At 42.2% G+C, this 72089-nt stretch overlaps 3 protein-coding genes and 1 long non-coding RNA gene across 5 annotated transcripts in view; 3 read left to right on the forward strand and 1 right to left on the reverse strand.

The window, feature by feature from the left end:
- The window catches only part of LOC308100090, a 2852-nt gene extending 1484 nt beyond the window's left edge, over positions 1-1368 (forward strand). The window contains exons 3-5 of the long non-coding RNA XR_013934406.1: positions 619-701; positions 806-985; positions 1176-1368. This is a non-coding gene — a long non-coding RNA (uncharacterized lncRNA). The remainder of the gene's footprint in view (positions 1-618; positions 702-805; positions 986-1175) is intronic.
- Positions 1369-17834: 16466 nt separating this feature from the next.
- ikzf5 (IKAROS family zinc finger 5) lies at positions 17835-21471 on the reverse strand. Of its 2 annotated transcripts, XM_080448740.1 has the most exons (4): positions 21035-21471; positions 20091-20250; positions 19392-19565; positions 17835-19221 (listed from the first exon to the last, which is right to left on the reverse strand). In XM_080448740.1, the coding sequence occupies exons 2-4, from the start codon at positions 20221-20223 to the stop codon at positions 18254-18256; spliced, it is 1275 nt and encodes a 424-aa protein (XP_080304866.1). In that variant the 5' UTR covers positions 20224-20250; positions 21035-21471; the 3' UTR covers positions 17835-18253. The 2 variants fall into 2 exon arrangements, with proteins under 2 accessions (XP_080304866.1, XP_080304867.1); XM_080448741.1 differs by lacking the exon at positions 21035-21471 and having other exon boundaries at positions 20025-20156.
- Positions 21472-44121: 22650 nt separating this feature from the next.
- On the forward strand, positions 44122-47240 carry hmx3a (H6 family homeobox 3a). The gene is made up of 2 exons (XM_080449392.1): positions 44122-44978; positions 45703-47240. Exons 1-2 carry the CDS (start codon positions 44666-44668, stop codon positions 46341-46343), a joined length of 954 nt encoding a protein of 317 aa, XP_080305518.1. The 5' UTR covers positions 44122-44665; the 3' UTR covers positions 46344-47240.
- Positions 47241-54370: 7130 nt separating this feature from the next.
- Positions 54371-57629, forward strand: hmx2 (H6 family homeobox 2). The gene is made up of 2 exons (XM_080448782.1): positions 54371-54783; positions 56280-57629. Exons 1-2 carry the CDS (start codon positions 54471-54473, stop codon positions 56858-56860), a joined length of 894 nt encoding a protein of 297 aa, XP_080304908.1. The 5' UTR covers positions 54371-54470; the 3' UTR covers positions 56861-57629.
- The last annotated feature ends 14460 nt before the right edge of the window (positions 57630-72089 follow it).

Genomic DNA, 72089 nt, shown 5'->3' on the forward strand with positions numbered 1-72089 from the left:
TGTGGGGAGGAATTAATTAACAGCTAAATTGGGGGGAAAAGTTATTATTAAGGTCAAAGGTATCAGCCATCATGATTTTTGGGGAGAAACAATTACCTCATGAATATGTATGCTTTATTGCTTAATATATACCTATAACCCATCGGCTGGCCAGTTGAAACACTTTAACCACAGGAACCCATGTGTACCTATTCTGAATATCTTATAATAGGCAAACATTCAGTGAAAAACATGAAAATAGCAGATCTACAAGCTCACCATGCATTGATGTGTTGTGAGCCTGTAAATTACTATTTTTGGCAAGAGATTTGGTGAGAGGAAAACATTTGGGTGACAATTATAGACCTCTGGGGGACACGGTCAACAAAGTATCAATAGAGATTAAGTGGTTAAAGACATTTTTATCAGTTTGACACTTTGCGTAGTTACTGCGTAGGGCAGTATAATAACCGTGGGGTAGTTGGAAATCAATTGTCCCATAACAGTAGAATTGCATGCACATTTTGTCTAAATCCTGCTGGAATGTACAAATAAACTTCTCAGTGTTCATTTATACATTTCAGTTCAATTAACACTCAGGACAGGAGTGTTTAATGTCTTTGTACTGTTTTCCCCCAGTTACGATTTGGTACCGGCACGTAGTAATGAAGTAAGTTGTGGAGCTGATGGGACCTGGATGGGCAGATTTGGAAGATGTGAAGGTTAGTAATCAAAATACACTTAAATAAGAACGTAAAGTAATTATGTATTTTCTCCATTTCTTTTTCTTGTTTCTCCATTCTGATGTCTTATATTTATTCTACAGTGGTTAAATGTGGAAAGCCAGTTGACATTGAAAACGGCAGATTCAGTCCAGTGAATGACGATTATGATTATGGAGCTGTTGTGACATACAAATGTAATAGGGATTTCACACTCAATGGACAGAGTTCGTTAGACTGTCAAACTGATGGGCAGTTCCATCCGGCACCTCCAACATGTATAAGTAAGTTTCAGTGTTACTTTCAACCACTCCTCAAACATTTGTTCAATATTTTCAACCCTTCCTCAAACAATTATTAGATGGAATTATTATAATTATTATATATAAAGCCTTCTAATTTTGATAACCATTACTGTCAACGTGTCCCATATTTTTCAGCTCATCTTAAAATAGTTTTTCTTTGTTCTCACAGTGGTCAAATGTGAAACGCCTAATGTCCCAAATCTGTATCGGTTTGAGGGTCCTCCACCCCCTTATGGATATAAGCATTATGTGACATTCAAGTGCAATGCTGGATTCGAGATGGTCGGCTCACCCAGTGTGACATGTGAAATTAGTGGGTGGTCACCTCCACTTCCACAATGCAAAGGTATGGCTAATGTAGCTCTGGTCCATTGCTTTAGCGAGTTCTCTCTTAACGCTATGCCAGGGACTTAAAGGGATACTTCACTTTCAAATAAACATTTAAAAAAATGATTTAATTTTTTTTTAATAAGTTATGGCAAAATAAAGGCCCCCTCACACATTAGTAGGACACTCTAATGTGTGAGGGGGCCTTTATTTTGCCATAACTTCTTTAATTTTTTTTTAATATATTTTTTTAATGTTTATTTTATTTGAAAGTGAAGTATCCCTTTAAGTATTTCCTCATTGACAAGGTTTATGATGTCTACACTATAGTAAAATAAAGAAAATAGTACTTTCGCTACTCATGGAAACAAAGACGGTTGTAGGTTGTTGGAAGACTCTCAGAACCCCACCTTTGGTGTAAAATCCACCCTTTTGCCATAAAATATATATACACCAGACGGGAGAAACTTTTATTGACTTACTTAATAGTAGTAAGAGTATAAAACAGTAGTACAACATCAACTGAAGCGTTAAACTGTAAATTACATATCATGTGATAAATTCCATCGGATTGGCACATTGGTAAACTCGCCGATACCGAGGGCAGCATTTTAGGCAGTATCGACAGCTTTTTCCGATACTGGTGTAGGTATCGGAACAACTCTATAGAGCATCGCAGTTGCAGCCACTTCCGGGTTCCACTGCAAAATACTCAATGCATTTTTCCCATTGACATTTCCAAAAATATTTATATCAATTATTTTAAGCCTAGAATCAAGCCATCCAGGGTCCTGGTGAATCATGACCATAAAACGTTTGATTCTGTGATTTTTTTTTTTTTAAACGGCAAAACAAAGGGTATTTATTAAATATAGTATATCATATAATTAAATATAAAATAAAATAAATCACAGAAACATTTTTTTTATGGTCATGATTCACCAGGACCCTGGATGGCTTGATTCTAGGCTTAAATGAATTGATATAAATATTTTTGGAAATGTCAATGGGAAAAATGCATTGAGTATTTTGAAGTGGAACCAGGAAGTGGGCGGGAACTGCGATGCTCTATTTTCCGTGGTAATGGAATATGTCACAAAGCTGAACTGAAACTTACACAGGCATGAATGCCAGCTAATGAAACAGCTGGGCTCAACCAAAAGTAGACAGACAGCCTAACTGTCAGACAGACTGCCTTTTTAGACAGCCTTTCATTCATGACAAGCAGAAATTATATGGCTTTCATTTATATACACAGGCGGTTCCAATAAATAATGTCTCCCATGTTCACTGAATTCAACTGAATCGACGGGTTCCATCGGTTCATACACCGATGGAAACCATGCAAGACACCTGCTCATCGGGAGCAATTATTATGTATTATGCAACATGTGATTAACGGTCATCGATCAAAAGCATGTCCCACACCTACATACGTGGATGTGCTAGTTGTGGGCTCGCTGCAGCAGCAGCGAGCACACTATAGTTAGTGTGGTTGCCCGAATGGGCAACCAGACTATAGTACTCTACCGACTTTATTATTCCACTAGATAAACTTTTTCTTGCGCGCTATTTCTCCCACAGTTTATTTTTCCCAATTTCGTGCCATATGTCAAATTGACCGGCTTCACCGGGACCAGACTGCTTGTACTTTGCTAAGAGATTGGTTACATAGTTTAATTGATATTGATTTATTAGTGCATTAAATGTCCCCATCCACTTTAATGGGAAAATGAAAAAACTCAAATTCAAGTATTTTTTTCTCAGAAACCGTAAAGGCTAGAGTTAAAAGACTTTGAGGGGAGGTTCATAGTTTATTGCCAAATTATTAATAAAATAATTACACCAGTCGGCCACATGGTGGCGCTATAACAGCCCACTTTACCTTTTAGTCTGGTTCACTATGTAATTTTGTTGGATTTTTTTGAAGATTTGCAAAACTATACATTTTTGGAAAGGTTATTGTCTAAGGAATCAGAAAATCAATGTTGCCATTTGCCCAGATGTGTATACGGCGGCCATATTGGCAATTACAAAATGGCCACCCTAAAATGTACGTTTTTTAATATCTCGGCCTCTAAATAAGCTGGAACATTGATTTTAACTGCTAAACCTACATTTTCAGGGTCAAGGAATCCAATGGTGCAAGTTATTATTTCTTTTTTTTTTATCATCCCATTGACATAATCCACCATATGGGTAAAAAACAGCACAGCCCAGGCAGTCAGTCAGATACTAACTGTTCTTTTTATTTATTTTAACTGTGAACTTTGGATGTTTGTGTAACCATATTAAACATCATGACATGTGTAATCATAGACAGTCTCTATGCATCATCATAATCATCATCATCATCATCATCACTTTCGTGCATCACAGCTTGGGAATCGTCATCGTTCTGGCACTGGCTGCTGCACTGACACATTTCAGTACAGGCTAAGTCCTTAGCTTTGCAGGAACATCTGCCAGAAGAACAGTCAGATTTACACTTGCATTGAACCATCTCAAGGATGGCCTTTGGAGCTGGGAGGACCTCTGTGGTCGTTGGTTTCAGCATGCCATCCAAGTGTTTGAAGTACCCATTTTGCAGGGGATCCAGCTGTGGATCCTGCAGAGCAATGGCTGCTTGTGCCCATGCCCTTGTTTGGACATGGACTCTCAAGATGTGCTGCTTCAGAGCTCCAGGTGTTGGAGGGAGCTTGTCACTTTCTGCCCTGTGTTTGCAGAACAGATGCCATCGCAGTTCAGGGATTGTCTTGATGTTGATACCCTTGTGTTGACAGCTCCAGTGTTGACAGCATTCCTTCTGTCACTTCTGCTTCATCCAAAAGCACTCCAGACCCAACTTTTCCCAGCCCGGATATATGGAACAGGCGTGCGGACGCCGAGGACGGGCCGACGGCAGGCGAGAGAGAGGCCTCCGGTCGGACACGGCCGGGCGGCCTGGCACCCTGGAGGTCCTCGGCGAGCCCAGGACGATCTGGGCTCGGCAGTGGCCCCCTCCTTTGAAATTCTCTCCCGGGACTATCGGCAACCTTTCCCAGCCCGGATATATGGACCAGCATGCGGACGCTGGGGACGAAACGCAGGCAGGCCGCCCCAGATTGCGGGCCTGCCGGCGGCCGCTAGTCGCTGCACTGTGACCCGGGAACCAGGCCGCCCCGAAGGCCGTGGAACCCACTACGTTCTGACCGATTGGCACTCGTAGCCCGCCTCTTGCAAGGGCCCCGCCGGCACCTTGTGTGCTTCGGCGGACGCTGCTTGCAGCCTGCGGGCCCAACCAGGCACGGAGGGACCACGTGCGGAGAGGCCCCGGCCTGTCCTCCGCACTCCTCCGCAGCCGACACCGGCCTAACGAGACCGAGACGCCCCGTCTGCCCTAGTTGCCCTGCCACGGACCGTCCGAGGGCCCCCGCGGTCGGCCTCGCCTCGAGCCCCATCACGGGGCTCGGCAAGGAGATCCGTTTGCCACAGGGGCGCGCTCCGGAGACTCGTTTCTCAAACCCTGCGTGTGTCGCGTACTCCGGCGACCGACCAAACAGCTGTGAAACGGGCCATGGGCGCCGATCCCCCGTAACATCCTGTCGACCTGGGTAGAGGGCAAAGGAGGATGTGGCGACCGTCGCAGTGCGCGCCACCGGGAGCTCCCGCCGCCCCTCTCATGGGGGGCCTTGGCGGTCTCCGGACCGGCAACCCCACGGTGCGCGCCTCAGCTGGGCGCGCTCTCCGCGGCGGAACAGGAGGCCTACCTGGTTGATCCTGCCAGTAGCATATGCTTGTCTCAAAGATTAAGCCATGCATGTCTAAGTACAAACGGCTTGTACAGTGAAACTGCGAAAGGCTCATTAAATCAGTTATGGTTCCTTTGATCGCTCCTCAGTTACTTGGATAACTGTGGTAATTCTAGACCTAATACATGCAAACGGGCGCTGACCTTCGGGGATGCGTGCATTAATCAGATCCTAAACCCTCGCGGCGTGGCGCTCTCGGGCGCCGCGTCGTCCGCTTTGGTGACTCTGGATAAACTCGGGCAGATCGCCCGCCCTCTGTGGCGGCGATGTGTCATTCGAGTGTCTGCCCTATCAACTTTCGATGGTACGCTACGTGCTTACCATGGTGACCACGGATAACGGGGAATCAGGGTTCGATTCCGGAGAGGGAGCCTGAGAAACGGCTACCACATCCAAGGAAGGCAGCAGGCGCGCAAATTACCCACTCCCGGCACGGTGAGGTAGTGACGAAAAATAGCAATCCAGGACTCTTTGGAGGCCCTGTAATTGGAATGAGTGGACTTTAAATCCTTTGACGAGGAGCCATTGGAGGGCAAGTCTGGTGCCAGCAGCCGCGATAATTCCAGCTCCAATAGCTTTAATATCTTAAAGTTGCTGCAGTTAAAAAGCTCCTAGTTGGATCTCGGGATCGAGCTGACGGTCCGACGCCAGTCCAATCACCGTCCGTCCCTGTCCCTGCCTTCCGGCGCCCCCCCCGATGCTCTGAGTGTCCTGCTTGGGGTCCGGAGCGTTTACTTTGAAAAAAATAGTGTTCTAAGCAGGCCCGAGTCGCCTGAATACCGCAGCTAGGAATAATGGAATAGGACCCTGGTTCATTTTTTTACTTCCTTGTTAACTTAAAACTTAAAAATTCTGTATCTAGGCTCCTGAGTACTTTTTTTTTCTCAATGAAACATCTGAAATAACTCTGGCATTCAATGTGTTAACTACTTTCGCGGCCCCGTGTGGTTGGCGACTAACTTCTTAGAGGGACAAGTGGCGTTCAGCCACACGAGAAGGAGCAATAACTGGTCTGTGATGCCCTTAGATGTCCGGGGCCGAAATTATTCCCCATGAACGAGGAATTCCCAGTAAGCGCAAGTCACCAGCTCGCGTTGATTAAGTCCCTGCCCTTTGTACACACCGCCCGTCGCTACTACCGATCGGATGGCTTAGTGAGGTCCTCGGACGGGCCCCGCCGGAGTCGGTCACGGCCCCGGCGGAGCGCTCGGAAGACGCCCGAACATGACTATCTAGAGGAAGTAAAAGTCGTAACAAGGTTTCCGTAGGTGAACCTGCGGAAGGATCATTACCGTTCTGTCCGGCACCCTCGCGCGGGGGTCTGGAATGCCTGAACATGCCACAACATAAAATAATTAACAAATACAGTCTGAGGGCAATGATTACTGGCCTTTTGTACAGTCACTGCAAATAAAATGCTTGCAACGGGAACTACTTGGTGTGTGGATCTACTCTCAAGTATAGTGTAAGCTACACTTTTTGATTCAGCACCCATCCTAGTAGTTTGGGATGTGCATGTCTTTGTAATAATTTCCGCAATTAATATCAGCCACAGTTTGATCATTTTGGACACACTTATGGAAGCTTAGAGTAGCAATAATACAAAAACTAAAATGTCTTTAAAAGTATCAGTGGTAAGTTAACATTTTATTTAATTTGAATGAGCAAGTGAAACATGTTTTTAGGAACAGCTGGAATATGAATTGATAAATGATTTTCTTATTTCAAAGATATTGCAAGAAAACAACCATATCTGGTCATTTTGGACTCAGTCATGCATCTAAGGGTTAATGTTGTAAAGTTTTGTAGCTTTATAATTACCACCATTGGATTCCTCGACACTGAAAATGTAGGTTTAGGAGTTAAAATCAAAGTTCCAGCTTATTTAGAGGCCGAGATATTAAAAAACATACATTTTATGGTGGCCATTTTGTAATTGCCAATATGGCCGCCATATACACATCTGGGCAAATGGCAACATTGATTTTCTGATTCCTTAGACAATAACCTTTCCAAAAATGTATAGTTTTGCAAATCTTCAAAAAAATCCAACAACATTTTAAATCAAAGCATAAGGAACCAGACTATTTTGGCCTATAACTTTTGAACCGTAGGTCGTAGAATGAAAATATATTTCCCCCTGGATTCCTTGGGTCATGACGCAACTCCCTATATAGGCCACGCCCATTTGCGTCTGGATAGATTTTCCGCCATTTTGAATTTTCTTCAAAACACACTTTTAGCTCCTCCTCCAACATAAAAATCAGTACACATGATCTCTGGACCCTAGCAATAAACATACCCAAACGGCATTTTGATAGTCCTTACTAGAGATGCGCGGATGGGTTTTTTTGTCACCCAAATCCGCGTTAACAAGTTCATTATCCATCCGCCATCCACCCGCGGTAATTATATCATCCTATTTATAGATCCGCACCAACCGCACCAAATAATTGTTATTTTCCTGACGTTAGTTTTCTTATAAACAATGTCACTCACCACTGTCGCGATGCAGTGACTGTATACAATCCACAACCATGGTAACTACAAGCGCACGTCTTCATTCAGTTCATTGAGTTACTTTCGCTTTCAACCACTTTGTTGCCATGTCGGCTTTTTATAAGCTTTTTATAAGCGACTTTTGTTTGGCACTTGTTGTGGGCTTGTTTTCATAGACCTGGCTGCTTATTTCTCTCGCAAGTTGTCGCAACCTGGCAACACTGGCCGGCTGCAAAGCAACATGTAGTGAGCGGCTATTTTGTGCCTGGTGTAAAATGACGTAATATTAAAATACTACAAACGCACACAGTGAAATTTAGTGCTTTTTAAAAGCTATTATAGGTCTATAGATTGATATCATTAATTTAATTCCCGCATTATTTCACCCGCGGTTTATCCAATATTAATTAATAATTATATTTGATTGACCCAAATCCACCCAAACTGCGGTTAACTGCGGCAACCGCGGCTAAAACCGCGATCCGCGCATCTCTAGTCCTTACCGTTCGGCCGTAATTGGCTTCCAAAGTTAGTGGGAGGGGCCCGTTTTACCAAAAATGCCAAAAATCACAAACGAAACGTCCAATCAATCCCAATCCCAAATTTGAATCACATGTCGGGGGTGGTTTACTCAACGAATCCCCAAAAGTATTTCCACTTTGATCCATAGGGGGCGCCAAAAATGCGCAAAATGTAACCGTCTGATGCAAAAACATGATTTTTGGGGGGGATCAGTTCTCTCAAATAGAAAAGCAAGTGATCTCAGGAGTGACATGACGATGTCATTGGCCCGCTACATTTGTGGGAGGGGCCTTTTTCTTTAGTGGGAGGGTCCTATTTTCTCAAATCAAAACGGCACGTGTCACGAACGCGGGATCCGATCGGCACCGAATTCGAATCGCACGTCGCGCGGCCTCCGACGGTATTCCTCCAGGCGTATTCCTCGAGTCCCGGTGGCCGCCTGCGACCCGAGACCGGCGTCGGCGCAACCACACTTTGAAATTTCCCAGAATTGCGACGCGTCTAGTTATATCTGTTATGTTACTAAAATGTTACCAACTACACACATTACTCAAATTCAGCATTTTGTTGTTTAACTTGGTTTCACCATGTATTGCTCATTATTGAAATATCTATTCATAATAATCAGATTCAGCTTCGACTTTTCAATTTTACGGAATTTTGTTTTATTGTCTCCGCCAGGCCGAAGGTATGGCGGAGAGTATGTTTTACCCTCCGTGTGTGTGTGTCCGTCTCAGCCAAGCTAACATTGGTCAAGCTTCACGTGACATCACAATATGTAATATAAATAGGTAAGACAGGATTAATCAGGAACAGTACTTTCTTTTACCACCTCGCCTGGCGGAGACCTGTGCTCCGAGGAGCACATTTTCTAGTTTATTCTGATTTCAGGTTTGCAGTTTTAGTTGTCCTTTTGACATGATCATAAAATAATGTTCTGTTCTCTTCATAGGTGGAAAGGCCTGTCCCCGACTAAGGATTTGTTTAGTCGACTCTAATTGGCGACTAATTGCCAATAGTCGACTGGCAGTTGACTAATTTTTTATTTTTTTTATTTATTTTGGGCCAAAATACATTTTATTTCAAAGGGCCAAGTCTACACAGTTTGTTTTGTCTCCAGCAGAGTTTCTAGTGTCTCTATCTCTCTCTGGAAGAGGTTGTACATGAACTCTGCAGCCGCACTGAGGCGCTCCAACACAAACAATACCAATACAAAGACGAGGAATAACAAGAATAAAGTGGAAGTTACGTGTGGTTGCAGGTAGACTTGGCCAAAAAACTATTTAAAACATTTTTGGCCCTTAAAAAAAAAAAAATGTTTTTTTTTTATTTATTTTTTTCCCGACTAGAGTCGACTAAGAGACACGCAGTCGACTCGGACCCCCCGCGACTAACCAGTCGACTAGTCGACTTAGTCGAGGTCAGGCAAATTCTTGCAGAGTTAAATGTGGCGACCAAGTTGGAAGTTGCTTTTGCGACAAAGCCTGTAAAAACGCTGGCGACTGTTGCTACGTACAAGTTAATTAGGTGTTAAGTGTTATTTCCCGTTTCCCTCAGCTCAACCCTCATGTCGCTACAATTGTGGCTACAACCTGGGAAGCTGCTCCTGTTCCAGCTCCTGTCGGATATATGACAGCTGTTGCTATGACTACGACAGTAAGTGCCAGGTCCCTCAAATCAACTTTCACAGGATTTCTAATTATTAAGTAATATCTTTTATGTTGGTATGTATCTGTTTTATGCTTTATAACCTCAGACATGCTGCTGCATTGTTGTTGTTGCCTTCTTTTGTTGTGCAATCCTGTTCGAGCTACGACCCACTTAACGTGGAAACAGTGAGCTATGGGATACCTGAATTTCCCATAGGGATGAATAAAGCCTACCTACCTACCAACCTACCTATCTAACTACTCTACCTATCTATCTACCTAGTGTGTTAACGTCAGTTAATGACCAATATATTTGCATCTCTCATATAGCTCACTGCCAATCCACCACTGAACAACCCGCTACATCAGGTATTTCATGAATAGTTTATCTCCATTAATAGTTATTTCTCTCCATTGATAGTGTCCTAGAAGTACAAGTTAATTAGGTGTTAAGTGTTACAATATGCTCCCGTTTCCCTCAGCTCAACCCTCATGTCGCCACCTTTGTGGCTACAACCTGGGAAGCTGCTCCTGTTCCAGCTCCTGTCGGTACTATGGCAACTGTTGCTATGACTACAACAGTAAGTGCCAGGTCCATCAAATCAACTTTCACTTACTTGTTGTTCAGGACTGTATAGGACTAATAGCATGTTGTCTCAATTGATATTTTAGAAAAAGGTGTCACCAAGTGACAAAAGGCACGCACATCCTGTCCTGCTGGGCTGGGTGCTGGATCAAAAAATCTACATGAAAAAACAATAAAGTCCACACACAGCATTCTGGTGTGCGGATTTTATTGTTTTTCAATTCATGTTTTAGACACATATCTTAAAGCAAGGAAAGGATGCAATCAGTGTATTTGCATCTCTCATTCATATAGCTCACTGCGAAGCCACCACTGCACAACCACAACCCACTGCCACAGGTATTTCATTAATAGTTATAGTTTCATTAATACTTTGTCCTAGAAGTACAAGTTAATGAGCTGTTAAGTGTTACAATATGCTCCTGTTTCCCTCAGCTCAACCCTCATGTCGCTACAACTGTGGCTACAACCTGGGGAGCTGCTCCTGTTCCAACTCCTGTCAGTACTATGGCAACTGTTGCTATGACTACAACAGTAAGTGCCAGGTCCCTCAAATCAACAGCGTTGATGCACTCTGCCTGTATCCACTCACTTGACATTGACCTTGTTGTTCATCATGACTGAGGGAAGAAAAGCATGTTGTCTCAGTTTTTACAACAGGTAGTTTCAGTCGAGTAATTTGATTGGACAAGAGGCATTCCATGAGTGCTGATGTTTATAACAGCACTGGAACATGTCACTCAGCTAGCTAATGTTATACTGTTATTTACACACTTGGTCAGGAGGGCTGATTGTGTTGCAGCAACATTTCTGTTGGAGTTCTGAAGGCCTACATTTTTTGGCAGAGCAGAGCAGAATTAAAAAACAAACAAACAAAAAAACAAATCACAGTATCATGAACTTCCATTACTTGATTAATAGTTTATAGTAGAAATGCAATGTTCCTAATCAAGGCATGATGATGATATACTGCATATCGGCACTCCCTAGCATGAGATATTGCTTAGCTCTCTCACTGCCAAGAACGACTTATGACGAGACATAGTCGTAACGCCCTGGGTGCCAAGAATGACTTATGGCGACTTTTTGAAAAAACATTATTTTTTTTAGAAACATGTTCAGAACCCAAGATATCGTGATCCGAAGATTTGCTGCTCCATTCACTTCTTATTACTTAAAAAGGCTGTATCTCGGCTCCTGTGTACTTTATTTTTACTATGTATTTTTGGCAGAGACATGCTATTTTCGAAGGCGTATAAAATTGAATGCGGAGGTCGCAATGACATTTTTTTTTTCTTCGCGGAAGCACAGTGAAACCTGCTGGGATTAGCAATCATCAGGGGATCGATCATACTGGAGATAAATATTCTGTGACAACTTCAAACGGTAATTTTTTTTTAAAAATCACTGGCAGTGGGTGCACGCAGCCAGAAATAAGTCTGGCAGTGAGAGAGTTAATTATCATATAATTCACACATAAGACACCAAGAATGTGTATGCTAGACATCAAGGTAGAGAGCAATGTAAGGATGGAATTATTTGGATCTAATTAGTCAAATTAGTTGATTCATTGATCGTTGTCTGCACAACCATTAGGCTTTTTAACTCCTATTCCAAAGGCAAGAGCTCGTGAATTGGGCATTAGTTACTGACCCTGGACACCTTTTTACACACTTTATGACTTTTTATTACATATGATTACTCATTTTTAAGTAGTATCTTTTATCATTTTATCCACCTACCTACCTACCTACCTACCTACCTACCTAGTGTGTTCATGTCAGGTAATAACCAATATATTTGCATCTCTCATTCATATAGCTCACTGCCAATCCACCACTGAAGGACCTGCTACATCAGGTATTTCTTTAATATTTGATCTCCATTAATAGTTAATTATCTCCATTCATATTTTCCTAGAACTACTTGAAATTATTCTCAATTGTGTTATATTTATGTGTGAAGCGGCTAGGTGGTGCACGCACATCCAAGAATTGCAACGGGTGCTGGATCCAACTGAATAAACATGAACAACAGAAAAGAGTCCGCACACCGTCTTAATGCTCCCGGCAAATAATGAATATAGCGGTCTGTCCGGACAGACCGCTATATTCATTAAATTGCCGGGAGCATTAAGACGGTGTGCGGACTCTTTTCTTTTGTTCATATTTATGTGTGAACCATAAAATGGCTTCAGCTGGTGATGATGACTCTTTTTTTCCCCCACTCAGCACAGTACTGTGGAGGCTCCCTGTATGGCAATGGGACCTTCTCCAGCCCGAACTACCCAAGCCAATATTATAACAACGCTAACTGTAATTGGCAGCTAACTGCTGACTACGGTCAAACTGTCTCCCTGTCCTTCACCGACCTTCAGTGAGTGAGGATCACTGTTTTCTTTTAAGTTGATGACAATTCCAAAACAAATTTACAGTTGAACTATTGAACATATCACGTTTCATGACTTGAATCTGTCGCTCTCTGATGATGTACAGTAGGATATATTAGATATTCTTATATATTATTTTTTGCACCCAGTTTGGAGAACTGCTGCTCCTGCGACTGGATTGACATCTATGATGGGCCATCGGTCTACTATCCGTACCTGGGCAAAGTCTGTTACCCCCAAAACAATTTGACCATCCAATCCTCCTCACGGTACATGACCGTGGTGTTCAGGACAGATGGCTCTGTGCTTGGCAGAGGGTTCAATGCTGAGTTCACAAGCATTTCTCAACCTATCTCTAAAGGTACGTCTTGCTGTATACATAAGTTACTGTAAATGTTTACCCTGAACTGGTTTAATTTCTACATGTGAAGGTCCTTGTATGTACTTGAAAAGTCAATCAAGTGACAACATAATCACATTCAAAACCCCAGTTCTTCCACAGTTGAAATTCTGTGTTGCACGTCTTTCCCCCTCTCTGCCCTTGTTTTTTCTCTACTGTCTTATCTAAATAAAAGCAATAACGCTATTCAACAACAAAAACTTGCTCACACTTTGCCTTGTCAGGTCGTGTGGACTGTTCTTCAGGAAAAATGAACATTGTGATTGAGAGATCCTACCTGAACTCTGTGGGGTATGATGGCTCCAGCCTCTATTTGAACGACCAGTACTGCAGACCTACAGTCACCAGAAACCAAGTGGTGTTTGACTTCCCGTTAAACACCTGTGGCACCGAGCTCAAGGTAAGTTACTGTACACTGTTAATTTAACTCTGAGAGTGTAAAAATGTAACCAAGTGGAGCCATATAAGGGTCCATTTGGTTACATTTCTACACTACAAATGGATACATTAACACTGAGGCTTTACAGTGTGGGCGGTCTGTCACCGCCCAAACTTTAACAGCATACTTCATGATCATTCTCCAGATTGATGACACACTGTGGTTGGACTGATGTAATTTTAGTTGTTTTGTTTTATCCACCAACAGGTTGAAAATGGTGCCAAAATGGTGTACACCAATGCTGTCCGAGCCTATACCTCCAACTATGGCGAGGTCACACGGCAGTCTTACTTCAGGTTGAATGTGGCCTGTGGGATGGAGCAAGACATGATGGTCCAGACCATGTACAGAGTCCATGAACCGATCAACGGCAACTTTACAGGCACTGGCAGGTTCAATGGCAGCATGGCTTTCTACAGGAGCTTCAATTCTAGTGACCAGGTGCAAAACGTGTTTCTTTCCTTTTTAAATGTATTGGAAGTCAGTGGCATTTTCTTATTTTGTAATTATCATTTTTTAAATTGGTTTTCACATATTATAATAATAACATTTGATTTGACAAAGCTGGCACAATCCAAAATGATATCTACTGTATATATTTTACGTCGGGTCAGAAACTTCAAGTTGTGACAAAGAGACCAAGTATTACAATGCACAATATCAAGATTCAAGATTTGTATTCGTTACATCTTATATACTGGTGCACAAGATTACAATTCTTTGGTTTAGGCTCCTTAACATTGTAGCAACAATGACAAATTGACAGATTAGCAAAAGAAAGTATAAAGTTTAAGTTGTGGCAGGCGCCTGCTGGTCCGGGCCTTGAGGCTGTGGTGCTGCGTGCCAGACGGTAGCAGCTTATGGATGGCTGGGGACGGGTCCTTGATAATCCTAGATGCTTTACTGACACAACGGCTAATGTATATCCTGGATGGAGGGAAGCTGACATCCTCTGATGCTCTGGGCTGTCCGCACAGTCCTCTGTAGCACTTTGTGAGTGAGGCCAGTGCAGTTCCCATCCTGTTGAGTTTTAATGGGAAAAAGAACTGTCAGATGTTTCAGTTTCCACTTCTGTTCTTCAGGTGACAGAGTTTCCATACAAGGTGGCTCTCAATCAGAATGTGTATGTCCAAGTGAATTTGTCAAGCGGCAGTGACATTGGCCTGGTCATCTTCCCGTACACCTGTGTGGCCTCACCCTCGCCTGACTTCCAAGGCAGATCTTACGACCTTGTCCGTAATGGGTAAGATGGTGCAGCGATGAGAATTGATCACAAAGTTATTTGAAGGTTCAAAGATGACGGTAATTTATCAATGCTATAATGAAAGACCTGCATGTTTTCTGGAGACATTGCTATTGTAAAAGAGAGGACAACTGATTGACTAAAAGACAAGTTGGTAGATACAGCGCCATTCTCATGCAGTTCGTTGATATTATCGAAAACCGAAATTTTCCATACAAGGTCAAACTTTCAATCATCCTGTAACATTGGCTCTGTTTCTCCTTAAGATGTGCCAGGGACAACTCCTACCATGACTTCACGGCTGGTTCCCAGAGCTTCGCCCGTTTCACCTTCAAATCCTTCAAATTTCTGCGAGCCCACGAAATGGTGTATTTGCAGTGCAGAGTCCTCATCTGCCCAGCCTCTGACCACAGTTCCCGCTGCCGTCGTGGTTGCCGCAGCCGGATGGCCCGAGACCTGGCGTCAGACCATGACAGCCACACTATGGTCCTCGGTCCATTCCAGCTGAAAGGTCAGAGACCATTTGTACCTCGTTCTAATAGCGGTCATGGAGTAGATAGTCGAAGTAATATGTTACTAATAGGCACGATAAGGCGGTGTTTGACTCTAGTATTAACACGCCATGAGACAAAAAAGAACATTTAATAGTAAGAATGATGATGTTTAATGTTTTCTTTCATCCCCAGATACGGAGCAGGATGGAGGGACGTCCAAGGTGGAGATCAAGGCTTAAGCTGAAAGGCCAATGACCAGCTTCATCTTTTCGAATCATTAGCGCGCTTGCTATTCTGCTCATTGTGGCATTTCAATTCACTGCTCTCCTTCGTAAACTCTTTATCAGCAACAAATAAATGCATCATCAAAAGACTGTGTTTCAATGTGTTTCAATGAAGATGGCAAGAAGACACATAATAACCTCTCAATGAGTCTCAGTTGCAGAATGCAACATTTAGTTAGTATGTGGTCTGGTCTGCTGCTCTACCCAAATCAGTTGGATGTTGCTTAAACCTATTTGGGGATATTAGATTTTAATGTCAAAATCATGTTCTTTTATTGTCATGTTGCAATAAAACCACAGAATGTCTCAGCTTTTGAGATATATTCTAGCTAGGAATCTAACCTCTGCTCTGAATATAGTACAAACTCATTCACTGACGTAATTGACGTAATTATTCCCGTTTACCAATCCTGCCACTGACGTAAAAAACGTAATTTTATTTAAAAAAAAAAAAAAAAAAAAAGAATTGTTTCAAATTTGACCCAAAGACCAAGGAGATATGATTTTTCGAAGATCTAGACTCCAATCCACTTCCTTGTTAACTTAAAAATTCTGTATCTTGGCTCCTGAGTAGTTTTTTTTCCGATGAAAAATCTCTGGCAGTGGGCAAACGTGGCCAGCAATAATTGTGGCAGTGAATGAGTTAACTGGGTAACAGTAGGAGGCTAAAGCCTGATTTACACTCCATTGAAAATCTTTTAGTTTTCACCTACATTCAGCTGATGTGTGTAGAGCAGGTCACATACTGGACTGATTTGTCATTACGTACAGTCAGAGTATTTAACAAAGTTCTGAAATATAGTACAAAGCATGGACAAAAAAAAAGAAGAGGAAAGAGACCACATGAGACAAGGAGCTGGTCAGTTAGAAAACACTTTACTTATAAATTAGTTAATATTAATTCATCTCACAAAATGATTTGTCATCCTGGTGAGGAGAGTCATCGCCAAAAAAAACGCTTAAACCTTCATCGTTCAAGCGCCTACAACACACACTGACACAATGTAAGGCCGTCGCCATTGCCCATACTGGAAAATACCTATATACTGTATATATACTGTTTATATATATATATATATATATATATCAAACATTTTTAAAGAATATACAATAATTGGCCAAACATTTGAAAATACATTTTGGACCCTGTAAATATATCAATATATTTTTTGATAGATTGGCCCCTCAACATTTATTTTCTCACATACATTATATATGTGAGACACATTTATTGGCCAATTTTTGTATATTTTGAAATATTTTTGAAAATATTAATTTCCATTTGGTATGGGTGGACTCCTCTTGTATCACTACTAAGCATGGGTAACGAAGGATCAGTTGGTCCTAGAAACAGTAACTATGTTTTTCCACACACGTTGCTAAGCAACAGACGTGACAGCATCCGACATAATGAACACACCTCGCTATGGCAGCAATCTGTGCCGCAACATCATTCCATTGAACATCTATCCCACCACTCAGAATACAATACTCAGTAAATATTCAGAATAAAAAGCATTGAGATCCATACCATATCATGGAGGCATCTCAAGGCATGTTATCACAAAGGCTAACACATGGCATCACTGGTGCTACTTGGCAATTCTGAACAAAACAGTGTTCACAGGAGACACACAAAAAAACACGGCGACACTGCTCTAAAAGTGGAGATTATGAATATCAAAGTGACCCGGTTACAACATCAAAAGGTCAGAACGTGACACAGTATTTAAAAGGCAATGCTTTCTTTTCAATAAAACCCCTTTAGCAAAATGTGTGTCAAGTTGCTTTGGTGCTGCTTATTGAAGGGCACTAGGTGTAGGACCTTCACAAACAATATAGTTCACCAAAACCCAATTCCATGTACATTTAATTTGCCTTTAGACCAACCCAGGGTAACTGATAGAAGGATTTGGCCTCATTTTTAAATGGGTGCCACACCGGTATTATAAAAGTCAGTCGGCATTGAAGTTTCTTAGCAGCATTCATGGAGTAGAATTTTGGAGCTGTCACAGCTACAATTGGAAACTACGATAGCCGTTTTGATGGCTCTGTACCAATCTAATTACAGCAGGGAGAAGATATCATCACAACCAGCCATCTTTATTTATTTATTTATTTATATATATATATATATATATATATATATATATATATATATATATATATATATATATATATATATATATATATATATATATATATATATATATATATATATAAAATCCTTCCTAGCTAGAACACAAGAGCAGGTGAACATGTCAGGCACTGTAAAGAAAGATTAGTAATGCACCAAACACTCTGAAATGATTTAGGTAAGGCTCTATTACTCAAGGAATGCTCATAATTAAAACTGTTAGTAAGACATTTACTGCAGTGCAACTACATCCCTTTTTCATACACTTGTATGGGCACTTTAAACTGTGCAAACTAAAACCTTCATGGGTGACATTTTCCACAATTCTCCCTGCCTCTGAATCAAACTGAGTACACACATCTTTAAAAGGCTAGGCTACATCAAGGCCGGTATAATAAAGTTATGAAGCAATAAATAAAATCAATGTGAAATGTGTTAAATAAAACCAAGCGCTGCTCCATTATGGTCCTTTAAACCGTTACAGTCTCTACTTATGCTGCCCCCGAGCGAAGTGGCAGGCAAAATCATACTTGTTCTTGCACTTGTGGCCGCAGATGTTGCACTGGAAAGGGTTCTCATAGCCATGACAGCCCATGTGGATGGTGTAGAGGATGTTATCAGGGAAGTAGATGTCACAGTGCAGGCAGTGGAGCAATATCTGGGGCTCATGGTGTGGGACAGGCAGACATGGGGCCGGGGTGCTGGGCTGGCTGTTGGTGATACTGGGAGTACTGGTGCGACCGCTGTGCTCGCTACAGGGTCCTCCTCCGGGGCTGTAGCTACTGTGGGGAGGGGGCCTTGGCTCTGGGGTGATGGGGGAAGAGGAGGGTGCATGGGCCGCGATGGACGAGACGACCACGGGGTCTGTGGCTGGATGGGGCAGCTGGATGAGGAACGGCTTCTCGTCGACTACAGACTCGGCTCCAGGAGATATGGGTCTCGGCTGGGTCGGGGCCTGCACGTCAGAGGGGAGACTCGCCAACTGGCCGGCCAAAGTAGACAGCTGGCTCAGCGGGTTTTCCATGACTAGGTCGTGGGGGTGGTGGTGTTCTTCCCGGGAGCTCCCGTCCTCGGCTGCGGTGCCCTGGTCCTCGTACGCCGCCTGCCGCAGGTGGGGCAGCTCGTGAGAGAAGTCGTTGATGTTGTCAGCTTTATGCACCACCATGGACGGGGGACTGAAGTTGATAAGGAGCCTGCGGCTGTAGCCCAGTGAGCTGGCCTTCTTCTGCAGGACGCTCAGCATCTTCTTATGGGAGAGCGAGCGAGCGCCCTTCATGGGCAGCAGCTTGTGTCGCCGCCGGCGGTGGTGTGACAGGTTGCTGCGGTCGCTGCAGCGGAAGGCACACAGCTCACACTTGTAAGGCTTCTCACCCGTATGCGAACGCATGTGGGCCTCCAGGTGGCGCTCATAGGCAGAGGCAAAGGGACATAGGTGACAGCGGTGGGGTTTCTCTCCTGTTTGTTAGAGGAACACAAACATTTACAGGGACAGTTATGTCAGTGGGCAAAATATCAAAACCATGCTGGTATTATTGACAGCGCAGTTTAACCAGTCATAAATAAGAAATACTTATGTGCTTTCGGAAAGAGAACACATAGGCGTCATTGCATATGTTCACACTCACCTGTATGAATGCGGATGTGCTCAATGAGACGTGCTGTGCCTCTGGTGGCATAGTTACAGTAGCGGCACTTGAGCTTTCCATCATACGTCCTCTCAAAACCGTCCACCAGAATCCCTGAGCTGTCCTCCAGGGACATGTCCACAGAGGGGTGATCCAGACCATTTTGACTGCAATCTGTTTATAGAAACAACAGCCAGACATACAGATTGATGCCAAGTAGGAGAGGAGGAGTAAAATATGCACAATTTATATGGTCATTTATGCACTAACGAAAGAGGAAAATCTTCAAATGAGGGCAACTGGGATTCAATTGAATGGTATAATTATAATCATAGTTAATCCAAATAAGTAATTTACACATGTGTAATTGATATTTTTACATTCTACACAACATGTTCATAATCTAACAATCTAAATTAGTTTTATTCACAGTGCAATATAGCCACAAAATTGGCAGTGTAAATGGCCAATACTCGCTGAATGATTAAAAGCGCATCATGTTCAATTACTTTGTCAAGAAATTACTTAGAAACTTAGAATCATGACAGATTGTGACTGACAACAACAACCATCATTGTGTGATTTTGGTGCCTCGCAAAGTGCTATTCCATATACTGTTACAGGCGTACTTACTGAAGGCGATAATATGACCTGATGTGTTTAAAAACGCTCAAAGCAGCCAACTGAGTAGCAGTTTACCTGCTGGCAACCCGCCTGCCTCTTTAACGCCACTCACAGAACCTGAGATCATGTTCACATGTTGAGTTTGCTGGCTGAGATACTCCTGGAAGTCCTTGACGAAGTCCAACGTGTCTGGCTTTTCTTCGCCCATTGAAAGTGTCAGTTGCGGGGGCCAACACTGAAATGGCAATTCAACATGTTATAGTAGCATCTCTATTCTGATGGCAAATAAAAGGTATTACAATTATTTGGCAACAGCATCTCTAAAACTGACCGGACAACAAAAGACCAAACAAAATCGTTATTCTTATTGATCAGAGACAGTAAAAGATGGTTTTATTTGTATACTCTAAATCAGGGGTCTTCAAAAAATTTCAGGCCAAGGACCCCTCAGCTGAGAGAGCGATGAAGGAGGGACCCCCCACTACATATTGTATAAAATTGTGTTGCAGATTAAACATTTTCATTGATTCCATAGATAGCTTCATAGACTTGACAATCAGTACTGTCATCAATGTTGGATTGACGTTGATGTGTATTTTCAGACAGTTAACCACTTAAACCCTCAATACTTAGAGAAAACTTGTACTTGATCTGCTCTTTTCCCCCCTGGCTTACACCAAACCTCTTTGCCAAATATAGCAAGGCGAGGCAATGTGAGCTTGTAGATCTGCTATTTTTGTCTAATGTTCCCCTCAGAAAAGGAATTCTAGGGTTCAAGTGGTTAACGTAAAAAAGAAGTTCCTATCACACAAATATTTGGTGGCCCACCTGTAGTACCTCTGAGGACCCCCTGTTGAAGACCCCTGCTCTAAATTAACACTCAGGATTTTTACACTGTATGTACCCACTCACTCACTCACTCAATTGAATACACATGGACCCCAATAGTTTTTTTCCCCTCAAAATCAAGTATCATCAAGAATTCAATCAATCAATCAATCCATCAATCAATCAATCACCTTTTCAAAACAACCAGGGCTTTCACCAGTCGGTATTCTTCTGCTTTCACCTGGTTGGCCGTGGTGTAGACCAAGCTCCAGATACCTCCAGACAAGAGATAATCCACCACAGGCAGCGAGCAAAACAGCCCGATCCTTGTTGTTTAGTCGGTCGTTACACAGTCGATCCCCATCATCATCATGTTGTTGACTTGTTGTTACCAACGCTACGTTAGCAACTCGGCTAACGTTAGCTTATCTTAGACTCACAAGCTACATCCTTCCCACTTACACAACGGTGTCTCTACCGACCTCACCCGCAAATCCATTGTTTACATTTGCCTTTGGGAAATCAAGAACACATCTAAGCGTGACGTTGGTTATTTTTTTATTTAAATAACTAACATTATTATCGCTACCAAAGCTATGAGAAAACAATAAGGCAGTTTGAGGGGTGGAAGTTGTTGCCTGTGTCGCCAGGTGTTGTGAGAGAAATAAGCAAACAGGTCTAGGAAAACAAGGCAAAAGAAGCCATAAGGCCACATGAGCACTTTCAACCCTAAATATAAATATAACCGATCTACAAGCTCACAACGTGTCACGTTGTGAGCTTGTAGAGCTGCTATTTTCACAAACTTGCAATAAAATGTGGAATATATATATATATAATATATATATATATTTTTTGAAACATTCTAACAACACAAATGCTCCCTGGCAAAAACATTTATTAAAATATTTGAGAACCACTGGTTTAAATAATAATATTTTTTTTTGGAAACTAGCCTAAATAAGCAAGTACACATTAGAAACGAGCCCCAAAAAAACAATATTATACCAAAATTATATTTACAAGCAACTTTACATAAAAACAAGCCCAAAGTCGCTTATAATAAGCCGACATGGCAACACTGGTTGTTGCACACATCATGTCCACCCGCGAAAATAGTCCCGCAATAAGGCAACAACAACCGCGAAAGAAGGTTCCGCCCAGAGGCTGGAAGAAACACAAAGAAGCCTCGTTTGACTCACTCACTGTGAGTGCATTAATTCTTTCCATGTCCTTAGACTGAAGCAGCATATGTGTCTGTGGTGTAAACGGCTTACGAGTGGCCCCGTATGATAAGATAGGCCCATAAATCTATCAACCCAGTCGTTCTTGAATCTTGTACAGGTGTTGTGGCACGCACAGTTAATTGGCTGAGTTACATTTAGCTGCAAGCAACTCTTAGATTACATTATTACTATCTGGAATCTAGATTTGCAATACCAACCTTTGACAGCCCATACATCAAAACAGAAAAGTCCTATCGGATTGTATTAAATGACGTTTAACTCACCAACATTGCAGCTGTAGGAAAGCTCGAATTATCCTCTTTGTATCTGCAAAGGTTTTGTTTCATAAAAATCCACCGTAGACATCTGTCAAGAAATTGCGTGCAGGTGTAATTTTCGACGGTGTTTTAGTTTGGAAGCACTAGTTGGAAACTCATCGGTCCTGCGTACCAGTGCCACCTGTTTCGAAATTGCACAAAAAAATGCAGGAGGCAGCAGCAGGAGGACGTTGCGTTATTGAAAACGAGCGCTTCCAAACTCTGACACTTAAAAAAATATCACCTGCACGGAATTTATGTCTATGGTGGAATTTATGAAACAAACTTTGCAGATAGAAAGAGGATAATTCAAGCTATCCGTACAGCTGCAATGTTGGTGAGATTAACGTCGTTTAATACAATCAGATAGGACTTTTCCGTTTGGATTTTTGGGCTGTCAGTGGTTGGTAGTATTGCAAGTAACTCTAGATTCCATACATTAAAAATAGAATCTAAGAGTTGCTTGGCTAAGGCATAGGCAGGTTCAATGGCTTTTATGTTTATGAACAACTTGCATGACCTGGCATAAAACACGTGTTTATTTCCTTTCTGGATTGGAAATCGGTGGCATTTACTTATTTTATAAATAAATATTTTATTGGGTTTCACATATTGTATAAACCCTTTCTAAACAACACAACAGATTTGACAGATTTTGGACCACCTCCAAAACTAGATGATGCACCTCAAGGGGGTTATACTTCTAATAAAGGTACTATACAAACTGCCACAATCCAAAATATTGTGGTCGTGCCAATGCCACTGCGCTACAAGTTCTGGCTGGCCGACATCCAGGACGAGTGCATCATCGGATTGGACCTACTTGAATGATGGAGAGCCATTGTGGATATCCAGAAGGCCCACCTCCATATGGGCTCAGTGACAATATCCCTTCAGCGTCGCAGTCAATGTCAGCATTCCACCTCAGGCACAGCACGCACACTTATCCATGACAGCAGCCAGACACATGCACACTTACACAAGCCCAGCCAGCTGCCCCAGAGTGTGATGACAGTCAACGGGGGGTTTGAACAGCTGGGTTCAACACCGCTGATAATCAGTCAGCCGCCAGCATGGATACCGTCATTATAGGGCCCCTCAGAGGAGACCTGTGCAGCCACGGGGAGGGCTTTCAGCAGAGCCACGAGGGCCTCTCCCTGGCACAAAGCTATCAACCTACTGGAAGAGTCCCTTGACATCTTTGGTGCCCATGACGAGCACTGTACCTGATCCACACTGGTCCATCGCAAAATTAACACCAGCCCCCTACACCAGTGGTCCTCAACCTTTTCAGGCAGTGACCCTCAAAAGAATCATATTTGAACTGGGGACCCCCCACCCTGATAATCATGTAGGAGTTGAGGCATTCGATTTAGTTTGACTCGGTTCCACAGATAAATATTGTGAAAATAGCAAATCTACAAGCTCACAACGCCTCACAACGCAAGACGTTGTGAGCAGACTTCACTGGTGGCAATTTTTGCCGAATGTACACCCCAGAATTGGGACGATAGGGTTCATGTGGTCAATGGGAGAACCAGTCAAACGTTTCAATTTTGCACTTCTGTTCTCTCAGGTGACAGTTTCCGGACAAGGTGGCCCTCAATAAGTATGTGTATGTCCACTCCAGGTGAATCTCGGCAGCAGTGACACCAGCTTGGTCCTCCTGTACACCTGTATGGCTCCATGACTTCCAGAAGATTCTACGACAGTAATGGGTAAGATGGTGCCTTGATGATAATCAATCACAAAGTTATATAAAAGTTTTAAGATGACAGTAAGATAATAAAGCTACAATGCATGTCTTCTGGCGACATTGCTATAGTAAAAGGTTGCACAAGCTGATTCACTAAAAGACAAGTTGGTAGATACAGAGCCATTCTCATCCGGTTGGCTGATATTTTCGGAAACCAACATTTTCCATAGCAGAAAACTGCCCATATCATTGTCTATGCTATGCTGTGTATAGCCTATATACATTTGATTCATGCTATTTCTCTGTTGCTGTTGTATTGGCGTCCAAAGTAGCAAATCGCAAATAATATTTTTTTACTCAAAAATGTCTTCTGGCTGAAGGAGTACCTTAAAACTTGGGTCAAGTCTTTTAATTCACATTTAAAATAATGAGAACTCATTTGTACACTGAGTTCTCTCTCAGAAATGAAGTCTAATTCAACTTCTTCACTGATAACCATATTTGACAACAGTGCTTGCTATTTCCTGTGAAACTGTTGTGGCTGCTCTTCAAGATAGACTAAGTTTTGAGCTCTGACATACTGTAGCATGAGATAGGCATGTAAGATGGTTTTAGGCATGTCCTAAAACCAGATGTATCAGGAGGGAGAGAATGTGGAACCCTGACAATAAAATGACTTTGTATTGAATGAGAGCCGGGCAGAGAGCAACTGCAGTTTAGTTCAACAAGACATCGTGCAGACATAAAAAACAATCTTGTAAGCAATCGAGCATGTGCTCTGGCACTAGTTGACGCTAGTAAGTTTAACCCAGGGAGGGCCTCATGGCTTCCAGACTCCTGTCCTGTCCTATTAACCTGTACGTCTTGTGTGTCTCTGCTGTGGTAACACAGTCATTCATCTTCCAGGTTGTCACAGAACCAGATACTAGAGAACATGTGTTGTATTAACCTCATACTTGGCAATGAAGTGATTCTGGTTTGCCACTGTGACATGAGACAAGTGTCACACACTTTCAGATATATAGCCTGCAATTACATGCAAGTGGCAAATGAGGTGCAGCAATTAAATTACGTTAAAATGCTACTGACTCATTCATGTTTCATCACAATCAATAATTTACTTGTAAGCAGTTTGGTGAAGATCACATTGCCCCATTTGTGTCAAAGAAAGAAAACCATTGACAAGACAAATGGCCAAGTTGAGTGATTTACAGCAGTAATGTACACCCACTGTCACCCGTGAAGTCTGCATTGTAATACAAGCTTCTCATTTGGTGTTGACAGAGCTATACAAGAGTGTGTGTGATGTGTGATCTGGTATCCTGCAGAGCATGACTCCAGGTGTGTGTGTGCGTTTGCGTGTGCGTGTGCGTGTGTGCGTGTGTGTGCGTGTGTGGGTGTGGGTGATTTTAATTTTAATGTGCGTATATGAGTGTGTCCAGTCCACATACATGTAGCATATTAATATAGGATATCATTCTTTGTCATATGACATCCAATTAGAATAGTTAGATACAGTTCAGACTATGGCCACAAGATGGCGTACGCGCCTCAGAGATGAACGTGGCAATTTCCCCAAACTCAAGCCTACCACACCTAAAACATTATTTGGCGTCTACTAGACGCACTAGACGCCGTCTATGATTCCCCATTGCCACACTGAAGATGGTCTTGATCATGTAACTAAACGAAGTATAGACTAAAAATAGTCGCAGAGACTCGGACAGGTCCCAGTGGCGTGACAATGACAAATGACATCTCTAGGTGAAAAAGTCTAAGGTTTTGGGAAGACGTGAGTCATGACAGTCGACCTGGTGGAGTCGGTGGTTGAACCATGACCGCTGGAGCAGTCAATTACATCGCCTTCTAATAGCCTGTCGACACTAATGTTATTTTATTGCAATTTAATTATGCTCAGGTTTCCAGCAGGGCCAGATCCTTCTGAATAATTAACACGCACCAACAATAATTTGTCCGGGAAGATAGAGTGTGGCTTCTTTGTCTGCCCATGAGGTTTAGTTTTTTAGTTTAGTTTTTAAACAACATATTTTGGATTTTCGATTTGATTTCTCTGATATCAGAGAAATCAAAACCAATAGCCCATCGTGTCCCCAGACAAACAGTGGAGAATACATGTTAAAAATCTGCAGTGTTATTTTAGTTGTTTAGCCTATTATCCCCAGTCCTCACTAAGGGCAAATTACACAGGAGTGACAAGAGTAGCTTATCCACTAATACTTTGCAATGAACTGTAACAAGGCTAAACCACGAAATAATTATAGGACCTATTTTTTGTAACGCAAAATAAAATAAGAAATTATTTTTAGGCAATTTTATTTCTGTCATATGTTCACCTTGATTAATATTGATGGAACGACCAGTAGGATTTTTAATTTGTTGATTTTTAACAGCCAACCCACATGTAAATTATACCCCCCCCAAAGGACATGGTTGCAAGATGTCTGTGTTAACCACAACTAACATTGCTAATTGTATTGATCTAGTTCCTTCATCCACTTCTGTATTTGTATTTTCATACCTGTAAATTAAGCAACAAGTACACCTTTTCATTTCATGCAGTGGACATGCAGTGGAGTTTATTCAGGCAGGATGTTCTCATGGTTCTCAGTGTACACTACAAACAGGGTCATCCTTGAAGGACACAACATGAACATTGTGCAAAATGGAAATTAGAGCATTATAGCCTAATATAGCTAGTTAAAGAAACTCATTTCACAAAAACATTATTGAAAATAAAAATGAAATATTTGCATCCCCTGGTATAACTACCAAAGAGATTGGAATCTTTGATTTGATGAGGTTTGTGTTCTCTGTGAAAACCATATTATGAGCATAGAATAAGATCCTGACTGCAATCTTCACTATCACTATTATTATTTAGATGCTCTCGACAGACTCCATATTGGCTCATAACATAATCATGCCTTTTCTGTTTGTTTTCACATGCACTTGCTTGGAGGTTTGGAATATGGAATATTACCTTTAACAAGGGGGATGCAATTTGGTCATTTTGCTAACAATGGAGATGGCATCACCCTCACCCCCCTCACAACTACCTATACTGAATAGAACATTATAAAAAGTAGTAATTGAAAAAACAAAAAACAAAAGGTAGCACATCCAAAATTTCAAATGGAGGACAAAGTACTCACATTTACACTTTTTTGTATTGGCACACACCAATTGGTGTGTGCCAATAAAAAATAAATATATATAAAAAAGTGGTAGTGTGAGTACTTTGTCCTCCATTGATTTGAAAATTTGGATGTGCTACCTTTTGGGGATTTTTTCAATTCCTACTTTTTAAATGTATACTGGATTTAAGGTCTAGCTCTCCACTGAGAAAACCCATTGTTGATGCGCAACCTCTTTTTCTTATTGAATCAATAGAACATTAATTTGTCCATTTAGTTGAAATAATTATTATACTTCATGCATTTACTGTATGTGCGTTAATGGTTCAAGTAAAAGCCAGATTATTGGATATTGTGTCAACATAGAAGTGAGTTTGAATTTACTTTACACCCTGGCACATGTGACATGTATCCCTTCGACCGCACCTGCCTTTAAAGGCTGCAGTGTTATCCACTTACCCTAATTCACATTTAAAAGACTTGAATGAAAAGGATCCCTTCTCGTCTCAACTGCTTGATTTACAGGCTGTTTGTGGTTTTACACAGCACAAGATAATTCATTTGCCCCTCCTCTCCTGAAAGATATTGGGATTTAATTTAGAGAAGGCGGTAAGCAGTTTTTTAAGACTCCTGTCATTTGTTGTGCCCGTATAAAAGCTGCATTGGAGATTACCCTCCAAGAAAAAAGCATTTTAATCCCAGACAAGTGCAGCCATAGTAACTTTACACAGAGAGCAGCCTCTCGGTGGCAGAAAGGTGAAGGGGGCTTTGACAAGATTTATTCTTCTGCTACCAAGACTGTTGCTTTCTTGAGGTGCCCCCCTCGCTCCACGTGGGGCTTTTGAAAAAGAGCTGAGAGGTGGGGAATAGGATAAAGGAGGTATATATTAAGCTTTTCTTTCCTCTCACCACTTAATTTCCTTGCAGGCGCGCCTTGCGCCGCTGTAATGAATGTAATTGCCGCCTTTGATGAGAACACTATTATCTGGATCACACTTTACATGGGCAAACAAGACTGCCCAGTCCCCCCTCCCCCGCCTCCCATTTAACTCAGCAATGAGACCCCCCAATTATGCAGCGAACAAGTGGCTTTTCATAAAGCCAGTGTGTCACTCTCGATTGGTGAGGCTTGGGCCGTCTACATGGGCACAAAGGATAGATTAGATGTGATATAGGCGCACCAAAAACCCCATTTCCTTGATTAATTTCCTGCATGCCAAACAGAATGGGCTCACTCTCTTTCCACTGAATTCTATCTCTGATTTAAAGGCAAACTTTAATCTTTTGATGGATGCGGTAACTCAATGGACAGAAAGACATTTTATTGACCTAGCTTGACCACAGCTGCCAGTGCTTTAGGTGGGAAATATTAGAATTACAGTGTATGAGTATAGAGGGCAGAGAGAGAGAGAGAGAGAGATTTTTGGCATGTAAAAGCTGCAGAGTATTTGTATATTTCTGCCCTCAGCTGAGATTAAACCACTTTTCATATTTACTCTCACACACACACACACACACGCACACGCACACGCACACGCACACGCACACGCACACACACAATAGCACACACACACACACAATAGCACACGCGCACGCACACACCCACACACCAGTTGTACCATAGAAAAACACAGTCACAAACAGACACACACACACACACACACACACCTATACACACACAAATGCGTCCAGGCTCACTAAACAGCCATTTCATAATAGCGGAGAACAGAGATGATGGGATTTTATGAGGCGACGCGCGATAAAGCCGTTGTCACCTTAGAAAGTTTGAGTGTTCCTCTGACTGCCTTATTACCGTATTAAAGCACCACTCGAAGAATTCACACACACCTCACCCAGACCCTGACAGCCTGCCACGCTTCTGTCTAATATTGCATCAGGCTGAAATATTGAAAACAATCAAATAGACTGTCACAAGTGACAAATTATACTATTACTCCTCAAAGACTGTCATCCTTGAAATGTATTCAAAGCCATTTCTTCTTTATCGGTGAGTGATTATTCCTTTAAGCGAGCAAGTCCTCAATGATAAATTGGTAATCAATTAATTTGACTATCATGCTCGAAGAATTTGCCTTGAGGGATCTGCGGCATTGGTCACTTCCATTCACTTGCATGTGCATCCTATACCAACTCATGATGCTGCTTGGGTTTGATGGATGTCTACTGCCTGACCACCTGACTCTTAAAGGTTTATACCATCAGAAACAGGTTGCCATCCGGACCCAGTCAGGACAGAAAAAGAATTGGCCAATATTTTTGACTGAAGTGGCATTTTAGCAGTATTTATTTGAGGGCCCAACTACCAAAACCATGGGCCACAAATAAAGAAGATGGTATAATAGCTTTTGACTGGCCTGCTCGCTCCAGACTTGAAATGAAGTGTCCAGTTGTGAGTTATCGTGGCCAAACGTCATTTGTACAGGCTGAAAAGTGGGGACATTTTTCTAGCTTGTCACTCTGCAGCTATAGCTCATTGTCCTGAATGATGCCTCTGAACGCACAGTTGCCCTAATACGAGCATTTCACTCGCACCGTGAGAAGGCTGGTAATGGATGAGCCTGTCCATAGCAGGATAATATAGTGTGTCCACTGACACATCTTTAAACACCAATGCTTGACTGGGTCCTGGTCACACATAAAGTCTCAGCATATCTGCCATACTTCTCACACCGGCAACCAGCCTTAGTCTTAGTGTCAGCCTTAGTGTCTTCACATTTCTGACCGGAATAACAAAACTAGAACCCCCCCATCCAAAAAAATAAATATATATAATAATAAATAACAATTTGGTTGGTCAGATATTTTGTCACTAAGTACCAGCAGCTGCATAAACATCACAAAGTTTTCATTAGTTAGACTTAGTTTACTGCATCCTGAACATGATCTGCAAAGAATAAGGGTGCCCTCCATAAACATGAATAATGAGATAATAACTACATCTTCCATCCATCTTTTTACAAAATAAACATTCATAATCCTAATATATCAAACTCATAACACCAAAGGGTTACATCATTACTCCGCCAGCTCACAGAGTGAAAAACCTAAGGCACCAAGAAATGTGAGGCTCACACTAAATTAGCTGTTAAGTTTTGATCTCTCTGTATGGATCCATTGGAGTGGCTATTGAGTCAGGCTAAAGAGTGGTCTGAATTGGACAGTGCTCTTAATGCACGGGAAGTTTTAGATTAATGAGGCCTCTGCCCTTTGAGACTATTGATCAAACCCAATCTGGCCAGGAACGATTTCCCATGTGCCCCTGCTGCTCTCTTTGTCCCATTCTAACCAATGACTCATGACATTAGCCAACGGCCTTCCCCTGTAGACATAGTTGGGTTGTTCTTTCCTTTCAATGTCTGAAACAATTAGTTTTTTTTTAAATGTGATTCTTTACAAATGATATCAGACAGCAACAACAGTGACACCGCGATGAGTTCCATTGCACAGGAAAATCCTCAGTGTTCATTTATCCACTATAGACCCGTCCATTTGGTTACATTTTGTACACTCTCACAGTTACAAATGTATACATTAAAACTGAGGTTTTACTGTGTGCATTGTCTGCTAACTGATCCAACCTCTGCAGTATGCAGTATAGTCAGTATTAAAGGGATAGTTCACCCCCAACATTACTTTTTTTCTATTGTTTAGTCACCCCATGGAGACTTGAATTCATGGATATTTTTTAGTTTTTGTCGCATTCCTAAGTCAATAATTTGATGACCGGCAGCGGTTCCGGTAGGAGACACAAAGAGTCTCCTTTGTCCGGAACTGCTACCTACAGGTCCGCTGGTAGGTAGCAGCAAATTATTGGCTTAGGAATGCGACAAAAACAAAAAAATATCCATGAATTCAAGTCTCCATGGGGTGACTAATCGATAGATTTTTTGGGTGAACTAACCCTTTAACCTGTAAGTACAGTAGGCACTCTCCTGAGTGTTCTCTTTTTAACTCAGAGAGTGTGGACGCTTACAGAGTTAAATTAACACTCAAGATTTTGCCGTGCACCTGGTTCTCTGCTTCTGATCCCCATCTCTGTCCGTACCTACCTATCTATGGCTCTCTAAAGCACACTCATAGCCTCAGTTCTGCTTCTGAGCTTCATGTCTGTACCTGTCTATGGCATTGGTTCTCAAAGGGGTCCTTGGGGGGGGGGGGGGTTCCAGGGGGTCCCCAGCAAAATGTGTTAATATAACATCACTATACTTTTAACCACTTTAACCTTTTATACTTTGCCTATTCAAAAATAGCAGATATGGGTGCCGTGCTATGAGCTTCTGCAATTTTTGAAAAATCGTGAAAATGTGTGAAAACCTTTTTGAATATATATTTTTCAGAGCGAACATTTGTAACTCAAACTTTGCTTCTGGGGGTCCCTGGAACAAAATATTTTGAGACGGGGGTCCACGGCCAAATACATATCATTTTGTGGGTCCTTGACATGAAAAAGTTTGAGAACCACTGGTCTATGGTGCCTCATAGCCTCAGCTCTGCTTCTTAGCTCCATACCTGTCCACACGTATCTGTGCTTTGTTGAGAAGTTGAGAAAAGTAAACCAGCTCTACTTTTCTCAACGTCAATCTTTTTGGCCCAGCACCCATTGAAGATGTGCGTATATATTTTCTTAGTTTGTTTAGTTCCCAAACTTTTTCAGCTCGAGACCCAAAAGATACATTTGGTGTGTCCCCGGGACCCAAACGTACAAAAATACTGATGAATGAATCACCTAAGCCCTGTTTCAAAAACAATGAAAATAGCTGATCCACAAGCTCACAACGCTTCGCATTGCAACACGCTGTGAGCTTGTAGATCAGCTATTCTAGCTATTTTCGACAATTTTTTTTTTCCTTTTTAGTGTCAAACGCCGACCCATAAAAACGGGTCCGCGACCCTATGTTTGAGAAACCCTGTTCTAAAGCACAGTCATAGCCTCAGCTCTGCGTCTCGGACCTGCCTTTGCGACCAACAAACAGACCCCAGGTCCTCGTACCAGCTCGCTCTTCTGCTGAAATCTCTTGGCCAGTGGTGGAAAGTAACTAAGTACATTTACTCAAGTATTGTACTTAAGTACAATTTTTAGGTACTTTTACTACTTCCAATTTACAATACTTGTACTTTTACTCCAGTACATCTCAGAGGCAAATATTGTACTTTTTACTCCGCTACAATTATTTGAAAACTTTAGTTACTAGTTACTTTGTTGATTTTGATGGTTATTACAAAACACACATTAACCACTTCAGGCCTATATATACTTACATATATACGCACAACGTGTCACGGTGCGACCCGTTGTGAGCTTGCAGATCTGCAATTTTCAAAAGATTAGAAAACTTGTGAAATTCTGCACAATGAGTACTTCTACTTAAGTGTATTTTGATGCCAATACTTTTGTACTTTTTCTCAAGTACATTTTTGAATACGGGACTTTTACTTGTAAACAGAGTATATCTACATTGCACTATTGATACTTTTACTTAAGTAAAAAAAAATCGAGTACTTTTTCCACCACTGCTCTTGGCCTCGGCCCAGGCATCCCCGGTGTCTGCAGGCGTCGTTAGCCAGGAGATGATGGGAGCTGCCCGGCCATAATGGGAGGGTTGACTGACCCCTGACCCTGTATCGATCCTGTGGGCCGTGTCCAGCTGGGCCTCCCCCAAAACCCAGTCAGCTGGAGAGGTGTCTAAAAGCTAACACCCCGGCTCCTATCCACTCTCCTACACACTCATTAATTACATCATTTACCTGTGACAGTGACAAACCTGCCTGGCCACGCCACACTTTATTAGGGTCACTGTATAAAGCTCAGGCCAGACCCTGACCAAAGTGTGTGTGTGCGTGTGTGTGTGTGTGTGTGTGTGTGTGTGCGTGCGTGTGTGTGTGTGCGTGCGTGTGTGTGTGTGTGTGCGTGTGCACACACACACACACGTAAAATGAGGAGTGAGAGACCCCATCTCATATACAGTGTGATTATGAGTATAGATGCAGGTTTCAGAGGGGAGTGTGTAGACTACTTTGTCTGGGCCTGTCGAGCTCATCATTGAGGCTATTTATTTTGATATGTCTGATATGTTGAAAGACAATGATTGCCAATTTTCTCATACAGACAAGGATATGAGAACAGATTCTAGCAACATTGGAACAAACTATCAGCAAAATACAATAAAAAAGAAGGAAAAAAAACAACAGAAAAAAAACCTCAACAATGTTACTCTGTGTTGCTCGTGTAAAACACCTGGGAAATATAATTGTATAAATCCATCTTCCTTTTATGTAATATTGTTCTGTAATTTTTATTCATTTAGGGTATTACAATTTTTTACTCGCAATTCTTTAATGTCCTGCTGTCTTCGCTCATCATAAGCAGCTAGGCGCCTCTTCATTTTCTGCCCCATCGATTAGCTTTTGTTGTTGCCTCTACGCAGTAAAATCCTGAGTGTCATTTAAACTCTGAGAACGTACAAATGGCACCCAAAGGGATCTGTAACTCTGTCAGTGTCCTTTCGGTTCCAGTTGTACACTCTCAGAGTTTAATTATCACTCAAGATTTCACTGTGTATTCTCACCACTATCTCTCCCTGTTGGCCAATACTCTTGCCTTTCATTCTATTTGAGTGCCCTACCCTTACTTTCATATCTCTCTTTCTCTCTCTCTCTCTCTCTCTCGCTTGCTCTCTCCTGCTCCTCCTAAATATTGCTCTCTCCCTCCCTATCCTCTATACCCGCCACAATAAAAGGCTATTGGTTTCCTCTTGCTATAGGTTTTTTGCTACACGCTGGTATTTCAATCCTGCCTCGATCACAGTGAGGTGACCTGCAGACATAAAGAATTGGCTTTAAGGCTCTGGGAAAAAAATGGGACCAAATCTGCTGCAGGTCGCACAGGGGGAAAATAAGCGGGAAATGTAAGTAAGCATGAAATAGTTTTTCATAAATAACCCAAATGACAACAGGCTTTCTAATGGTGCCGGGGGGCCGTAAAAGAATATGTTGCCAATTTTTCCCCTATTAAAGTGAAATAGAAAGCCAAATACATAACGGCGGTGACGGAAAAGTTGCATTGCGGGGCCCATTGGAGTGAAATGCGCCACGTTGTCGGGTGATTGAGGACAGAGTTGGGTGTTAGCAGCAGTTGTTATGGAGGTATGGCGGCAGAGTGATTGCTAGCCTTTACCGTCAAGGTCCCTCCAGATGGGGGGAGGAGAAGGAATGGGCCCCCCCTCCCACACCAAATCAATTGGTCAATAATTGTCCCCATTTTCCTGTGCGCACAGGTAGGCAGCTCTCATCTGTTCCCCTGCAGTTGATTTGATTTGCACTTATGTTTTTACAAATAATCAATGCTCCATTTTGACTGGTTAATAGAGGGGCCCATAATGGGCCAATATTGCCTCCTCAGAGGGAGGAGAGGAAAGGAAAGGAGAGAAACAAGAATACATAGAAAAAGAGTGGGCAATAATGGGCACACACGGTAAAATCATGAGTGTAAATTTAACTCAAGAGAATGTGACCAAATCCTTTACGCTCTCTGAGTTACGAATAGAAAAAATGAACACTGAGGATTTTACAGTGTAGTTAAAGCTGCACTCCATGACTTCAATACCACAGGATTCATTCAAACCTGGGTCTCCCCACATGAGAGACCAAATGAGGTATCCCTGCTTGGTCAGGTGGAGATATTGCACTATGAGCTTCAGACAGTACTACTTGTCAACCAGTAGGTATAATTGGTTACTTCAATCCCCCACCCCCCTCCCCCCCTGGCAGGGGGCTTCAAAGGTATTGAAAACATTGGGAGGGCCAAAAAAGGAGTAGGGAGACCACCTCCAACCACTGCAGATGTGCTAGTTATATTGTATTACGATACTCTACCGATACTCTCTTCTGTGTTTTAATTTCTGTTTTACTAATTTACTTTACTTATTTAGTCTTCTTTCAAGCAATCCACTATAAAACTCCTTAGTGTTAATTTGGCCTTATGTGTTGCTTTGGTTAATTTTTTACACTCCCAGAGCTAAATTAACACTAGGATATTTACTGGGTGGTGTCCTTATAACCCTTGTTCAGGCCTTGGTCTGCCATATGAATGGGAACAGAATGGATGTAACATATGGCTTGTTGCCATCCCAGTCATAAAACCCTTTAATTGGGTTCTCCAGTGGTGATACAGCTAGGTGTGTGTGTGTGTGTGTGTGTGTGTGTGTGTGTGTGTGTGTGTGTGTGTGTGTGTGTGTGTGTGTGTGTGTGTGTGTGTGTGTGTGTGTGTGTGTGTGTGTGTGTGTGTGTGTGTGTGTGTGTGTGTGTGTGTGTGTGTGTGTGTGTGTGTGTGTGTGTGTGTGTGTGTGTGTGTGTGTGTGTGTGTGTGTGTGGAGAGAGGTGGGTGGGGGGAGAGGCTGATTTGGAGTACCCCTGAGTCAGAATCTGTTATTTATTGCTATTAAATGGTTAATTTTCCCTGGTGCCCTGAGGACGTCGGGCGCATTAGATTAGAGAGAGACAGAGTTGTGGAGGCAGGGTGTGAATGTTTGATGTGTAAAGATGGTGAGATACTGAGAGGTCAGGCTGGAACTGGCACCGTGCCACACAGATCCCTCCTTATTCCTTAAAAACAATCAAAGTAAACTGATGAGCACTTTCCTGGTGTATTATGATTAATTTTATCATTAATTATACGTGAAACGTCACATAATCTAAATTGGCAATAAAAAAAGTATACCTGTGCATAAGCGATTGACTCCGTGTGAGAATGTGGGTGACACCTGCATGTAGCCGTGTGTGTGTGTGTGTGTGTGTCTGTGTCTGTGTGTGTGTGTGTGTGTGTGTAAAGGCCTCTCGTGTCTCCACTCAAGTTTCCTCTCATGCGGTAGACCTGACAGCTGCTGGAAGAACCAGAGCAGCCAGGCTAATCAGCTGACAGTAATGGCACTCTTTACCACCTCGCGACACGACAGAGGGTGAGCAAAGAGAGCAAACAAACACCAATTACTGTCCGTCAGCGGGAGGAGGAGGAGGTGTGGCAGTCATGTTTGGGTGCGCGTGGCGATCCGGTGCTCAGACTAAACAAGAGGGTCAGCAGAGTCGCGTCCACAGGGAAGACACAAGTATTACTGTTGAGTAGGCAAACACAGGTTTTTGTTGTCGTCTGACCTCAAAAATCTGGAGTGGAAAGCAGTTCTCTTGCTGACTGTTGTTATTGTGTCTTGTATTTTGCAATTATTTACGCAATTTCTGGCTGAGTGTTTTTCTTTTATATCCGGCTTTTTGAGGTTTGCGTATTTAGTTTTTTTCAGTTCAGGTGATGCAAAACAGAAGTGTTTGTTAAAGTGCTATTGGTTTTGATTGACTGATAATGGTTGCTTATTCATTAGCCAATTTTATTGATTTATTGGTAATCAATGTTGGCCCATTCCCGACCTATGTGCTGAATCTCAATCCATTTCCTGAAGTGTCTGAGTTTAGAGGAAATTGACCCAGAGCCTCGACTTACGGATAGCATTGAGTGGAAGATCTGGTTCCCTTTTTTAACATGGGGTCCAGCCTCTAGTCACAGTAATGTGGTGCGCAGGTACTGTATCAGTCACAGTCAGGTACGCCATGGGCCACTGGCTGCAAGTTCCCAGAAGCCCTCTGTCATCAAGATCGAAGTGACCCGGGTGACTGTCTGCCGTCTCTGGCCATTGGACACGCGTCCAACGCTGCGGTTCTAGCCCCACTCGACTTGGTTGCTCTGGTCTGCTTGTCCGAGGCTAAGGTAACACTTTCCCATCCCTCTTAGTATCTCCTCCTTGATACCAAGGGCTGCTTAATTATGCAGTGGCATAGGGAGATCAGCTAGCTCGGTGGATGTGGACAAGACAACATGGTGACACCGAGTGTGCGTTTCACTGGTTCTCTAGGATCAAGGATTCTCAATTCTAAAGCCTAATTTATTATTTGTCGTACGATGGTGACATTCATGAACATGGCAGATTTCTAGTGTGTTATTTTTTGTGTGTGAGAACAATGTAGGCTATAAATTAGGATTTAGCTAAGCTTTCTATACCAGGAAGTGATCACCCACAACATATGCCATATATGAATGTTGTTTCTCTCAATTTGTTATAATGAATTGTTCCTGAAATCATGCATTTGTAGGACCTTTCCAAAAGGCCACCTACAAATACACAAGAATAATTAAAAATTTAAAATTCACTAAATGCTATCTAAATGCATAGCGTCTGCTCATCTAAAGCATAGTAGTAGGTTTATTGGGGGGTGATCAATGGACAAATGAATGAATCAGTGGCGTGGCTAAAGGGGTCTGAAACAAACAAGTTCCTTTTTTAAACTACATTCTCAGCTGAATGGGCCGCCCGGGTCGCATTTAGATATTGTTAAGTGGCTTTGAATAGCTCCCTCAATTTCACAGTTCCAAATGACCCGCGATAATCAGGTCATTAAAATGAGACCATTCTCCACATCTGACACACTTTCACCACAGCCTCATCTGAATAACAGATCAGCTTTGGAGTGCTTTCTCAAACAGAAAAGGAAAAAGGGGGTGGAGGAAAAAAAAGCCTTTTTCGTGTTTTCCAGTTAAACTTATCCCTATATTCTGTAGTAAAGATTGTAAGTAAGCTTCACAGAGGAGGGGGGAATCCTGTCAAAAGTGCCAGTGCCTGTGTGAAAGTACCCGATTTTCTTAATTCATCCCCTAGGACCGGATAAGTCTATCAATCTGTTAAATTGGAAAGCCATTAGGTGCCCTGGTTTATGTGTTTCAAGCTGTTAACTAGAGGCTGATTGATTGTTGTTCCTTTGATGGGATATGCTGATCTAATCTCACTGTGCTCGCGTTTGCAATAAATTACACAATTCATTTCCCCCCATTTAGAAGGGGGAAAATCACACCTCCAGGCATGCCTGCGCTCTGCAGGCAAAAGAGCAAGGAACCTATTTTATGGTGCCATTTAGCCGGCAAGCTTTCAGCAATCCCAGCCTTCTCAGCACCCCACACCCCCCTTACCCTCCACCCCACCAAAAAATCGAAGCATAATCAAGGTGTATGTTTAGAAAATTTATTGTTATAATTTTACCCATAATCTCTTCCATTTTCCAGCCGCCATGGCGACATAGATCATCATCTAAAAAGAGAAAATGGATAGCAGTTTAAAATTTATCGGTCTTTGATTCTCAATTATACGTGTTTATGACTTCATCTGTCTTCAGTGACTTCAACCTTTTCCATTATGGTGGAATATTATTTGTACGGAATCCATTAAATTCACAAGGCAGGACTCTAATGGTGGGGCTGCGGCGGTTTGCAGAGGGAAAAGTTTTTTGAAAGGTTGGCTTTAGGAAAAGCACAGCTGTTATGACACAAGAAATTGCTTTATTGATGGTCCGCTCCGCTGCCTGTGCATTTGGCCATTTGTTACCGGGCCCATATCTATATCTCAGCCTGACACTGATGAGAACCTTTCTGTTGCCCTCTCCAGATTACCCAGTTGTAATGACACATACAGGCAGGCTGGGCTCGGGCGAGCGGGCGGGCGGCCGGGTAAAAAGCCCAGGCCCGCAGACAATTCAGGGCAGATTTTTTCCCCTCTTTTTTTTAGGTGCAGGAAGCGGCTATAGAGGCTGGATGCCTGGAGGGCTTCAAGGAAGTGGGCCATAATGGAGAAATGGTGCTTACATCGCTCCTGTGACTGTTTCCATCCAAAGCCCATAGACGTCATCATCTCTGCTGAGAAATGATAAAGAAAGAGAAGGGGTGATAAAGGTAGAGAGGGACAGATAAAACGAGAGATAAAAAAAGAAGTATTCGTCTTCTAAGTAGTCACATATATTATGCCCATGGGGTAGTGATCAATACGTGAAGGGTGTTTTGTAACTATGGGGCAGGTTTTCACATTCTTTTTAAAACATTGAATGGGTGACGATATACAAAAGGCTTAATACAGTCTCTGTGACATGTTATTGTCATCCTGTTATCCTCAGTGTACACTGTGGTGGCTTCCTGTTCGCACAGGAAGATAACAGATTCCTCACAGCCAAGTAGCCACTGAAGTGTTGCATCCTGGATGACATTGAGCTCCTTCTATTGGTTGATGCAAGGGGGCAAGTTAAAGAGGCCAGACACCTTTCTCCTAATCAGGCTGTAATTCAAACCTCGCCCGCCCATTCGCCAATCAATACCTGCACAATCCCAATTAAGGCTTGCCGGGTCAGTGGAGGGCCACCAATGGCTTTACAAGTTAAATGCAATACTTAAATCCAGGCAATCTCAGTGACCTTCACTGGTTTAATGGTTCATCCCAACAGGAGTGGGCAGTTAAAGCAGAGGAAGGACATGAAGGTGGACAGCTTTCAAAGAGGAATGGTGCTCTTCTTTGACACTAGGTGCTTTTTGGTCGGAAGTCGGTTATTTTTGTCGAGCGACACAGCTTCGCGACAGGGTGTAAATTAGCCTTACAAGAGGATCCTGTTCAGAATGCTTCACAATGTCAGAAGCGTTGGCCCTATGAGGAGCTAGTGCTTCGTGATCAATGTAGTTTGAATGCATCTTTCATCAGCTGGCACCCACGTGTCCTGAAACTGGAGTCTTCCAAGTCTCCCCCCCCCCCCCGGTTGTGTGTATTCCCGGTGTCATAACAGAGGCAAGTTGATGCTGTGGACAGCGAGCCATCTCACCAGTAATAAAATAAACCAAACGTAGCCAGGGTTCTATCTCGCCAGTCCCTAAACTAGTATAAAGGCCCTTGACTGCCCTAACATGTTTCGCAGATACCACCGCCATGTTTTAGCTGCCCCATTGTGCTCATTCTCTGCCTTGCTTTTTCTCCCTCTGTGCTCTCACTGCCCCTATCCATGTCTTTTATCACAATTTTGAGCCCGCAAAAAGGAATTCTCACAAGATATCAAAACAAAAATCTATATTTAATATGGGAGCAATTACAAACTGAAGTTGGCTGCACAGGGCCGTTGTCAGCGCGCTGCGTGTTTTTCATCATATAGGTCATTAGACGATGATGGATGTAAACCTATAAAGTACCTAAACTGGACCTTTTAACAAACCATGAGCAATACTATCATTTCTCTAATAGAACCTGCTGACCGTGTCATTCCCTGCTGCCATTTGTCATTTTTCCTTGTGAAATAATCAATATCTGGGTGCTTTGAAATAAATAATATAAAAGTCAGTGTAACCTACCCAAGGAGCAACAAAAATAGACTTATGGAGAATTCAGGAGGCCTATATGGCCTCTGGCCTGCAGTGTCTATGGTGTATTTCTGATGAATGCATAGCACACATTCATTTCTGGGGTACCGTGTTGCCTACAGAAACTTAGTTTATGTTTGTGTGACAACATACACTAGATCTAACAGCAATGTTCAATGTTTTTGGTACCATTTAAACGTGTTTGATTTCCATCAGCAAGAACAATGTCTAACAAGGTTTGGTTTAACCACGCGCTGTGAGCTTGTAGATCAACAATTTTCAGTTAGAGATTTGGTGTTGAGGGAAAAAGGAGCAGACAGAGCCCTGGGGGACCCCAGTTAATATAGGGTTCCACTGATTAATTCCAACCAGTGGAATGAGTTAATATGTGGCCTCTATACTTCAGCTATCCCAAAATATAATCAGTACAACAATGTAACTCTGGAATCAGGGTAATATTGCAAAAATATGCAATATTACTGAAGCTTTATTTGAGGGATGAAGGTATCTATTGTACATGGGATAATAATGAATGATGAATTAAAGAGAACTTGGGTAAGTAAATGTTTGTAAAGCTAAAAACAAGAGCTTCTTGTCTGAAGCAAATATTGGAGCGGGATAATTACTTTTTCCCTATTTGCACAGGAGTAGCATTATCTGGGGACATGTGCAATTAATTAAGCTAGTTGAAACCATTAGTGATTTTGAGGCGGAATTCCTGAAGTGACATGTTTGACAATTGATGCACCAGCAATAATATACGCATGAATAGCTGTATTTCCATATACATATTGATACAGGGAGTTGGCCTATATCAAATATTAGGGCACCTCCATAAAACAGTATTGGATACGACTGCTCCACATTCTGGACTAAATCCCAATTTCATTTCTGCTAGTGTCTCAAAGAGAAAGTTTGACTTTTTCTGAGAATACTCATGAACAAAAAAAATGAACACTTTAACCACAGCATGTCTGTTATATATATACTGCAGGGATTCTTCGATTATACAGAATTAGTATATCAGAGGTGATAGTCTTGTTGTCATGTGCTAGGAAGTTCATAAATTAGCTCAAATGCCAAACATATTCCTTAATATTAGCTAACCTGCATGAAGATAAGGGACATTGTGACTGTACCCATGGGTTATTATCTGGATACATCATATTATTACATGCATCTGACATGCTATAGCACTACAAGGATACATGAGCTCACCTGGATGAAAAACTGACCCCAAACATTCTACATAAGTCCACAAAGTCAGTCTTGTATTCACTGTCAAGGTCATTGTTCCCGTCTATACTCTCTTGGCGACATTTCAGATATGACCCTGTTTCTCTGTTTTCTGTCTCTTGGAAAATAGTTGTCGCAATTATTGTTTGAACTGACAGTGAATCCCATTTCAGGTTGGATGTTATCTTCGATAGATATAGTGATAAAGGCTGCCACTGAGCAGACAACGTCTGCGTGGCATCAAATACCTGCGATGAAATGAACAGGTAACCGAAGACGGTAATTACATCACCGTTACAGGATAGCTCCACTTGAGCCGTTTACTAAATGAACACGTGTTAATTACACGGACATGCCAGTGAATGTAAGACCACTGCTGAATGGAAAAAAAACACTATAAATCAGCCTTTAGTTTGTAACTGACACCCTTCATGGCTGCGTATCACTTGAGTAGCCTAGTCCATGAATGCCTTCCCTAAAATGATGATGAGGTGAGGTGTTGATGATGGGGAATGAGTTATAACCACAACAAAAAAATACCTTTGTTCTTTTTTTGCTTGGTCGCTTTGCGAGGCGTTGTGAACTTGTAGATCGGCTATTTTCACAATATTTGCCTCTTTCTTATATTATTTGACAATTTGTCCAATGTTTGATCATTTTTTATTGTATAGTTGATTACCTTTGATGCAATAATGGTAATAATTTTTTTTTCTTTTCTTTCTTTTGAAGGTATTAAAAAGGTCTTAAAGGTCCTTCAATTGTCACTTCACTGTCATCTGGGGACCCCCCCCCCCCCAAAAAAAAATCATGTGGGGGTCCCGACCCACAGGTTGAGAACCACTGGGCTACACATGCGCACACTTGCATTTCATCTTCATAGCCCACAGAGGACGCTCTCCTCTCGTTGTTTTGTTCATGTGGGCTGCCTGCCAGCCACCGGGTGGACAGCTTTTAACAAGTCAATTAATATCAATGAGTGAACATGCATACCTTATTTACAAAGAGTGCAATCTGAGGGATGAATTAACCACATCGATTTGGGGGGGAAATAAATGACTGTACGGCTTAGACTCGTTTTAAAAAGTGGCCAGCTCTGGAATCAATGAATTAGAAATATGATTCTAATCGCCCATTGGTGACACGCATAAGCTATAAGGTCAGTGGTTCTCAACCTTTTCAGGCCGTGATCCCCCAAAATAATCGTATTTTAACTGGGGACCCCCAGATAAATATTGTGAAAAAAGCAGATCTACAAGCTCACAACTGCCTTTTGTGCTTCAAATGTTTTGCCTCTTTCTTATATTATTTGACAATTTGGCCAATGTTTGACCAGTTTTTATAGTATAGTTTGTTGATACTTTTGATGCAGTAATGGTACATTTTTTTAATGCATTAACAAGGTCCTTAAATTGTCACTTCACTGCCCCCAACCCACAAGTAAACTGACTTTTTGTTATCGTCGTTGTTGTTGTATTTATTAGGCTACTAATTATTTATCTCTTTGCAAACAAGAGACTGTTATTCAATTTAAAGTTTAGGCTATTCGTGGAAATTATGCCTTTGTGTGGGAATTTTCCAAATAGCCTAACTAAGATTATATAACTGGCATTTTCCTTTTACACTATTTCCCCCCAATTTTTATTCTATTGAAAGAGAAATGGCAGGGAGATCCAGCTTGTCTATAAGAGCTTGCAATATTGAGGCCATTTTATTTATCTAGAGTGAATTATTTTCATGAACAGTTTTGTTTTCAAACACCCCATATAATCTTAATTAAATAGATTTTTTTTCCCACTTGTATGTGCACGGTGCGTGCTTGGTCTAAAATGTTGTAGGCTACATCAGTGACGGACGATGTGAATTGGTATACACATATTATAACAATAACGCAGACGGTATACATTTCGTTCTTGTATGAAGTCTTTGGCCATTGTGCTTACGACGCTTATACCAAACCTTACTTTTGGTGCTAAGTGCTAACTCAGTGGTTCTCAACCTGTGGGTCCCCAGGGGGGTCCCCAGATGACAGTGAAGTGACAATTTTAAGACATTTTTAATGCCATTTTTTTTATTACAGCATCAAAAGTAGGCTAATTAGCAAACAACAATAACTGGTCAAACATTGGCCAAATTGTCAAATATCAGAAAGAGGCAAAACATTTGAAAATAGCCTATCTACAAGCTCACAATGCCTTGCAATTTATGAGCTTTGTAGATCTGCTATTTTCACAATATTTATCTGGGGGGTCCCCAGTTCAAATACGATTATTTTGGGGGGTCACGGCCTGAAAAGGTTGAGAACCACTGTGCTAACTAACAACCCTGCGCTCATTTGCTACCTAATTGGACTATAAGACCAATAACAGGCGAGCGCTTACTGCCTACAGCCAAAGCGCAAAGTGAGGAGAGGGTGGACTTCACTCACACACTCTCTCTCTCTCTTTCTCTCTCTCTCTCGCTCTCTCTCTCTCCCTGCCCCTCTCTCTCTCCACCCTGCTCTCTCTCTCCCTCTCTCACTACTTCCTGCTCTTCCTTAATCCCATTTGCCATTGTACGTGCCCAATCGCCTATATACTTTCCGCATTTAACTTGGATGACATTTTTATTTCATCATTAGCATCAGACGCCATCAGACTGACACACACGGTGGAACACGGTTGCGTTTTGATCAAGAAGGAACCCTCAAGTCCGGGATGAGAGATATTTATACATTTCGACTTCGCTGATTTTTTTTTTGTTGCTCTTTTTGTTTGGTTCAGAAGTGTGTTTGTGTGTGTGTGTGCGCGCGTGTGTGTGTGTGTGTATGTGTGCTCTTGGTGCTCTGGTCTGCAGCTGAGCCCCAATCCAGACGCATACACACTGCCCACTGAAACATCGAAAAGAAGAAAATCGAGTGTCAGCTTTGCTGCTACAGACTTTTAAAAAACTCACATTTCTGTGGTCCTTTGGCGTCTCTAGACCACAGCCGCAATGCCCGAGACAACGAAAGAGACGTGCGCATCGTCGCCGGCCAAGGATTCTCCTTTCTTCATTAAGAACTTGCTGAACTGTGATAGCAAACCATCGCCCAAGCCGAAGCCCATATTTGCTGCGGCGAGGGCGGCTCTGGAAGGGGGCTTTTCTCTCTCCCAAATCGGGGACTTTAGCTTTCCGCGCTTCGACCTGCATCCCACGCAGAGGTTCGCCCTGCCGGCACACTACCTGGAGCGCACCTCGGCATGGTGGTATCCATACACGCTCAGCTCAGCGGCAGCTCATGCTCATCTACACAGAACACACGAAGGTAAGAAACCGTTACGATCAGTTAATAATTACTACATTTCACACTGCATTGGCGTGGAAATTCAGTTGTTGTTGTATAGCCTATGTCAGTGTTCTCAAACTTTTACATTTCAATGTATCCCCTTAACTCTGACAGTATACAAATGGAACCAAATGGACCCGTCCTATAGTTACAGACTTGTAAGGGTCAATTTAGACCCCCCTAAAGGAACCCCCGAGAGCCCTTGGAATCCACTTTGAGAACCACTGTCACATAATATGGTTTCTTAGAGCGCTATACGCAAAATGAAATGGATCCCATGTATGCATCAAAAGTTGGTGATGCACAGACCAACTTTAAAAAAAAATCTTTGGTCGTAAACATGCCACAGCAGAGTCGGCCTTGCATTTTGTACGTATTCGGGTTAAGGAGCAATATAGTCAACGCTATACAATATCCTTGCTTTACCACAGAACTGTGCTATTCAGAGATGGTCAACTGAAAGTGCCACAACAGGCCAATCTATTGTATATTTGTCTGTCACTAAATGTTTTGATGAATTGAATACACAGGACCCCAATATATATAGAAACAACAAACAAGCCATAGTGCTTTCTTGGGTTTAATCCTTTTTTAGCATCCCTTTGTATAGAACTGTACTAGATGTGCTTTTTTTTTGCAATCTGCCAAATAAAGTATTCAACCAATCAATCAAATTAACGCAGATTTCTCGTCTCCATTGTAGTTTCCGACATCAAGGCAAGTGCACGACGAGACTCGTCCCCAACTTCGGGCACGGACAGGGACTCTCCTGATCTGGTGCTCAAGTCCGACCCCGATGCCAAAGACGACGACGACAACAAAAGCGGCGATGAAATCATCCTGGAGGAGAGCGACTCGGAGGAGACCAAGAAAGACGACGATGACAGGATGGACGAGTGGAAGAAACGGGACGAGGACAGCGGCAGCAGCGGGGACAAGTCGAAGGCGTGTCGGAAAAAGAAGACACGCACGGTGTTCTCCCGGAGCCAGGTGTTCCAGCTGGAGTCCACGTTTGACATGAAGCGCTACCTGAGCAGCTCCGAGAGGGCCGGCCTGGCCGCGTCCCTGCACCTGACGGAGACCCAGGTGAAGATCTGGTTCCAGAACAGGAGAAACAAGTGGAAGCGGCAGCTGGCAGCCGAGCTGGAGGCTGCCAACCTGAGCCACGCCGCCGCGCAGAGGATAGTGCGCGTCCCCATCCTCTACCACGAGAACTCGGTCGTGGAGAGCGGCGGCCTCACGGCGGGCAACGTGCCCGTCAGCCAGCCGCTGCTCACCTTCCCTCACCCCGTCTACTACTCTCACCCCCTCGTCACGTCGATGCCGCTTCTCAGACCGGTCTGAAAAAGAAAAGAGTGATTTTTTTTTTGGGTTCTATTTCGAAATCAACTCGAAACGTTTAAGAAAAAAAAAAAAGACTAAATATTTTTGTACAACCAACTAACTGTCTACAGCCTAAGTGAAAAGAGAAAAGAGACAGTCTCTTAGGACTACTTGGAATTATTTTTGGCATAGCCTACATTGTGTCATTTTCCAATAGGGTGCAGTTTACATTTGATCTGACAATTCAATTTTGATATTATTATTATTATTATGCTATTATTATTATTATTATTATTATTATTATTATGACCAAAAGATAACTTACACTGCCTGATCAGTGTATTTTTCCAATTTGACAATTATTATTAGGCTATTAATTATTATAATTGTTTTTCTCCTTTTTTTTACGCAAAAGACAACCTTTCAACCTGTTTACAAAAACTAGCGGCCCAAGGCGGTGGCCTGTGGCCATGTTTGAAACAATAGTTTAGGCTATTTTATTTTATTTTACATTTCCAAAATTGAGACTACTATACGACAATGTGCAATACATGGATAGTTGCTGTAAACGAAGGGCCATGAACTGGCTCATCCACTGAGGTGAAACTATTGTTCTCATTCATTTTGTTGCTGGAATATCCGTGGGGCTTCGTTGTAACTTTGCCCACATCATTTTGAAAGCGCTTGACAGGGGACAATCAAGTCTATCTTTATGTACAACAGTGGTTCCCAACCAGTGGTCCGGGGACCACCGGTGGTCCTTGAGGAGTTTCCAGGTGGTCCCCAGCTAACTGATGGAGAGTTGTTAACCAAATGGACCCTTATAGACCTTTAACTCTTGAGAGCGTAAAATGAAACCAAATGGACCCGTAAGGGTCCATTTGGTTTCATTTTACGCTCTCAAGAGTTAAATTATTGTTAAACATCTGCCTTACTTAATTTACAAGAAGTCTACACAATTAGAGATTGTAGTAGAAATAAAGAATTGTTATTTTGAGAAAATCATCAAATCAACAAATGGTGGCCCGTGGCTCAAATGCCGAATAAATAATGGACCTTGATTTGAAAAAGGTTGAAAACCACTGATGTACAATATTCATTTATGTTTAGGTTTAGCGATTCACACTCCCCCCCCCCCCCCCCGACAATTGGACACGCCCTCAAAGCACAATATGATCTCAAATGTCACTTACTTTGTGTTTTCGAGAAGAAGAGAAAAAAAAACTACTGGTGTATAAATGTAAATGTATATTTAATGAGAAGAGCTACGACTTGCTTCTTCTCCTTTGTACAGTGAAAAGAACGTTTTGATATTGTATTGCTGAATATGTTGTGAAATAAATGGAGACTATTCCAGACACTCTAGGCTTACAGTGTTTACTATAGCCTAACAATGTCATGGCCTTAAAAAAACATTATATAATCGGATGATATACATTTATAGGATAGGCTAATTAAAATTTAGGCTGAATTATTATCTTAATCTCAATTTGCAGTATAATTTAGGCCTAAATGAAATAATGTATATGATTTAGGAAACCTATATCAACACAACTTAATCTGAAAAGATTTAATCACTGTTTGGTGGCTGCGAATCATGAGCACAGACATCTATCCACTCAACCCCCCCTAACACACACACACACACACACACACACACACACACACACACACACACACACACACACACACACACACACACACACACACACACACACACACACACACACACACACACACACACACACACACACACACACACACACACACCATCATGTGAACTTGAGCAGGTGGGCTCCCGTAATCAACCTACTGTTATGCACTTTTGAAAACGTTGTTTTACATAAAAAATGGCTCGGTCAATTAGATGCGTAATTGCCACCATCTTGCCAAAATGATGGGTAATGTATTCGGAGGAGGAAATTGCTGTTGAGTACGAGCTGTCTTTTAACATTTTTATCCTCCACGCCTTGTGTGCGTATATGCGTGTGTCTGTTGCCATCCCGTGCGCGTGCATGTGCAAGCACCCGAACTTATGCCCATAGCCTACTGACATTTACAATATATAGCATGAATTTCAACAAGTGTTTTTATATTTAGCCACATATATTGAACCTCTTTTGTATTTATAAACTTAGGATCAGTGTTGCGTCTATTATGTTGAGCTTCACCTTAGGAAACCTATGCTATTTGATATATTAGCCTAAATTAAGTGCTGTTAATTGCGCATGTTAAAAAATATAGCTAGTCCAGGCCTACGCTCAAACATTTAACTTAAACATTATAATATTGTTTTTGTGTGAGCAAATACAGGCCTTATTAATTATTATTAATGCAATTAGATACATATTTTACTGTTTTATTCGTATAGATTTCATGCTGAAAACCAGGTGATTTTTTGCGGGCTGATGCACTTTGACACCAAATTCCAATTGAGTTGCCATTGTTTGATAGCTATCTTGTTCATTTACATAAAATAGGCTATACTTCACATGCGTAATTTCTCAAAACTGCAGAGTAATATGACTGTATTTATGACAGGTAAATAGTTTCCTTGCTCTGTGCTTAGTTGGGATGATGAGCCACATTTAGGAATCTTAATGGTGACATACACCACCATTAAGATTCCTTCCTAGGCTATTACACGAAAATAATAGGTGTATAACAAGATGTTACATGTGAAATCTTAACTTACGCCAAAGTAACAAAAATTAACACACAAATTAAAGAATGCATGCAGCCTATATTGTACAGTGTTGTTTCTCAAATCATATTTTTGTCAAGCACAAAGTGAACAAACTTTGTTCGTTGGTTTCTAGTTTGATCAAATCAAACTGTGTCTGGTTATATCCGACGACGACGTGGCCGCATACACATTATTTACAGTTGAAATTTATTTTAGGACATCAACTGGTCAACTTGTCATAACATCTGAACAAGGCATATAAATCAAATAATGGCTACATGGCAGTGCACTGAGAAAACATGCTTAAAATTAATTCACACATGAAATAAGGCTATAGGCTATAGTTTTATGAAGTGTAGGAAAGTGTTCTCAACTGGAACAACTTGGCTTAAATGGAATTTTCTGTTTTTTTATGTCAGTAATGTAGTTATTGGAAACGAATCAGTTGGCTATGATGACCTCATCATCAGACAAAGGGTGCATTCAGATATCGTCAGATCACACATTGACGTATACCCCAACCATGCTCAACTCAACAACACGGCCCCATTACAGAAAATTAATAGATTGGTATGGCATTATTCCCCTGGCACATATCGATCCGTAAACGTCTGTAACATATTGCTTGAAGTATAAGGGTAACGCTCATGGGCCGTTTTGGCTCAGCTTATATGACCTTGATTTGCGCGCATAAATTGAAAAAAATTACCACTCAATAATTTCCATTTGTCGACATCTTTATGTAAAATAGAAGGGGGAGAGAGAGAGAGGGCAAAAATCAGATAACGTACATTTGCAGGAGCGGGACAAACGGACGTGACCGCGGGGCCGTGCTCAGTGTATTACATTAAAATGGAAAGTTGAGTGGCTGATGTTGAGCGCCGGGCCCATAATGCCAGTTTGGAACCACACGCGTATCAAGTGGCGCGACCAGCTTTGCGTAATGTTAGATCCTTCTTTACAGCACTGGCATTTGTTGACGTGCGTCATTGACAGGCTAAGTATTGTAGCCTACATCCTGTTTTTCACTCATGATGTATAGCCTATATATTGCGCAAAATAATCCTCAGTGTTCATTTAACTTCGATAGTTTACAACTGTTGGAACAACTGTTTAACACTGAGGAATTTAGAACTTTTTGTATGTGTGATAGAACAGTGGTTTTCAACCTGTGGGTCGGGACCCCCAGGGGGGTCCCCACATGATTTTGTGGGGTCCTCCGATGACAGTTAAATGACAATTTAGGGACTTTTAAGACCTTTTAAATACAAAACACAAAAATCAGGTAATCAATAAAAACAAATGCTCAAATAATAAGAAAGAGGTTATAACGCTTATAGATCAGCTATTTTCACAATATTCTGTGGAACAGAGTCAAACTAAATAGGCCTAATGCCTCAACTCCTACAATTTCAAGTGCATATATCAGGGTGGGGGTCCCCAGTTCAAATATGATCATTTTTGGCGGCCACGGCCTGAAAAGGTTGAGAACCACTGTGATAGAAGACAAGGTCCTTATACATGATATTGTTCAAGATCGGGGAAAACCTTTTCGATGTCACTATTGTAAAGAATGACGCTAATGTGTCCTGATGTCTGATGTGTCACCGGCTGGCTTCCGACAACTCTTTCGACACTTCTTGAAAAGCAAAATCTTCTTTATCCTTTATCCCATTTGCTTTCCTGATTGAATGCGAGCATCAGATTTTCATCAAAGTTCTATTAAGTGAAACATAGGTTGCGGGGCACCGTCTGATTGGAACAGTTTAAAATTTAATTGTGTTTTTAATTTGACATATAGTTGCTGTGAAGAATGACACTGAAGCGCCGAGGGGCGGTCGATTTTCTTAATTTCTCCCCGAGGAATTGATGAGTCTATCAGGGCAGTAGATTGGAAAGCCATTAAAACTCAATGGTTAGGTTGTTAATTGGAACTTGATGGATAGGAGCCCTTGGATAGGCTATACTGATCCAATCTTCTTGACTTTCTGTTTTCCAATAAATTACCCAGTTCATTTCCACACTCAGATTACATAAATTGTACACCTCCAGGGCTAGTGCTCAGTACAACTCTGCCCCTCTCTCTCTCTCTCTCTCTCGCTCCGTCTCTCTCTCCCTCATATACTCTCTCCCTCATACTCTCTCCCCTCTCTCTCTTTTGCTCTCTTGCTCTCCCTCCCTCCCTCTATCTCTCTCTCCCTTTGCCTCTCTCTCCCGCTCTCCCTCCCTCTAACTCTCTCTCTCTCTCCTTCATACTCTCCCCCTCATACTCGCTCTCCCTCTCTCCCTCTCCCTCTCTCCCCTCTCTCTCTTTTGCTCCCTCTCTCCCTATGACTATGAATGATAGGCCCGTTCATAGTCCCTAGATGTCATAGTCCCTAGAACTCTCTCTCACACGCACGTGCACACGCAAGCCAGCGCCCCCTCTGAAAAAAGACCAGGTCCCGCTTCCCTGAATGAAAATCGAAACATAATCAACGTTTATACTTAGAAAATTTATTGATATCATTTTCTCTGGTAATTTCCTTATTCTAGAGTTGGACACGCCATATATCATAATACACACGTGTAAAGGGGTCTTTGTTTAATATTTATCGAAGCTTGATTCCTAGATCAAAGCGCCTCATAACTTCATCTGTCTTTCTGGGCCTTTAAAGATCTTGTTCTCTTATTGCGGTAGGGCTGCCACCTATCACCATGATACAATGGCTGTTTCTCTTCAAGCCTCAGTAAAATGTAGGAACGTTGTCAGAGGGTCGGACTTTTATATAGCCTACTAATATGGGAAACTACATTTTGGATGAAGTTAAGAAAGCAACATGTGATTACACCAAACCACGAAGTTCTTCATCAGGATATTGGCCTATATGCTGCAAAGTCTGTTATATGGATCCTTTTGAATGTATAGGCAAGTGGTTTCAACCTGTGGGTTGGGACCCTCAGGGGGGTCCCCACGTGATTTTGGGGGGTCCCCAGATGACAGTGAAGTGACAATTTAAGGACTTGTAAGACCTTTTTAAGACCTTTTTTTTTTTTTTTTTTTTTTTTTACCATTACAGCATCAAAAGTAATCAACAAACTACTATAAAAACTATAGTCAAACATTGGCCAAATAGTCAAATAATATAAGAAAGAGGCATTTGGCCGATCTACAAGCTCACAGCCTGGCAATGCCTAGATCTGCTTTTTTTCACAATATGTATCTTGTGGGTCCCCATATATGATTATTTTGGGGGGTCACGCCACGGCCTGAAAAGGTTGAGAACCACTGGCTGTGTATATCAATAATTTCCCAGCCTCATTCCAGCAGTGTGTTAGTAGCCTACTAATATCGAACTGGGCCCTATAGTGTCACTTTGGAAAAGTTGCCTAAACGAGATAGAAGCTATAGCCTATTGACAAAGATCTTTGTTTGAAAGGAGCGGCATAAAATGAGCCCATTTAACTGTCGCTGCAGATTTCACGCCTTATGTGTAGCCTATAGGCTCCGTAAATCCCGCGCCGCGCACTGACTGACTGCCCCTCATATATTTTCCCACTTTAGTCAAGGCTCGTCTCAGTGGGCATATGCGTTTTGTAGAGATCGTTTAACAGCTGCTCGCCCCCAATTCGACTCTACGATATTTACACGTGCAGATGCTCCTATTTGGCTGCTGTTACTATACAGACCAATAACACCACCACGTCCACTATCATACCACCGTCCACAACCACCACCACCACCACAACCACAATAATAAATAATCATTATCATCATCATCGTTATCGTCATCATCAACATCATCATCATCATCATTATCATCATCATCATCATCACCTTCATCACCATCATCATCAGGCCTATTATTATTAATATTAGGCTTATTATCATTGTTGTTAATGTTATTATTGACATTATTATTATTATTATTATTATTATTATTATTATTATTATTATTATTATTATTATTATTATATTATATTATTAAACAGAGTCCTCCTGTAAAAAGAAAGCAAAATAAGAAATCACGGTGTTGTCCACAGACTGCTATAATAACTATGAGGTAGCCTAGCTACCGAGCAGGACGCTGACATGATGATTAAAGCTGACCATTTGTAATGTGTCTGGGGGTCCCTCGGAAAGCAGTAAAGAGGGATAATGTGCCCGAACCGCCAACTCGAGCCCCGCAGCTGTCCCGCCAGACATGCAGAGAAAGGGGGGGAGGGGGGGAGTAGGGGTTACGGTGGGACGCCCCACCCTCCAATCAATTAGTCAATCAATTAGCATGCCCCTCCACTCCATGGGCAGCACGAGCAGATTAGTTCAGTAATGATCAAATTAATTCTTAATCGCAGATAATGGACGCGGAATGAGTTTATTATTTTCAGGAAAAATGAGTTGGGCCCCTATATTAGTTCCACGACTGTATGCTGGATCATCCCGGCCAATTTACCATGTAAAGGGGTAATAGAATAAAGCCGACATGACAGTTCTAGCATGAGGTCATTCTCCAGTTGTCTATAATAGGCTATAAGCAGGTCAACATGTTGCCTATCATGGATGTTGATGAACAATAATCAGAGCGATTGTTTTCTGATTATATATTCCATATCATGAGTGGTTTTATTTGAAAATGTGGAATTTTACATGCATATTTTTTGGACAAAAATAAATACATTTAATGTCGTTAAAAGTATTTGATACAGTTATAATTAAATTATCAATTTCAAATGAAATTATATTAGGGTACAATATAATAGAGAGAGACACACACACACACACACACACACACAGTTTTTCAAATTATATTGACATATTGGCTATATCAGCTTATTTTGTGCAGTGGTTCTCAACCTTTTCAGGCCTCGACCCACCCAAAATAATCATATCACATCAATATTGTGAAAATAGACGATCTAAAAGCTCACAAAGCGAGGCGTTGTGAGCTTTTAGATCGTCTATTTTCACAATTTTTGCCTCTTTCTTTTTTTATAGGTATTAAAAAGGTCACTTAACTGTCATCTGCCCCCCCCCCCCCCCCCAATCATGTGGGGACCCACTGGGGGATCCCGACCCACAGGTTGAGAACCACTGGCCTAGTGTCTCTCTCTCGCTCTGCTCATCTCGTCTCAAGACACACTGACAGGAGTTTGAACTTTCCGGGCTCAGTTTGAGCGTGTGATTGGCCCACGGAGGAGCTTACCTACATGCAAATGAAGCAACGCCACAACACACTGCCTACGATCCAGAGAGCGTGTGCGGAGGTATAGACCTAGGAATACACTCATGTTCCCAGAGCCGCTAGAAAAACAACTCCTACCCCTTCTTCGCCATAAAAGACGCGTTTTAAATAAAAAACAACAACAACCAGAAGAATCTCTCTGAACAGTTTACACATGCAGGTGTAACAGTGTAGGAATCGATAACAACGGAATATAACAAGGACAGATTTAGTCGATAATCCTACTGTTATGAAGCGAGAATGAGCAGCAAGGAAGACAGCGGCAGCAAGTGCTCGGCGGCCCCGATTTCCAGCTTTACTATCCAGTCTATTTTGGGCACCGCGGCGCCACGGTCCTCCGACTCGCCGCGCTCCGCCGGGCCGAAGGAGCTCCTCTCCTCCTCCAAGCAGCAGCAGCCTCCGCCGCGGAGCCGCCGCTCTCTGTCCGTGTCGTCTGAGGACGAGTGCAGCGGCGGGGAGGACTCTTCTGCGGACTGCTTCTGCTCCTCGGACACCGGCCACAGCGAACCGTCATGCACACATCAGCACCCGCCACATCATTTCTCATGTTTAGGTAAGAATTTGCATATAGGATATTATTTTATCTGTTAATTTCTATATATATTAAAACTCTGATTAGGCTATAAAAGCCAGTGGTTCCCAAACTTTTTTAGCTCGAGACCCCAAAGAGAAATTTGATGACATCTCCCCATGCATCGACCCAAACTAGTGAAAATAGCCGATCTACAAGCTCACAAGATGTCGCTTTGGGACAAGTTGTGAGCTTGTAGATCTGCTATTTTCACTACTTCTTGAACTTTTATGGAAACTATTTTTAAATTGTGAAACATTGTGATTTGTTTTTGGAAATTTCTGAAAATCTTTTTAAATAATAATAGTCTAATTAAAGACAAAATGTAGGAAACAAGAAATAGAGGGGTATTTATGGCGACCCATAACAATTGGTCCGCGACCCACATATGGATCCCGACCCACTGTTTGGGAAACAGTGAACAGTGGGCTATAAGCTACGTTCTTTTTCAAATTGTACATGGAATTCACGTTGCCGTGAAATGTCAAAGATAGATGTTATTATTTATTAACTGAAAAGTATAGGCTAATTAAGACGTTATTAATGTATTACAATTATTTTGCAGAACATTATTATCATAGGTACAAAGGTAGGTCTAAATAAACAGCACACAATAAGCATATTAAGTTATTCAATTTGAGAATATAAACCAAAGTGAAAAGTAAGTTTGGCACAATATATGCACCAAGTCAATAGGCTACTTTGATTCGTCTGTGACTGCAAATAATTGTTTATTGTTTATTAATAGTTTTGGTTTTGTTTTGTTTTTCGTGTATCATTGCTGGAGCAGTGAAGAGTGGGAAGGGAGGTCAAATAATTAGCCCTCTGCGATTCCACTCATTTCAAATTTAATCGAGTCTGCTAATTGGTTAAACATGTTCTCACAATGACTGCACTACATATCGTCAATTGAGCGTTAAATATAGTCTGACTTAATTAATAGGCTGATGCTAGACCAAGCATACTCATATTGAATTGTTTATTCAAAAAGCCAAAGGCTTTCAGCAGTCGATTTAGCAAAGTCAAAGTTCACACTTGATGAACTCTCATACAGAGTGAGCGAACAATTCTGTAATTGGATTTGTGTGTGTGTTGTAGCCTTGTTATAATTATGCAAATGTTTAAATATATAGGCCTATGCAAACACAAAAGATAATAGACTGCAGCCTATTTCATAGCCTCCTACTGAAAATTAACCACTTAAACCCCAGCATCCTTATTGTGGGGAAAGCTTTCAAAGAAAAGAGCAGATCGACAAGCTTACAACACCTTGATGTGTATCGGCTATTTTCAGCGAAAGCCTTCCCCACAATAACAGAAAATAGAAAAGACACTAGCATGGAGCACTGAGGGACTCCGCTCAACCATATGGGTTTAAGTGGATTAAAATGTATTTGTTGATCTGGAATGATCTTATATTGTACCCTAATTGATCTTCTTTTCCCCCGTATACCCCCCCTAATCACCCACATATACAGGTACATCAAAAGGACTTAATCTGTCTCGAAATGACGCGCTCGCACGGCGACCGGTGCACCTGCTGCCACATCAGCCCACGCTGCTGCAGGATTACAAAGAGGAACAGGAGAGACAAATGTCCCCGTTATCGGAGGAGAGACATCAGACAGGAGAGACGGACAAGCAGGGCAGCAACTCGGCCAACAACAACAACAACAACAACAAGAAGAAGACGCGCACCGTGTTCTCCCGCAGCCAGGTCTACCAGCTGGAGTCCACGTTCGACATGAAGCGCTACCTGAGCAGCTCGGAGCGGGCGTGCCTGGCCTCCAGCCTGCAGCTGACCGAGACGCAGGTCAAGACGTGGTTCCAGAACCGGAGGAACAAGTGGAAGCGGCAGCTCTCGGCCGAGCTGGAGGCGGCCAACATGGCCCACGCCTCGGCGCAGACACTAGTGGGCATGCCGCTCATGTTCAGAGATAACTCCTTGCTGCGCGTTCCGGTGCCCAGGTCTATCGCCTTCCCGACGCCCCTGTATTACCCGGGGAGCAGCTTGTCGGCGTTACCGTTATACAACCTGTATAACAAGATTGAATATTGACTATAGTCCACCAAAAAAACGATAAATAACACATTACACAAGTTACACAACATTCTTAACCCGTTTTAGACCTGTGGCCGATTCTACAAATGTCTTCTACATCCTAACAGTTTTTTTGAAAAAAACGTATGTTGCTATAACATATCAGTGGTTCTCAAACTTTTTCATGTGAAGGACCCCCACAATTGTATGTATTTGGCCGCGGACCCCCATCTCAAAATATTTTGTTCTAGGACTGGGACCACCCCCAGAACGAAGCAAAGATTTGAGTTACAAATGTTCGCTTTAAAAATATATATATTCAAAGTTTTGCTCAAATCTTTCACGATTTTTCAAAAAATAGCAGCTCTACAAGCTATGAGCTTGTATATCTGCTATATTTTTGAACACCCAAAGAAATCTAAAATGACACAGGTCTTAATGGGTTATACATGTCTCTTGGCATAATCCATGTATATTATATCACTTTATTTGTTGAGGGTATTCTTATTATGCAGCAACAGTATGTCTCACACGAAAGCAATCAAGCTTCCTATAAAATACACAATGTGTATAATGGTATTAATGATTTTTGGACTTTTATTTCATTATTTTCCCCTTTAACAAAGGGCGTTTTTGTGGAAATTTAGCCTTCATATCATCAGTCAAAAAATGTATATGGTTGGGAGAGTGTCTTAAAAACCAACACTTGATGCATTTAATCTGTTTTATTATTATGATTGGTTATCAGATGTCGAGGACACATGCCAGTCATATTATTTTAATGAGCTGAGCCCACCCATGTTACACTGACATAAAAAAAACCCAATTCTTCCATTTGAGGGGGGAAAAACATCTTTGTTTCTATTGTAATTTAGACATTCAAAAATATTCTACTCATTCAATAAATTTTCTATATCAGTCAAAATGTGGCTTTGCTTGGTTTTGTTGCACATGTTTCAAGTTGCTTGAAAAAAAAAAATCCCTGTCAACCTGTGTATCAACTGTTATAAATTAGGCTATTGCAGCATGTCCTTGCTCAACTGTAAGTTAATACTTGGTTTTCTTGGTATTTTGGTGTAATCATGCACTCAAACACCAATACAATATCATAGTAGAACCAAGGCGTATTATTTTAAAATTTGTAATAGGTCAATGGTATAGTTTATTTTTAAATACCTGTATAAGGTTTATTTTTAAATACCTGTATAAGGTCACCTTTCAGTAATATATATATATATATATATATATATATATATATATATATATATATATATATATATATATATATATATAATATATATAATGTATACGCATTATGTGTCAAATATGTATAATATGCAGATACGGATGATGTGTAAAAAGTATAATTTTTTGCATGGTCCAGCACTGTAGTTCTTTCTTGTTAAATACACTACATGTCAACTTGTGTAAAAAACATTTTACAGTTATATTCACTCAACACGTATTTATTTATCCTTCCAATCTGTACTGGTCTGTATCATAATTTACATGGCTCAGTGTTCCAATCAAGCATGGGTGAACCAGTACCTCAGGTAGCAGCACTTGTAATATCACAGGGAGCTAACTAAGTGGCAGACAAAACCGTGTGTGTGTGTGTGTGTGTGTGTGTGTGTGTGTGTGTGTGTGTGTGTTGTGTGTGTGTGTGTGTGTGTGTGTTGTGTGTGTGTGTGTGTGTGTGTGTGTGTGTGTGTGTGTGTGTGTGTGTGTGTGTGTGTGTGTGTGTGTGTGTGTGTGTGTGTGTGTGTGGTGTGTGAAGGGGTGCAAAGAGATGCACACCATCGCTAGCCAATCATGCCCCTGGGCGGGATCTTCTGTCATTTGAAGTCTGCATTATAGGGTTCTCAAGCATCAGGCCTTGTAAGAGGAAACCTAATAATGGGGTGTATTGTCAAAGTTCAAGACTCTCGTCGTCACTCAGTGACGCCATTCCATTTCACCTGTCTAAGTAATAAACTGCAGTATCATTTACGCTTAACATTCTGGGTAACGGATATGTTTTTTATTAGTTTAGAAACTGGTTTTGGTTTGGGCTCAAGCAGCTCTTGCATTGTCAAATTAAAATTTGCTCTTTCACAAGGCAATTTGGCGCACACAAGCACCCACACGATACACATAGGATACACTATAGGACCTCAATGAAACAAGTCCCAGGACTTTTTTGTGTTATCCTTTTAGCTTTAATCTCTTACTGTACCTCGTGCTGTACATTTATAATAAAGTATTCAATCAATCATCAAAAAATACAATACACATGCACTTGCGCGTGCACACACACACACACACACACACACACACACACACACATACACACACACACACAGACACAGACACACAGACAGACACTCGTCACACACACACACACACACACACACACACCACACACACACACACACACACCACACACACACACACACACACACACACACACAGACACACGTCACACACATACAAAATTATGTCCCATGGGTGATGTGGAACGATAAACCTGTGTCATTCAGCAGCTTTTCTTGGGTGTCACATAATGTACAAGGAATCCCACCCCACCCCTAATCTCTCGCCCCTCTCTCTCTCCCTCTGTGTGTCTCTCTCTGTATTTCTCTCTCTTTCTCTCTCCCTCTCTCTCTCTCTCTGTGCTAATGGCTACATTACCTAGCAGAATCATGACTGGTGAGGCTCTGTTGCCCTGCAGATTATGCCTGACCCAATTTCTGCAACAGCCGCCCGTGTTTCTGGGAAAATGGATGGCGTTGGACAACAGCAGAGATTTATGGGTAACTCCAGCACCAGCGGAGAGGTGAGGCGCAGGAGGATGAATTTGTGACAGATAGGGGTAGAGGGAGGGGAGAAATAGAGAGAGCGAGAGACAGACAGTGGGAGGGTTGGGGGGGGGTGCTCATGGAAAGGAGCAATAGCTTTGGGTGAATGAAGCTGTTTATTAGTTTCTCAGTGGTCATTATGTCATCAGGTTTGACGGTAATACGCCACTCTGTGAGGATGGATGGACGCGTGAGCCCCCACTGTCTTCTGGGAAATCTGCATCACCTGTCACCTGAAGTTTTTTGATTTACATGAGAGAGAGAGAGAGGGAGAGAGAGAGAGAGAGAGAGAGAGGAGAATGGGAGCAAGGAGGGAAGAGAAAGGGGGGAGAGAGAGAGAGGGACGGAAGGAAGGAGACAGAGGAGGGAAGGAGAGAAGGAGGGCTAAAGCAAGGAACGAGAGGTAGAGGTGGGGAAGATGCAGCAGCGAACAGTTAAAAAGAGTGTCAGAGTGAGGGAGAGATAGAGGATGAGAGAGCCGGGGCGGGGGCGTTGCTATGTAACTATGTATCGCCCCAATGGCAGGTGTGAATTACAAATTTTAATAGCAGGGCAATGAAAATGATTTGAAGTGGTTTAAACGGCACAGAGACGGCGACTGGCGTTGGTGATGAAGATTTGTTGAGATGATGTGTTGTGCCTTAGGATTCATCAGACCTGCCTGGTAAGGTGAAAAGCAAGTATAATTTACGATGGCAGTAATGGAAACTGTGGCTTGTACAGGGAGAGAGAGAGAGAGAGAGAGAGAGAGAGAGAGAGAGAGGAGAGAGAGAGAGAGAGAGAGAGAGAGAGAGAGAGAGAGAGAGAGAGAGAGAGAGAGAGAGAGAGAGAGAGAGAGAGAGAGAGAGAGAGAGAGAGAGAGAGAGAGAGAGAGAGAGAGAGAGAGAGAGAGAGAGAGAGAGAGAGAGAGAGAGAGAGAGAGAGAGAGAGAGAGAGAGAGAGAGTAAAGAGCAGGGAAGGATTTTCATGGATGTCTTTTCAAAGAACATTTGAAGGATCTTTATACATGGGTATCACTTTCTGTGCTTACTGAAATAATAAATGCACACACAACAACACACCAGGTTGCCGACCACAAGCGACCCAGTGGTGAATCTATTACAGTGGGTCACACAGCAACAACGTTGTCCGTCAGTTTATTTACAACCCGTTCATAATGTCCAACAATGGCATTACAATCCAATATCTATTTAAAGCAAACACAATATTAATATATCGTGCCCCTCTGCAGTCTGCACTGTAAAATTCTCACATTTAGGTTGATTTGTACACTCTTGAGTTCCAAATGAACACCGGGGATGTGTAATTTATTTGGATGAGGAGGGATGTATTTCCTCAACTATTTGCTAACATGTTTACTGGCACTTGAATTCAAGAGGGCCCAACGTGTGTGGCTTCACATTAGAGCGGAAAGGTTATGGAATATAGCCACTGTGAGCAGATGCAGATGCTCCAGTACGCCTCAAGACAAGGGTTTTATAAGCGATTGCCATGCATTAAGCCAGACAACTCTCAAGACCTGTTTTGCTCCCCTAAATGAATTTGAAGGGGAGCATAACGAGGTTTCAGAGGCAAGCCCTGTCATCCGACGGGCCTTTAACTGACTCTCCTATTCATGGGGCTAATGGTGAAAAAGGAGATCTCAGACCAGAAGTGGTTTTTTTCTCCTCCTCTCTGCGATCCTGTTTTATATCAACTGGAAATAAAGGAGCTGAAGGGAAATTGTATTTACCCCCACCACCCTACCTTCTTTCTGAGGACAGGAATATGTTTCTGTGCCTAAGGAGACAGCAGTGGACAGCTCAAATGTACAATGAGTAAAACATTGTAAGGTTGTTATTTGTGATATGTTGGGGCTCTATCATCTCTATCATCCTTCAGAAGACCCTTTCTAAGCTAAGTCAGGCCAATTATTTGAATCAAGATATAATTAGGAATGGCCTACCATATTGGTTGCATGGAACTCCTGAATTGACTGAATTGGAAGTGAAGTGAATCCACCTCTGAGTAAAAAAAAAAGGATAGATTTGTATTAATCTTAAACCAATTGATTACAAAAAAAATATTTAACGATTAAACATTTGTAAGCATTAAAGAAAAACATATCTATATATTGAGTCACAGTGAGTTTGGAAAGTTCAACAATGGTTTTTCATGTCCTCAAGAACACACGAATATGCTCGGCCATCAAAAATCTGGGTTATGGCTTTAATGGAAATCGGCATAATGCTCCATTGGTAAATTACCAACCATTTCTTTAGTTGCCTGTGGTGAAGTGCCATTCGCTGGCCAAAATGTGTTAGACTATAGGCTAGAGTGAGTGCAGGGAAGTCAGCTTTCTCTCTCTAGAGATAAGTCCATTAGCATTACCTTTAACACTATAATGGATTTGAGGTACAATTTTCTGCTCTCCATTTTGTATTTGTAAGGATAATAGGGGGATTATCTTGGAGGCCATGCGCTACACTCTCAAGAGTGAGGCCACACCACAGGCACACAGCTCTGCAACAGTTGTTTTCAAACCACCCCTGCCCCTCCTCCAAGACCCTCTTAGAGAGAGGATAGGGAAGATAAAGCATGTCATTATTCTATTAAAGACCCACAATTTTTGTAATGGGACTTGCAGCGGTCGGCAGAAGTGCAGGCAGCTTCTTCAATATCCTGGACATTATTTGCTCGTTTAGTTAAATGATGTTTCTAATTCCCTCATAATTACTTGTAATGAGGCTGTCTCCCTCGTTTTGATGCGGCTTCATCTTAATACAGCATGGCATCCCTTTTTAGGGATAATTACTTCTCATAAGGCCGGGGAGTGAGGCTGGGGGTTGTTGTGCGCTGCACATGAGGCAAATTGGCTTGTTTCCTGCCATCTTGTCTTCCCGCAAATTGGTAAATTAAGTTTCTCGGCTGGGGCATTAGAACTGTTAAGTTTGCTTTCCCGGCTCCCTCAAATGATTGGCCCCACAGACGGAGATATCTCTGTTTGTTTATTTATTTATTTATTTTGTCTCATTATCATTGGAGAGTGTGTTTACTGTGGCAAGCTCTGTATAGTAAGTCTAAGTGAATGATTGAATGCTGAAACATAACAGAAAAATTAGATTTCCAGTTAAATAGAAAATTAGAAAATTAATTAAGTAAAATATCCTTAAATGTCCTACACTCGGCATCTCAGAATCTATACATACATACATACATACATACATACATACATACATACATACATACATACATACATACATACATACATACATACATACATACATACATACATACATATATGTGCAGCATGGTTAAATTATGAAAATAAGTTCCTTAGCAATCAAAGGCTTCTGATATTAACATTTCCTTCAACAAGATTATTTCCACAAATCAACACATTTTTTAACCACACAGGATATTAATACACACTTATAAAAGCTTACAGTGGCTTCAGAATTAACAAATTAGATACTAAGGAGAGGAGTGACACTCTCTTAGGCTTATGTTAATCACAGACCTTATTTTCACCATATCAATTGTACACCCATATGGTAAATTAGAAATGTGGCGAGGAAACCCATTGTAAAATCACTTCTGGGTTTTTAGGAGTACAAACTGTAGCACACAAAAATATTTAACAATAAATTCATTAGCATTGTTGGTGTGTTTTTTGTCCTCTTATCTTTTATAGTGCAGCAGCTCCAGTGTTTGGTGACATCATAAAGTCTTGCATCTGGCTGTCTTGCGTTTAACCTGGGGGCGGGAGACTTATTCACACTCAAAACCAAACATCCCAAGTCATAAAAATAACACACATGAATTGTGTTTAACGGTGGATCCTTCCTTTTCCCCCATCCAGTTCCCTCTTCATCCTACTGTGCATGTCCCCTGTATATGGCCTGCATGGCTGCCATACTCGCAACCGCAGCTCTTGCAGGGTTGGCTGAGGGTTTTTTATTTCTAAGTGCTGATGTGTCGCAGACAGTTTGGCTCTACAAGGGCTTGTTACACACCGATTAAAGAGGGGGAAAGAGTGCTCCCGCAGGGCGGCCATGTACATTTACGCCGACCACAAAAAGGGTCTAACGTTTACGCCCCGGTGCAGATATGACCTTCAAGCGAGGTCCCTCTGCTGCCTGGGATGGATACTGGAACTGTCTGGAGGAGACTTGTGCAAGAAAAAAAATAAAAACGATCAGACAGACAGGAAGAAATCATATCTTTTGTGTCGGGAATGACCTGTCTGCCATGTCCTGTTAGGTCAGTAGATATGGCTTTGACTGGGAAACGCAGAAAAGGATATTTCTTTCACACATACATGTGGATTTTCTTTTTCTACAGAGCATTTTTCTACCGTTCCTTGTCAGACCCCATTGAATGTTGTGTTGGTGCAACATGATATGAAATGTGTCCTTTCTCCTTTAAAATCATCTACATGGAACAAACTGCCAACAACAAAAGACCCGCTAAATTATTCACATCCAAATCCAGCGAGTCATTTTGTCCGCACAGAGGAGAAAGATTATCACCAGCTCTTGTTTTTGTTTGCGAGCGCAGGGACGGATCGTCAAGTGGGGCCTCTTGTTTTAGCCGTGGCTGCAATCTGTTTGTTATGAGATTTGATAGTGGCTTCTTTTTGATACTGAGAGTCAGGCTCTCTTTGTCAGGACCAAGTGGTGTCTTTCAGCTGCAGGGAGGCTGGTGTATAGAGAGATGATCTGTCACTTCAGCCTGTGACTGACTGCTGACCACATAGCCTGAAGCGCGGCAATGGGGGAGCTCAATGGGTGCAGCACGCTATCACCTGACAGCTAATTAGGAATCACGCCCCTGGAAGGGAATACATTGTCTTTGAGGAGGGTGAGAGAAAAGAAAGCAAGGGGTCACTCAAATCCGTGTGAAGTGTCAGTCAAAGCCACAAGACACCTGCGATTTCTATACCCCTTGCCCTCGCCCAGTGAAATAGCAAAATGCGCTAATTTGATCTCCCCACTGCGCTGCTTCTGTGTAAAGAATTCAATTGTAGCACGCTGGTGTGGTTGGCTGTCTTCCTGATGAATTGTCTAACTAACACGCCATCATTTTCATGATGAAAAGTTGATGACCAGACATCTGACAGTTCAATATAAACTGTCTCTGTTCTTTTCCTGTCTAGTCTGTCCCACAGGAACATGAACTAAAACAAGAATCTCAAATCTCAACATTTATACAGGTCTTTGATAGCCTCTCAAGTCAGCAACACCAATCATACCCATGCAGTTCTGTGTGTGTGTGTGTGTGTGTGGGTGGGGGGGGGGGTGCGCATGTGTGGGTGTGCACGTGTGGGTGTGCGAGAGCATATGTGTGTGTGTGTGTGTCCACGTGCACACATTCTATGCACACACAAAGAGTGTGTGTGTACATACACGCACATTTAGCAGATTGAGTCTATGGTGTATACAGGAGACCTGGGATTTCTTTGAAAACACATTTGTAACCATTAGTTGAGTGTAAGGTTTCATGTGCAGAGTGCATCCTTTGCGCTGGTGTCAGAGTTTCTGCGAGGCTCCTCCGGCAGGCTCTCTCGGCCGGGCGGAGGGACAGTGATGAGGGGAGAGGAAGATGGAGGTGGTGAAGGAGGGGGTTGGGGTTGGCGGCTGTGTGGAGGGGAGGGGGGGGGCACTGGAGCCTGTGCGTCCCACCGACGATGCATCACGGCAGGCAAAGCGTAACCCGAGTCCCCCCTCTGGTCCTGGTGCGGCCTGCCACAGTGCACTCGCCTCTCGGCTACCCCCATTGCACCCCCGAGATGCTTTTAAAGAGATTTGGTCAGTGAGAAAACAGCTCTTCAAAAGAATCGTCGTCACATTAGAAAGTAATTAGCCGGGCCCGAGGCCAAAGATCTCCTGACCTGACTAATTCTGTAGCCCTAAACAATCCATCTCGGTGCAAGGCGGCTGGTGAGACACGTTCTCTCTGGAGGTATTGTGGCAGGGGTCATTCCCATGGTTCTCCAGGTAAATAGCAGCAAAAGGGTGTTCGGGAAAGGTTACCGGCAAGTCCACCTAATGAGTAATGGTCTACAGGTAGATTAGCAAGATGTCTCAGCTCTGGATAAGATGTGTGGGAAATATTTATCTTAATCCGGTTCCTCTATACTATTAGATAATAAAATAATCAGTGAGATTTCGAACCAAAATGGTCATCATTTAGTATTTTGGTAATTTCTAATTAGTTTACCTTTTTCATCCTATAATAGTCAAAAGTCTCGATGCGACACCTTTCAGATCTCAAATCTTTAATATGGATGGAGACCTCCAGATCTTTTCTCCAGATCTTGCGGAATAGCCATTCCAGCACCACAGCCTGAGCCACCTGTTCCTTTTTTGCCTGCAGGGCCCACACTGGCAACAACCTTTCCTCTCACCTCTCACAATACAAATGTGATTGGGGCAAGGATGGCGGTGGGAGAAACCTCCATGCTGCAGGGTAGGACTCGACACCACCACCAACCATAGCTCCTCTATCGTCACTGGCGGTTTGAGAGCTACTGTAGCCTCCAGCACGTCAAGCTGACACAAAAGTAGGAATCAGTGAAATGATCGAAGCAAAGGAGAACAATGAGGAAAATCTTATACTTCCTGGAACTGTGTTTTTACCTGGTCCTAAATCTTAAATGGATTTGGGACCAGGTGTTCAAGAATCAGTTGATTGGTACGTTCAGTAGCATTTGTTTCTGTGAGAAACTGCACAGGAAGATCAAACGTTTGAAATGTTGCAGTACTTTCATATTGCGTCCTTCATATTGGGTCTGTAACTCTGAGAGTGTACAAAATGGAACCAAATGGACCCGTCTCGGGTCCATTTGGTTCCATTTGTACATGGGGGGGTCCTTGAAATTAAAAAGTCTGAGAACAACTGCCGTAGATCGTATCACATTTTCCCACTATTCTGTTTGAATCAGTGCCTTATTAATATTCAATTTCCTATTATTAAGCAGAATTCTTCAGTATATCATATTGTTTGGGGGAAATAAAGTCACTGATGCACTTCACTTAAACATGCACTTGTTAAAGCACCGAGGCCCAGAAATGGGGATTAGCAATTGACCAATTAGGAAGTGGTCCGTCCTGTTGAACCTATTTTGCAAAGGGAAGGCTTAACCCCTGGGGTTCAAAGGTCGAGATCAAAGCGTGTCCCCCATGGGACTGCACTCTTTGGAACCCTTCAAGAAATGCTGATCCCCAAAGCTTTTGTAAAGGAATATTCTAATTACAATAAATCTCCACTTGGAGGTTAAGACAGGCGCACAGAGTACAGTGGCTACATGATAGCTCTCGCCTAAGGCAGCCTTAGTAGCCTATAGATGTGTGGATAGGAGACTGATAGGAGATAGTGGTTGCCACTAGGCAAGTGGCCTTTAATTTGCCAGGGTCAGAACCTCCAAGAGTGATCACAGTCTTGTCGGCCTGGGCTGACCAGCGCCTGCAAGGCAGTTTTTCGCCTCTGGGGTATAACCAGGTCTTTGACCTTCCTACACAGATTAGTATTAGTATCAGCATTAGTATGGGATTTAACTCCTCCATCCTTAGTTCTCTTTTTCTTTCATCGTCTTGTTTTTTTCCAGAAATGCATTGTATTTGGGTTCCCCTGAAGAACCAATGGAACAATGCTTTTCACTGAGATGGTGTTATTACATTACTACATGCCAAGTTATCCAATGTCATACTATATGTATCATAAATATTATAACATAAATAATAATAATTTCTAGTTGCATGTATTTCTTTCATAGGAACATGTTATATGTCATATGTTCTCTTGGAAATGCTTTTTTTCATCTGAGGATGGTTGACAGAGAAAGTTCATAATGATAAAATATTGCAGGCCCTGGCTGATAGTTTTGACATTTCATTTGCCAGAACTCTTAATTGTGTGTTTCTTGACGAACTTTTGTGGACAATAATAATTGTCAAACTCTTAGACCATCCAGAGTCTGTTAAATAGCCCAGAAATCCCAAGCAGTTGATTATTCTGTTGGCTCCTTTGAGAGGGGATACCACAAGCACCTTGGGGGACAATGACTTTCAAAGCCCTGGTGCTTAGAAGCAGCCTCTTACCAATAAACATATTTCAGCCATTGTCACCTACGGTGATGGAGGCGTAACTGATGCCTTAGCTTCAAGAAAGGGGAGAGATTTCCATTGTGGTGGGTAGAGGTTAGTGGTGCATTGAGGGGATTATCGTTGGCGGTCCGTTGAGTGAAGCCTCACCCTGTAAACTGTCATAGTGCCTGTCAGAAGATGATGCTGATGATGGCTGTGGGGCGAATATATAGCCACACAATTTAACTGTGCTTTTCCTTCACATAGTGAATCTCTCCAATATGACAGAGCTATTCAGAACGGTTGCCTTTGTTCCCATTTTGAGCCGAGCCGTGTGCTTCTCAGCGAGCTCCATGGATGGCTGAGAGGGGAAGGGAGGGAGGAGAGAGTAGCAGTTTGTTCTTCCTGCAATTAGCATTCACGGTTAGCTAAGCAGAACTAATGCAGCGAATCTTTGAGTCTCACGTTACTGGTTCTCCACTGCCGGAGTACCTGCAGGCCAGATTAAACTGTAGTGAGATGACAAACACCCTGTGTATCCATTACAATCCTTTTATTACTAGCTGTGTTATTCGTAATTCCCTTTGAACGTCTAGGACAAAAACCTTGCATCGGTTGAGGCCAACTTCAAAACAACAGTGCACCGCATGGGTGTGGGTAATGCGCTAGTGATACAGTAATTTTATAAACAAACAGAGTGTGAGAAGTAAGCACCCGATGCTACGCCATTGTTCGGCCCCACTGATGGAAGACATATCACCCAGCGGCACATGTTTTATACCTGTTTTAAGTGACGAGATTCCTGTGACAACCGCTGCGGCAGCCACACACTGATACAAGGGGCCTCATCTCCACCTGCCCCCAAACACCATGCTCTCATTGACTACCTCATTATGCCCTTTGCTCTGTTCCTTCCCTTACAAACCTCTTTTTTATCGTAACCACTTCCGTCCGACGGCCTCCTTTTAAGAATGCCTCCGTTTCCGTCTTTTAAGCATCTAGGTCAAGACTGAATGATCTCATGAGTGCCTTTTCAACAGCGACGGGATCAGGATATGGGCTCACCGTGTCACCATTATGGGCTGTGGAACAAGCTGCCATGATCTCATGAGTCTAAAGTGACAAGACGGCACGGCCACCTCACAGAACTTCTCACGCAGTTCCTAATTCCAATACATTGTTGAGCCGCACCATTTATGTTCGAGCTTCAATTGCGTCAAATGGCTATTGTTGACAAGTTGGCCGCCAATGCCGTCAGTCGGTATTCTCTGTTGTTAAGTAACCACTTGAGCCCTATATACTTTGTCGTACAACGAATAGCGAACATAACAGATCTACCTGCTCACAACACGTTGTGGTGTGATGCTTTGTGAACTTGTAGATCTGTGAACTTGTAGATCTGCTATTTCTGCATTTTTTTAAACATTTTGAAAATGTTTGAATTTCTTTGCATTGTTTAAAGATTTTTGAAAACTTTTGAAATATATCAGCTATAATGACCAAAATAGGTATACCAGGGTTAATGTGGTTAATAACACCAATTGGTCATCATTTTGTTTAATAATTGTGAATATGTAGTTGACTTGACAGCATTTTAATTCTGTGTTCTTTAATCGGCATATTGAACTGGGAACGCTACTTTCCCTCTGCTTTCTTCTCCACAGCACAGTCTGTTGTTGCTTGGCTGTGTTTATGCTCAGATAATCATTATCAGTTCTCTGTAGTGTTGTCTTATCAGTTACAAACAGGTACAAGTGGAGCAAATGCTCCCGATTGATCCACTAAACGCTCCCAACAGTGAGCAGGCCACCGCCTCAGTCACACTGAGCCCAGTGAAGACACTGCTCACAATCAATAACTCTTCCTGTGACACTGGTTCCACTAAATTCTACACGGCTGGTCCCGGAAAGTAGCTCATTCACCGTGAATGTGAGAAGCAGTGCCAGAAATCATTGGAATATAAACGATACCCTGTGAGACAATACAGGCCTTTGATTGTTTATAAAGTGGGGCATCAATGTGTTTCAATGCATAGGCTGTCGAGGGAAGGATTTGGTACATGACCTGAAATTCATCGCTGCCACTTTGTTGTTACGTGGAGTTTAGCGTTTTGGGATACTTAATCTTTAACTTGACATAAAATAATATGCATCTTGTTAGAGGAAGAGCGAGGAAGAGCGTACCACAATTCATATTACCCCTTGAAATAATGAAAAAAATAAAACACATGTAACCAGGAGAGTTTACAATTTCTTTCAACTCTGCAATACTCTCATCTGCAATTGCTATGGCCTGAAATGTGCTGCTTGTGTAAGAGACATAATTGTGGTTGCAGTCTGGTTGCATGTACAGTAATTTGAGTAAATGGTTGTGCTACATTTTACTGAATGGACCACAGCACTTCCATTTAATAAAGGTTGTATGCCTATGTTTAACGGACACGGATTTGGATTTAGCTGAAAATGTTGCTGGACAGCTGGGCTTTGAAAACGTGGGCTATTATTTGAGTTACAGTATTGGGGGAGTCTTGTTACAGTGTACGGATCAAAAGCAGTATTCCACTCCGGCGCTTTTATCACAGAGAGGATGTGGTTTGATTTTGAGTGAATGCATCAGTTCAAATCAGCGTGATGCTAAATTGTCCAAACAAAACAGCCTAAGTGTCCCTTTTGTTCCTCATGTCACCACAATGCTACACCGCGGCAGCCACTTAGTGTCAGTCAAGAGACAGAGACACGGGAGAGCTTGATGAATGCATTTCATCTGGGACTGAAGACTGAGGTGAAGTTTGGAGAGCCTCTGGCCCTCGTTGGAACAGTTCTGTTTGCATCACCTGCCGTCCTCCTTGTTGAACTACAACTACTTGTCTCTACTTGATGCTCCAATCTAAATATAAAGATTGAAATATAATAAAGGGCCCAGAGTTACTTACCGAGTCCAACGTCAAGCTTTTGATAAGTCCTCTCAGAGAGAGCAGAGAGGGAGAGAGAGAAAGAGGGAGGAGAGTTTTGTGTGATTGCGAGGAAGGTTTAAGGTTACCAGCTAATTTCCCTGTCGTTACCTGCCAACTGCGCCACATCCGGCCTCCTCTGTGTTTTTCACCAGGGAACAGTACAATCCGTTATACTGTAGTGATCACTAGCTCTTCCCTGACCAGTGATTACCTGTAATTACCTGTTTTTCCTCTCCCTCTCTCCCTCCATCTATTGCGCTTCTCTATCTCTCTTTCTTTTTCTCTCTCTCTATCACTATCCATCCCACCCACCCCCCCACCCCCTCTGAGCTACTTCCCTAACTGGCTGTTGTGGAGCAAAGAGGAGGTGTGTGGAGAACAAGGCAGGCTTTTATGGACTCCCCACCAGTGCCACTCCACACTGCTCCATTTTGAAATTATCGGGTCCCCTTGCTTTTGAAGTCTCTGTAAGCGTGCCCTCCTATTTACGAGACGGCTATGTACTTAAAGGTCACAGATTGATCAAGGGGTCCTAAAGATGGCCTTTTCACTGAAAGCACTGCAATACTCTCACTTCCACGGCTTGGATCTGGGGGGGTGGTTAAAAAAGGAAAAAAAAAGCTGGGAGAGAGATAAAATGTATCCTGCTCCCAAAGTCAGACATATTCAGACTTTAATGTACTATTCCATTTACCATGGAGAATGCCACAATTGAGTATGGAATTCACAATGAGCATGGCAATTTATCAGTACTTTTCAAGCCATTTTTGTTGGCTCCGGCTTATTTTATTTAGTGATTACCCATAGGTCACTTTTATAAATGTGCAAGATCCTAGTTTTATGGGAACATGATTTTGAGCCATTGCTGCATTGTTTTATCCACTTTAAACATTACGTATTCATTTAACAGTACTTATGTGCAAAAAGAATGATCAGCCAGAGTTGTGGTGAAGCCATTTAGTCTTCAGTTAAATATTTATAGATCTAGATGTTCCTATAAGAGCCACAATTAAACCTACGCATGATATTTTTGTTTCTCTCACCAACAAGCTTATCCACTTTAAACCTGGCATTGCTATTTTGGCCATATCATTATAGGCAAAAATATTGTACTTATTTCCAAAATCTTTCACATTTTCCATAAAAAAAGTAAATATTGCGGATCTACAAGCTCACAATGTATCATGATGCGATGTGTTTTCGCTATTAGTCGTACAACAAAGTTATCATATGAACCAATTAGGTTTTCTAACAAGTACTGGTGAACTGCATTTGAACTGTAGTGTGAAATCAGAATAGATTCTCATAGTAATGAAACACGGAATAACCCCCCCCCCCCTCTTTTTTTCTCTTCTCCCTCTTGTATTTCTTAATGTAAATACTTTGTGCTC

The sequence above is a fragment of the Gymnoscopelus braueri genome, assembly GCF_963280865.1.
Source record: "Gymnoscopelus braueri genome assembly, chromosome: 14".
Taxonomy (NCBI): domain Eukaryota; kingdom Metazoa; phylum Chordata; class Actinopteri; order Myctophiformes; family Myctophidae; genus Gymnoscopelus; species Gymnoscopelus braueri.

What these genes read in the sequence shown, in the direction of transcription:
- ikzf5 (XM_080448740.1), bottom strand. Translation starts at nt 20,223, where the DNA reads ATGGGCGAAGAAAAGCCAGACACGTTGGACTTCGTCAAGGACTTCCAG. An exon ending in GGCAGGCGGGTTGCCAGCAG is followed by an intron (nt 19,566 to 20,090) that starts GTAAACTGCTAC and finishes TTCTATAAACAG; the next exon opens with ATTGCAGTCAAAATGGTCTG. An exon ending in GCACATCCGCATTCATACAG is followed by an intron (nt 19,222 to 19,391) that starts GTGAGTGTGAAC and finishes TCTAACAAACAG; the next exon opens with GAGAGAAACCCCACCGCTGT.
- hmx3a (XM_080449392.1), top strand. Translation starts at nt 44,666, where the DNA reads ATGCCCGAGACAACGAAAGAGACGTGCGCATCGTCGCCGGCCAAGGAT. An exon ending in TCTACACAGAACACACGAAG is followed by an intron (nt 44,979 to 45,702) that starts GTAAGAAACCGT and finishes TCTCCATTGTAG; the next exon opens with TTTCCGACATCAAGGCAAGT.
- hmx2 (XM_080448782.1), top strand. Translation starts at nt 54,471, where the DNA reads ATGAGCAGCAAGGAAGACAGCGGCAGCAAGTGCTCGGCGGCCCCGATT. An exon ending in ACATCATTTCTCATGTTTAG is followed by an intron (nt 54,784 to 56,279) that starts GTAAGAATTTGC and finishes CCACATATACAG; the next exon opens with GTACATCAAAAGGACTTAAT.